The sequence below is a fragment of the Rhinoderma darwinii genome, chromosome 1 (assembly GCF_050947455.1).
Source record: "Rhinoderma darwinii isolate aRhiDar2 chromosome 1, aRhiDar2.hap1, whole genome shotgun sequence".
Taxonomy (NCBI): domain Eukaryota; kingdom Metazoa; phylum Chordata; class Amphibia; order Anura; family Rhinodermatidae; genus Rhinoderma; species Rhinoderma darwinii.
In genome coordinates this window covers 453,252,814-453,324,902 of record NC_134687.1, presented here as the reverse complement: position 1 = coordinate 453,324,902, position 72,089 = coordinate 453,252,814, and the positions used below count along the sequence as shown (strand labels likewise).

Genomic DNA, 72,089 nt, shown 5'->3' with positions numbered 1-72,089 from the left:
CACAAAGACACATATATATATGTTTTCATTTCTATCTTTATTAAAAGTTCAGCATTTATCTCTTTCCCGTAATCCTGAAGTGAAATCCCCGGACACAACGGCCAGTGATTCCGCTCCAGAAGTTCCTGACGTAACTGTCCATATATGGACAGTGATGTCAGGGACGTGAAGCAGAATCCCGGCCACAGCTGTGGCCGGTGATTCCACTTCCTTAGGCCTCATGCACACAACCGTATTTTTGTCCACCCGTAAATACTGGTCCTTGGTCACACGTATTCGACCCGTATTGCACCAGTATTTACGGACCTGTTTTTGGCTGCAAAATTGCACTGCGCTAATCGGCAGCCCTTCTCTCTATCAGTGCAGGATAGAGAGAAGCTACAGCCCTTTCCGTAATAAAAGTAAAAGAAATTCATACTTACCCGGCCGTTGTCTTGGTGACGCGTCCCTCTCTTGACATCCAGCCTGACCTCCCTGGATGACGCGGCAGTCCGTGTGACCGCTGCAGCCAGTGATTGGCTGCAGCGGTCACATGGGCTGTAACGTCATCCCAGGAGGCCGGACTGGAGGAAGAAGCAGGGAGCTCTGGGTGAGTATGATTGTGTTTTTTTTTATTTTTTTTACATCTTTATCTATATTGTGATCGGTTGTCACTGTCCAGGGTGCTGAAACAGTTACTGCCGACCGTTTAACTCTTTCAGCACCCTGGACAGTGACTATTTACTGACGTCGCCTAGCAATGCTCCCGTAATTACGGGTGCACACACACGTAGTCACCCGTAATTACGGGAGCCCCATAGACTTCTATGGGTTGCCCGTGCCGTAATTACGGCCTGAAATAGGACATGTTCTATCTTTTTCAATGGCACGGGCACCTTCCCGTAAGCATACGGGGAGGTACCCGTGGCCAATAGAAGTCTATGGGCCCGTAATTACGGGAGTTTTTACGGTCGTGTGCATAGGGCCTTAAGGTATGTGCACACACAAAATCAAAAACGTCTGAAAATACGGAGCTGTTTTCAAGGGAAAACCGCTCCTGATTTTCAGCTGTTTTTTTAGAAACTCGTGTTCTTCACAGGCGTTTTTGGAGCTGTTTTTCTATCGAGTCAATCAAAAATGGCTCAAGAAGTGACATGCACTTCTCTTTCGCGGTCGTTTTTCGAAACGACTGCGTAAAAAAAAGGCCCGTTGGAACAGAACGCAGTTTTTCCCCATTAAAATCAATTGGTAGATGTTTTGAGGCGTTCTGCTACCGATTTTTCAGCCGTTTACGGCCATAAAATAATCGGCGTGAACATACCCTTAGAAGTCCCTGACTTCACTGTCCATATACGGACAGTGACGTCAGAGACTTCTCCTGAAGCTGAATCCCTGGTCATAGCGGGGGGGGGGGGGGGGGGGGGGGCATCATCTACGGGCGTGCTTTGTACAAGGGGACTCTGGCACTACCTAGAGGGGGGACTGTGTGGCATCATCTGCAGAGGGCAGTGTGTGGCATTCTCTACAGGGGGCTATGGCAGTATCTACAGGGGCTCTGTGGCATTATCTACAGGGGCAGTGTGTGGCAATATCTACAGAGGGAAGTGTGTTGCAAAAAAAATGGACAAATAAAATCTATCAGTTTTTAAAGGGGCTGGGAGGGAGGCTTTCCTAGTCTGATCCCTACTTTGCAGCAACTCCTGCTGTCCTCAGATTTCAATCCTCCTAAGGAGTCTGTGATGATGAACCAATGTATAGCTATCCACCCAGGAGAGACAACGCAGACGCACTTCGGGACTCTATATTGCAGGCTCGGTGGCCATCTTGTGGGTCTGTGTCCCCAAAAATACAAAAACCTAGGGTTGCTAGGAGAAACAACCTTGGGTAAGAAAGGACTTTCGTCTAAATTGTCCATACCAGTGACCATAGTATCCAGCGAGAGAACGCATCAGGTCTCTGCGTATCTGCACTCTGGATCCGCTGCTAATTTTATCTGTAGAGACCTGGTGGATCTTCAATTACCCACCACCCCCCTGGAGAGGCAGTTGACGGTTGCATCTGTAAATGGACTACCCAGTTATAGCTGTGAACAAGCCGCTGAGGCTCCAAGTGGGAGCTCTTCATTCCGAACTTCTGTCGTTCTACGTCCTATCTAAAGCTATTAACCCTGTGTTGCTGGGCCTGCCTTGGTTCCGTCTACATGCCCGGTCCTGGACTGGAATTCTGGAGAGGTACTCCAGTGGGGCCCTGAGTGTCAAGGCCGATGCCTGGTGCAGATTCGTTCGGCTCAGCCTTCGCTTCCTTTTCAGTAGGCCAACATTTTGGTATTAAAAATCATTTTTGAAATTGGGCTTATATAATATTCACATTTTCTGAGACACTAAATTTGGGGTTTTCATTAACTGTTAGCCATAATCATCAACATTAAAAGAAAAAAATACTGGAAATAGATCACACTGTGTGTAATGAATCTTTATAATATATGAATTGAATTACTGAAATAGAATATCATCAAAAATTAATTTAATTCATTGAGAAGGACTAGTATATATTTTGTTTAAATTATTTACCATTTTAAAGATCTTGGCATGCTATCAGTGGTTGAGAACATTCTTGGTTACATTCAGACCCCAAAATCCTGTACAGACCTAGCCCAGCTCATAGCGGAGTTTGCAACAATTGTTCCCAGTCTAGGCAATACTCTGTGAACTAAGGGCCTGTTCACATCAGCGTTGGTTTTCATCGGACTGCGCTATTGATACGGTCCAAAACGACGGAACCCTGTGACATCGGTGACAGACGGAAACCATTAGGTAGGTTTCCGTCACCGTTGAATTCAATGGTGAGGGAAACGGAAGCTGAGGTTTCCGTTTGACTTTCCACTAAGGTTAACCCGACGGAAACCTCAGACTGAACCCCTCAACAGAAACTAACACTAATGTGAACAGGCCCTAAATACATCACAAGCACAAATCTGTCACCTGTCCTAATCACTTGATAAAATTCCTCACAAACATTTTATCAGTCCGGAATCCAGGACGGTGAATCACAATATACAAGCAATGGCTCTAGGGGAGAATTCCTTCGTAACACAGCATGCAACGCTGCATGACAAGATTAGTTTTGTTTTTTACAAAATCATACAGAATTTCTGAGAAACCTCTTGTGCTGCCTTGAACTCTGAGGCACATACAAGTACATTATAGGCTCCATATTACTGATCTGTACTAGAAGGATCTGTAAACCAGTCATTTGCATAAGTCCTAAAGAAAATACAAATCTATCCACCGCAGAAATATGGGAAGTGTAAATATAAGGTCTGTGCGCGAGTTTAGCATCTGGATGTAAACAAAAATGTTTTCATTCACTAAGTTCAAACAGAGATATTGAAAAAGGTGAGGATTTAATACAAAATAGATCAGCTGCAGTACTACATTCATACAATTCCTCCAAAAGAGGACTCCAAAATCACCAAAAGTTGATCCCACCTGAATAGCAAATACTCCGATCACAAAATACAGGCAGGATAACCAGTATAATGCAAAATATAACATCTTTATTAGATACAAGATAAAATACAGAATATAAAGTGGAATAACAAACCCATGATACAAGGATCCCCACACAAGTACCAAAAACCTCCTATAGAAAAAAATGCATGGATAAATACAGCAGTGCAAGTGCCTGAACAATAAATGCAGCAGCCCTATACTGACAAGTGTCGAGTTAGACCAAAAGAGGGGGAGCCCCGGACAAAGCAGGTGGCAAAACACGTGTTGGGGATCAGGGTCCTCCTTTTTGTGCCTGTCTAGTCTAATTATTTTCCCTAACTCGACACTTGTCAGTATAAGTTCACACGCAGTAATTACGGACATAATTCGGGCGTTTTTGCCCCGAATTACGTCCGAAAAATGCGCCTCGGTAGCGTTGACAAACATCTGCCCATTGAAAGCAATGGGCTGACGTTTGTCTGTTCACACGAGGCGTATATTTACGCGCCGCTGTCAAATGACGGCGCGTAAATAGACGCCCGCGTCAAAGAAGTGACCTGTCACTTCTTGGGGCGTAATTGGAGCCGTTATTCATTGACTTCAATGAAAAGCAGCGCCAATTACGTCCGTAATGGACGCGGCGTTCAAGCGCCTGCAGATGCCGTTATGGCTGAAATTACGGGGATGTTTTGTCCTGAAAACATCCCCGTAATTTCAGCCGTTACGGACGCTGTCGTGTGAACATACCCTAAGGCTGCTGCATTTATTGTTCAGGCACTTGCACTGCTGTATTTATCCATGCATTTTTTTCTATAGGAGGTTTTTGGTACTTGTCTGGGGATCCTTGTATCATGGGTTTGTTATTCCATCTTATATTCTGTATTTTATCTTGTATCTTATAAAGAGGTTATATTTTGCATTATACTGGCAATCCTGCCTGTATTTTGGATAGGAATATATGTTTATACAATGATTAAGCGTTATTTCATAAACCGTAAAACCCATTTAAAGAACTCCAGCCATTTGAAAACGGCAAGGTTGCCTGATGTATTAGCTTAGGCCCAATGCAGACGACCGTAATTTTGGTCCGCAATTACAGACCGTAATTGCCGGTCAAAATACAGTTCCATTCATTTCTATGGCCCACGGACACCTTCCCGTATATTTACAGGTAAGTGTCCGGGCCATAGAAAGCTTTCGTAAAAAATAGGACAGGTCTTACTTATTGGTTTTACGGACCGTGCTTCCATACTTTGTAATGGGAGCACGGCCCCACAAATGCGGGTGACTGTCCACGCCCGTCAGTGCCCATAATCACGGACTGGGATTACAGGCACGGTCGTGTGCATGGGGCCTTACCTGGTGATTTTTCCTACCCACTGTTAATCGCTTTGTTAAAGAGGCTCTGTCACCAGATTCTCAAATCCCTATATCCTATTGCATGTGATCGGCGCTGCAATGTAGATAACAGTAATGGTTTTTTTAAAAACATTCATTTTTGGCCAAGTTATGAGCTATTTTATATTTATGCAAATGAGGTTTGAAATGGACAACTGGGCGTGTATTGTGTTTTTAACTGGGCGTGTTTACGTGTATGACGCTGACTAATTAGTGACCAGTCAGCGTCATACACTCCTCTACATTCATTTACACAGCAGCGATGTGCAGCCACATACACAGAGATTAACGTTACTCAAGTGTCCTGATAATGAATACACATGATCATCCAGCCTGGACGTCATGTGTATTCAGAATCGTGACACTTCTGAATCTTTTCTTTGAGATTTCTAGCAAGGGAAACGAAATCTCGCGAGATTACGGAGGTAAACGAGATTTCGTCTCCCTTGCTGGAAATCTCACAGAAAAGATTCAAAAGTTTCAGGATTCTGAATACACATGACGTCCAGGCTGGATGATCATGTGTATTCATTATCAGGACACTTGATTAAGGTTAATCTCTGTTTATGTGGCTGCACATCGCTGCTGTGTAAATCAATGGAGAGGAGTGTATGATGCTGACTGGTCACTGATTGGTCAGCGTCATACACGTAAACACGCCCAGTTAAAAACACAATACACGCCCAGTTGGACATAACGAAAAAAAAAACGCCCAATTGTCCATTTCAAACCTCATTTGCATAAATATAAAATAGCTCATAACTTGGCCAAAAATGAAAGTTTTTAAAAAAACAAAACGTTACTGTTATCTACATTGCAGCGCCGATCACATGCAATAGGAGATAGGGATTTGAGAATCTGGTGACAGAGCCTCTTTAACTCCATTGGGTCACAATCTCCATTCTAACTTCCAGATCCTACAGCAGATGTAGTAGGATTAATGTCAGTTCCTCAACGTCCCCATACATTTCTATCATGTCGGCAGCACGTCTCCCTGATTACACAGGGAGATGTGCTGCAGAGAACGATAATAGTTTAGGCTGCGTAAACTTTACAATCAGCCGATGAACGAGCGTTTGCTCATTTATCGTTGCCCTGTTTTCAATTATCGGGAATGAATGTTTTGTGAACACTTGTTTGCCCGAAAACTCGCCGGTGTAAAAGTGCTCTGAGACTTCCATTAAAACGAACCTCCAGTTCTTACACCAGATGCTGTAGGATTCGGGTGGTCAGCGTGAAGCTCACATGACCCAACAGCCCATAAATGGAGCAGCAGGTAAGCCAATACACTAGACTACTTTGCTCTTCACCCCATTTAAAACCGGAACCATTTTAACATTGGTTCTTAGATTTTTAGGAACCATAAGTATTAAAAAGTCACACAACATGGTATATATACTTTAAAGAGAACCTTTCACTAGCCCATACATGTGCAGCATGTAATGGGTAGGGCTGTACAAACACGGTCTCACTTTAAAAAAAAAAAAATCTATCCTCCTCCGTCATTTAGATATCGGTGCCATTATATTTGGCGCCCGATATGTAAATAACCACCTGAAGGGTCAATGGAGCATTTCTGTGTTTCTAAACGGCATGGGGGCGTGTTACTTATCGATGTGACACTGTCCAATCAGCTACAGACAGTGCGAGCACCGCTTGTGCTGTGTGATCTATCTCGCGACTTCAGTCTTTCCTTCTTGGCCTGACAAGAGTTGGAGTGGAGAGCGAGCGAGCACGCACGCCTTCGCCGCTGCCAAAGAGCAGAAGATAAGTATGTGAATTCTTCTCTTCTGTTCCATGGTGGCGAGAGTATTGTTGACAGCAGCGGCATCGGAGCTGCGCGTGCGCGCTTTCACTCTTCAGCTCTCGGCAGACAGGGATGACAAGACTGATCTCGCGAGAGATCACACAGCACAAGCCGCACTCACACTGTCCGTAGCTGATTGGACAATGTCACAGCGATAAGTAACAAGCCATTTAGAAACAAAGAAACGCTCCATTGACTGTTCAGGGGGTTATTTACATATTGGGCGCCAACTAGAACGACACCGATATCTAAATAATGGAGATTTTTTTTATTTTAAAAGTGAGACAAAGTTTTGTGCAGCAGTGCCTATTACATAGTGTACATGTATGGGCAGGTGAAAGGTAAATATTGTAAATTGATGTCCAACAAACCTGGTACAGCTTACCACCCACAGAACTGTATCAATGTGACTGTAGTAGATCTCCTAGGGCTTGTCCACACTTAACGGAATTGCTGTGTATTTTCTGTCCGGAATTGCAGCCGTAAAAACCACAGAATACAGTAGCAGTAAAGTGGGTGAGATTTAACAAAACCTCACCCACACGCTACGTAAAATTTCCGACCAGAAATTGACCTGCAGGGTATATTTTTCATACATGTCAATTCCTGCTTCGAAAAGTGGACAGAATTTCTGCGTTTTTCAGGAGAGGTCACCATCTCCCAGCATTGAGAAAAACGCAAAATACGCACCATTTTCTGCAGTAAAAACCGCAGGAAATGGTGCGGATTTTCCGCAGCGGAACATCTGCTAGTTTTGATGGAAATGCTGCAGAAAGTTTCTGCAGCAATTCCGTTCCCTGTGGCCAAGCCCCTCCCGTGGACAGGAAATTAAATTTTCTATCCACTTATTTAAAAAGATCCATCTGCAGCAATGAGAAACTATGAAACAGACTCACCTATAGTTCCACTTATGCTGAAATAAAGTAATTGTCCGACGAAAATAAAAACGTATTTTTCTTTTTTGAAATAAACTTTGTAATATACTTTTCTTTTCCAAACGCATGGATCGCAGACTTTGTGGCTCCAGAAATAAGGAGTTTACCAACACACAGAGAGGAGGGGAAATGACGAGGATGAAGAGGCTGCCTGCCTGGCCCCCTCCTCCATCACGGTCTATTCAGAGACCAAGAAGGGGGCTAGCTTAGCTGATTAATTGAGCTAGCCATCCAGCCCCTTCAGCTACATCATCGACCGACACACCGAGAGGAGTGGGAGCGGCTCATTGCCAGAACTGCCGCTCCAAATTATCGCGTCCACGCAACAGGGACTGAAAACCTGCGATCCGTGCAGGTTTGGAAAAGAAAGTATATTACAAAGTTTATTCATTTCAGAAAAGAAAAATAAAGTTTTTAATTTCATTGGACAACCCCTTAAAATTGTTGGAGTAAGGCTTTGTTTACATCTGCGTTAGACCTTTCCGTCAGGGGAACCCATAAACCGGAACCATAGCTTTCCGTTTACATTACCATTGGTTTCAATGGTAATGCTTTAGTTGCAAATGGCTTTCGTATGCCTGCGTTCCACAAGGTTTCCGTTTTTTGGGGCGGAATAGTGCAGTCGACTTATTTATTCCGCCAAAAAAACGGAAACCTTACAGAACGGAGACAAACTCAAACCATTAGCAACGGTAATATTACCATTAAAATGAATGGTAATGCAAACAGAAAGCTATGGGTTCCGTTCAAGGATTCCCCTGACGGAACCCCGACGCAGGTGTGAACGAAGCCTAATGTTGTTCATTCTCAAACTATTATTTGAAACTTAAAAGGTTATGTACACCTTTAAACCATTATTTTTTTTTTCTAAATCAATGTTTTAATTGATTTTAAACAACTTTTAAATAGACTTTAATTACTTTTTATACAGGATACATAAAAAGCTGTGTCTTAAAAATATCTATATATTGCAGGTGCAGGGGGTGAAGTATGGAGCAGGATGCCAATGATGGTCATGGCAGCCCAGGGGCCTACAGGAGTCTGTAAAAATGACAATGCACTGCAATACATTAGTATTGCAGTCTATTGAACCAGCAAAATCCTCTAAGGGGACTAGTGAAAAATGTAAAAAAATTAAATAAAGTTTTCAGTAGTATACCAAAAAAAATTAAAAAATTAAAAAGTGAAAAATACTTTTTCCCATTTTTCCTTTACATTTTTTTTTTTGTTAAATTAAAAAAACAGGTATCGCCGCATCCGTTAAGAGTCCAAACTATTATAATATAACGTTATATAATCTTCTCAGTGGACACCAAAAATGGAATAAAAAGTGATCAAAAAGTCGCATGTACCGCAATAAAAAACTACAGCTGGCCCCGCAAAAAATAAGCCCTCACACCGCTCATTCAACAGAAAAATAAAAAGTTATGGATCTCAGAAGGTGGCGACAAAGCAATTTTTTTTTTTACAAATAATTTATAAAAGTGGTAAAATATAAAAAAACAAACTGGTGGTCACCGTAATCGTATCATCCCATGGAATAAAGTGAACATGTAGTTTTTAGCGCACAATGAACGCTGTAAAAACAAAACCACCCAAAATAAATGGCGCAATCACTGCTTTTTGCCCATTTCACCCCACATTTATTTTTTCAGTTCCCCAATAATTATATGGTGCCATGAAAACCTACAACTTGTCCCACAAAAAAACAAGCCTTTATACGGCGAAGTCGACGGAAAAAATAAAAAAAGTTATGGCTTTTGGAAAGCGAGAACGAAAAACTAAAATTAAACAACTAAAATTGACCGTGCCAATTTAGACGTGGTTTGAAATCACTTAAAAACATTGATTTCTTAAAAAGAAAAAACGATTTGGGTTCAAAAGGTGTATATAGCTTTTAAGAAACCTATAGCTTGAAGACGTTATGTACACGGTTTACATTTGTGATGTAGGTTTAGCATGAATGTCAGGAAAGCTCCCAGTATACACTCTAAACGTGTCCATAGGGCTTAAAATTAGCCTGACATGGCCAGTGTCCGTATACTGCAAATTATTTTTTTTTAAATGGAATAGACTACGCCATGCCACACAACAGTATCCTTTAAGAAAAAACAACTTGTATTGCGTTGTATACTTTTTTTTTTTATATATATATATATATATGGGCGCCTACGGGTGATGGATGCCACTGTATGGCGTTCGTCACAGGCATCTGTTTAACGTATCTACATCGTGAGCTTTTCATTACTATGGGCATACAGTGGCATCTGTTTCCCAAAAGATTTTTTTTCAGAAGCTTTTTAGGCGTATACGCTGAACTTATGGCTAAAAACATGATGTGAACAGAGCCTTAGCAACTTTGTGAAATAAAACCTGCTTAATGATCAATTTTGAGATATATTTTCCTTTAAGGCTGGGTTCACACCTCCGTTGGTGTGTTCAGTTCTGCTCCGTCAGCGGAGCAGAACAAGGGAATAACAGAACCAACGGATACCGCCAATTGCTGTCAAAACCCATAGACTTTAATAGGTTCCCTCGGGCTGTCTGATTTTACCGGACACAATAGTGCAGCATGCTGCACTATTGTGTCCGGTAAACCCTGCTGGATCTTCGACAAAGGCCCCTAACAGCAGGGATCTGCGTCGCAGATGTGAACATAGCCTAAGAGTTATATCTTTAAAAAGGTTTTGTTCTCAACGGCAGCCCTTCAGGGTAATTCTTCTGAAGCGCCACCTTTTCACGGCGGCACTTCAGAAGACGTTTCACCCGAATCAGGCGCTCTGCTCGTGAAGCCCAGGCTCTTGCCAACAGCCTCGGGCATCAGGGCAACAACCAGAGATCAATAGCAGTGGTCTCTGATCATGTTTAACGCCTCAGATGGGGCAGTCAATAGCAACCGCCACATCTGAGTGGATTTAGAGGGAGGGGGCTCCCTCTCAGCCCATCTACAACCTGCAATGCAATTACGGTGTGCCGATAGGTCCCCTGGCTTCTATAAAAAAAAAAACAAAAGGTCTGCCTTTAGTAAATGCCTGTTAGGCCGTGCCAGAGGTTTTACACTTACAGGCATAATACACTGCAATACAGAAGTAATGCAGTGTATTATAAAAGCGATCAAAAGATCGCACAGTGAAGTCCCTCAGTGGGACTAAAAAAAAAGTTTAAAAGTTTAGAATAAATAAAATTCCCAGGTAAAAAAAAATAAAAATATAAAAAAAACCTACTTAATAGTTTTATAGCTGAACGCCGTAAAAAATGCCAGAATTGCCGTTTTCTGTTCATCCTGCCTTCCAAAAAATGTGATAAGTGATCAAAAAGTCGCATGTACTCCAAAATAGTAACAATAAAAACTACAAGTCGTCCCGCAAAAAAAAACCCATTGTGGCTCTTAAAACAGACAAAGTTTTAAAAAAAAAATAAAATAAAAAAAAGTGTTTTTACTGTGTAAAAGTAGTAAAACAAAAAAAACAAAAACTATATAAACATGGTATCGCCGCAATCATAATGACCCGCTGAATAAAGTGATTATGTTATTTATACCAAACTGTAAATTTAACTCCTTAACGCTCATTGACGTACTATTATGTCATGGTAAGCGCCCTGTTCGCGCTCCATGACGGAATAGTACGTCTCGGGAGTAACGGCCGTTTCGGCCGTCCTCCCGACACATACAGGAGCTGTGACAGCTGCTGTCTCGTACAGCAGCTGTCACAGCTCCTACAGCGGGGACAGATCGCGGTGTCCCCGCTGATTAACCCCTGAAAAGCCGTGTTCAATAGCGATCACGGCTTTTTAGGGGTTAAGTTGCCATCGCCGGCCTGCTACACGATAGCGGCCGGCGATGGTGACTATGGCAACCGGACACCAAACAATGGCGTCCGGCTATGCCATAGACGGAAGCCTAGTGGGTCCTGACGAAGTCAGGACCCACTATGCTTGCTGTCAGTGAGTAGCTGACAGTTCTAATACACTGCACTACGCATGTAGTGCAATGTATTAGAATAGCGATCAGGGCCTCCTGCCCTCATGTCCCCTAGTGGGACAAAGTAAAAAAGTTAAAAAAAAGTTAAAAAAAAAAAGGTGTAAAAATAAGAAAATAAAAGATTTAAAAGTAATAAAAGTTAAAATCCCCCTTTTTCCCTTATCAGTCCTTTATTATTAATAAAAATATATAAACAAACAAATAAACTATACATAATTGGTATCGCCGCGTCCGTAACGGCCTGAACTACAAAATTATTTTGTTATTTATCCCGCGCGGTGAACGCCATAAAATAATAATAAACCGTACCACAATCACAATTCTTTGGTCACTTCACCTCCCAAAAAATGGAATAAAAAGAGATCAAAAAGTCGCATGTACCTAAAAATGGTGCTGATTGAAACTACAGTTCGTTACGCAAAAAATAAGTCCTCGCACGGCTTTATTGATGGAAAAATAAAACAGTTATGGCTCTTAGAATATAACACAAAAACTGAATGATTTTTTACAAAACGTATTTTATTGTGCAAACGCCATAAGACATAAAAAAAAACTATAAACATCTGGTATCGCCGTAATCGTATCGCCCCGCAGAATAAAGTGAATATGTCATTTATAGCGCACGGTGAACGCTGTAAAAAAAATAGAATAAAAAAACAATAGTAGAATTGCTGTTTTTTAGTCACCGCGCCACTTAAAAATAGAATAAAAACTGATCAAAAAGCTGCATGCACCCCAAGAAAACTACAATGAATTCCTCAAGGGGTCTAGTTTCCAAAATGGGGTCACTTTTGGGGGGTTTACACTGTTTTGGCACCACAAGACCTCTTCAAACCGGACATGGTGCCTAATAAAAAGGAGGCCTCAAAATCCTCTAGGTGCTCTTTTGCTTCGGAGGCCGGTGCTTCAGTCCATTACCGCACTAGGGCCACATGTGGGATATTTCTCAAAACTGCAGAATTTGGGCAATAAATATTGAGTTGCGTTTCTCTGATAAAACCTTTTGTGTTATAAAAAAAAGTGGTATAAAAAGGATTTTCTGACAAAAAAAAAGAGTAGATTTCACCTCTACTTTGCTCAAAATTCCTGTGAAACACCTAAAGGGTTCATAAACTTTCTAAATGCTGTTGTGAATACTTTGAGGGGTCTAGTTTCTAAAATGGGGTGTTTGATTGAGGTTTCTAATATATGGGCCCCTCAAAGCAACTTCAGAACTGAACCGGAACCTAAAAAAAATAAATAAATTAGGCAATACTTCGCTTCTTACATTATACTGATAATGAGCCGTGCCCACCCCGAGATGACCCCAGTTTTGGCCGTTTGTATAAACGGAGACCCCTATTAGACCGTTTCAGTGCCTGGTTTTCCCAAGCATTCACCCCCGAGAAGTGTATTTCTATTGATGAGTCCCTGGTACATTTTAAAGGGAGGGTTCAATTCCGCCAGTACCTGCCGGGTAAGAGGGCAAGGTATGGCGTAAAGATGTATAAGCTGTGCGAGAGTGCATCAGGGTATACCTACAAATTTAGGATATATGAAGGGAAGGACACCAGTATTCAGCCCCCAGAATGCCGACCCTTACTGGGAGTTAATGCAAAAATTGTGTGGGGTTTGGTGCACCCACTGCTGGACCAGGGTTACCACCTCTACCTGGATAATTTTTATACCAGCGTCCCACTCTTCAACTGCCTCGCTTCCAGAAGTCCTGCGGCATGCGGCACTGCTAGAAGAAATCTGAGAGGCCTCCCTAAGACTCTGCAGGGCAAACGCTCAGAAGGGGTGAGAGCAGGGCACAATCTAGCAGCAACATATTGTGTTTCAAGTACAAGGACAAGAGAGATGTCACACCAGTACCCATGTACCCGTACGAGGTACCAGTACAGAGACCCCCAAACCAGACTGCATCCTGAACTACTATAGGTACATGAGAGGGGTGGACTTGTCAGATCAAGCCCTGAAGCCCTACAGCGCCATGCGGTGTGGTATAAGAAGCTGGCCGGGCACATCATACAGATGGCATTGTACAACGCATACGTGCTACATCGATGTACAGGCCAGACGGGAACTTTCCTGGAATTTTAAGAGGTGGTTATCAAGAAACTAATTTTTATGGACCAAGAAGTGGGGGCACCCAGTACTTCTGGAAGCGGGGCCACACACATTGTACCAGGGCAACACTTTCCAGGAGAAGTTCCCCAAACTGGCAAGAAAAAAAAAAGTCAAAAGAGGTACAAAGTCTGCTATAAGAGGGGGATAAGGAAGGACACAATATATCAATGTGACACATGTCCCGAAAAACTAAGGCTCCGTATGAAAGAGTGCTTCAAAATTTATCATACATCCCATGATTTTTAATCTACCCCAGTTTTACTTACCCTGATGCACTCCGCACAGCTTATCCCCCCTCGTCTTTCCCCTCTGAGCCCTGCTGCGTGCCTAGGCAGCTGATTACAGCCACATGTAGGGTATGGACGTACCCGTGAGAACCCACATTACAGTTTATGGGGTGTATGTCTCCGGTCAAAATGCTCACTACACCTCTAGATGAATGCCTTAAGGGGTGTAGTTTTTAAAACGGGGTCACTTCTTGGGGGTTTCAACTGTACTGGTACCTCAGGGGCTACTGCATACATGACTTTGCACCAAAAAATCCCCAGTAGGCCAAATGGTGGTCCTTTCCTTCTGAGCCCTCCCATGGGCCCAAACGGCAGTTTATCACCACAAATGGGGTACTTCCGCACTCAGGACAAATTGGGCAACAGAATGGGATATTTTATTTCTTGTGAAAATTTGAAATTTTCAGCCAAAACTACATATTATTGAAAAAAATAATTTTGTTTTAAATTCCCAGCCCAATTCAAATAAGTTCTGTGAAGAAACTATGGGGTCTAAATAGTCACATTACCCATAAATGAATTCCTTGAGGGGTGTAGTTTCCAAAATGGGGTTACTTCTGGTGGGTTTCCATTGCTTTGATACCTCTGGGACTCTGCAAATGCGACATGGCACCCGAAAACCAATCCAGCAAAATCTGGACTCCAACAAACACATAGCGCTCCTTTCCTTCTGAGCCCTCCCATGGGCCCAAACGGCAGTTTATCGCCACAAATGGGGTATTGCCGCACTCAGGACAAATTGGGCAACAAAATTGGGTATTTTGTTCCCTGTGAAAATAGGAAATTTTGATCATAAATTACATCTTCTTGGAAAAAAAATTCATTTTTTTAATTTCACAGCCCAATTAAAATAGGTGCTGTGAAAAAACTGTGCGGTCAAAATGATAACAGCCATAAATTAATTCCTTGAGGGGTGTAGTTTCCAAAATTGGGTCACTATTGGGGGATTCCTACTGTTTTGGCACCTCAACACCTCTTCAAACCTAGCATGCTGCCTAAAATATATTCTAATAAAAAAGGGGCCTCAAAATGCACTAGGTGCTTCTTTGCTTCTAGGGCTTGTGTTTTAGTCCACGAGCGCACTAGAGCCACATGTGGGACATTTCTAAAAACTGCAGAATCTGGACAATACATATTTAGTAGTGTTTCTCTGGTAAAACCTTCCGTGTTACACAAAAAAAATTGAATAAAATTGAAATTAAGCAAGAAAAATGAAAATTGCAAATTTCACCTCCACTTTACTTTAATTCCTGTGAAATGCCTGAAGGGTTAAAAAACTTTCTAAATGCTGTTTTGAATACTTTGAGGGGTCTAGTTTTTAAAATGTGGTGTTTTATCAGGGTTTCTAATACATAGGCCCCTCAAAGCCCCTTCAGAACTCAAGAGGTACCTTAAAAAAAAGGCTTTTGAAATTTTCTTTAAAAAAAAGAGAAATTACTGTTTATGTTCTAAGCCTTGTAACGTCCAAGAAAAATAAACGAATGTTCAAAAACGATGCCAATCTAAAGTAGACATATGGGAAATGTGAACTAGTAACTATTTTGGGTGGTATAACCGTCTGTTTTACAAGCAGATGCATTTAAATTCTGAAAAATGCTATTTTTTATAAATTTTCCCTAAATTTTGCAATTTTTCAACAATAAACACTGAATATATCGTCCAAATTTTACCACTAACATAAAGCCCAATGTGTCACGAGAAAACAATCTCAGAATCGCTTGGATAGGTTTAAGCATTCCGACGTTATTACCACATAAAGTGAAATATGTCAGATTTGAAAAATGGGCTCTGACAAGGCTGCGTCCTTAAGGGGTTAAGAATGGCCAAATTTCTGTTTTTTTTCCCCCATTACCCCAAAAAAGTTAATAAGAGTTAATCAAATTATATGGACCGCAAATGGTGCTATAAAAAAAACCACAACTCGTCTTGCAAAAAAAGTCCTTATACAGCTATGACAAAAAAAAAAAAAAAAAAAGTTAGAGCTCTTTGAATGAGAATGGTCATTAAAGTGTAGCTAAACGTTTGACATGTCAGAAGTTTGGATTGGTGGGGGTCTGAGCACGGAGACCCCGCCAATCTCTAAAACGAGGCAGCTGAAGGACTCGTGTGAGCGCTCAGCCGCTTCGTGTCTGTTCGGCTATTTCTGGAAATAAATGTATCGGTGTACGGACTCAATAGAAAGCCTATGAGCCCGAACAGACACGAAGTGTGCGCGCTTCAGCTGCTTCATTCTAGTGATTGGTGGGGGTCTCCGTGCTCGGACCCCCACCAATCCAAACTTCTGACATGTCACTATGACATGTTAGAAGTTTGTCGAACGTTTAGCTACACTTTAAGGTTTAAAATATCTTCGGTATTAAGGGGTTAAACAGGATTTCCATATTAAACTGGCCAGATCTTTGGAAATCAGTTAGGGCAGTTGCCTTTATCTCTACATATATAATTACCATATTTTGGCGTCGTCACCGTTTTGTTACATTGGCCTTTTTTTAAAAAAGAACAGATAGTGTAGCCATATTGATTGACACTTACGAGTTTCTAAAAAGTGGCACTTTGTTACAGATTGAACATGTGGACAAAAAGTGTTTGTCAAATACTGAGAAGCCAATTTAAAAACAATAACCAATATGGCTGCACTTCCTGTGGTCACTTGAAATAATGGCAGCCATATCCTCTGATTTACTAATATGTGTCAGTTTTTGTGTTTTGGGTCTAAATTCTCTTTAAAGGGGTTTTCCAGCCAGTAAAAATGTATGGCCTATCTTCAGGATAGGCCATCAATAGCTGATCGGTTGGACTCCCAGGACCCTCGCCGATCAGCTGTTTTGAAGTGCCGCACCCCCTCCATTTCGACTTGCTCACTGAATCGTCGAGGGACATGTAGTGGCAATTCACAGGTATTGCAGCCTTCTTCTCCCATTCACTTCAATGGGAGAAGGCTGCAATACCTGTGAATCGCCACTACATCCATGTCGACGATTCAGTGAGCAAGTAGAAATGAAGGGGAAACAGCGCTCGTACGAGCGTTGCACTCCCTTCAAAACAGCTGATCGACTGGGATCCTGGGAGTCGAACCCCCACCAATCAGCTATCAATTTGTATTGGCTGGAAAACCCCTTTAAAGTGCAGATACGCTAGTATGAAATAGCTTCCAATCCTATAGAAAATAACGCATGAAGCTTTAAAAACACGGAAAAATGCTGTTTATATCTGAAAAATGGAGTCACAACTGGCAGCTTGGTTTACCCCTTTAATAAACAATCTCAACATCCGGCAGAATTACAGAAGAACGGGCTCATTTCCAACAGTTTCAAATTTTTTTTTTCCTTTTTTTATTTAATATTCTTTATGTTACAAACTGAAGGAGAACTTACCAAGTCCCACAAAGCACAGTGCAACACTGAAAGGAAAACTAAGAGCCGAATGTTCAACAATCCCCCTCCCTTTGGTGGGTTTGTATGGGCCATGGTTATATATTTCCCCCAATGTCAGAACTTCGGAAGACCGATCTGACACAGAGAAGACTGCTAATGGGAGGGGTGGTGACAGCAGACTAAAACCTAAACAGATAAAGGACCTTCGCCTGGGAGTGTTCAAAATTAGTTGACACAAATATTTTTGAAAGTAAAAAAAACAAAAAAAAAAACCACCCCTAAGCGATGCTACAGTTTAACCCTATGAGCTAAAAAAAAAAATATATATCAATGACTTTTGTGTGTAATTTATTTCTTAATACGGTAAACGAAAACATTGTCTGCGACTAAGAATGGAAAAAAGTGGTTGTTTTTTTTTTTTTTTTTACACAGAGAGCAGAACTGCACTCCCAATTTCACACATTTTTAATCCTCCTCTAACAGTTTTAAGTAGAGTTTAGCGAAAGCCGCGGGTTAACGCTGCGCCTCTTATCCGTGTTCCCGCGGAGTCCTGCCTCGTGTGTATTTTCAGGGTAAAGGTGAAGGAGGGGATTCTGAACTCACTGACTCCAATTCTTCAGTTGCGCTTTTTGAATTTGTGTTTGTATTTTGTGTGTGTTTTCCTCTGGCGCTAGGCCTCAATATCTAGTCCACAGGTCGCTTCTCTCCGTATTTCTTTGTAAACTCTTCAGCATTCTTACAGAATTTTTTACGGTCCTTTGAGTATTCTTCTGCTAGATCTGCACGCAGTGGGTGCTCTGGTTGGGGATCGTTGACCAGGGCAATGAGAGACTGGATGACTAGATGAAGAAAAAGAAAAATTTAAAAAGCAGGAAAAGAACGTCAGCCCATTGCAGCAAACGGACTGTCTACCAAAAACAATCTTTATATAACCTCAGGAAACAGGTATATTTTGGACAGCCTAAATTCTGCACGTTCTGCATACAGCACAGAATCGGAGCAGGGAGGAATGTTCTAGAAAGTGGCATCTTTGGCCTCTGACGCACTTTAGCAGGAGTAGATCACTTTGCTATTCTGCTAAAACAATCTGGCCAGCCAGATAGCCAGTCAGTCAGTCTATTGTGGTAGATCCCACCTGAAAACCAGTAAATTCCATAAAAGATCATTGATCTTTACACCAACCACAAAATCCACTTAATGTTCCAGTTCTATAAAGGCTATGTACACCTTTGAAAAAGGGGATTATTTTTTAATTAAAAAGATCAGTGTGTTTGGTTAAACTTTGATTCGTTTTTACTAAAAATTATTTTTGCTTTGAGATACAACTTCTTTGTATTCTGCATACAGAGCAACTGTATCTTACACTGAATCCCGTACCCAATCAGGTCCACGGACCTGACGGGTTCAGTGAAAGCAGGTCCTGCATATCTCTGACACGCAGGATCGATAAGGCCTTATTTACACAGACGTGTGCATTTTGCGTGCAGAAAAAATGCTGCGTTTTTTGTGCGTTACAGTTCTGTGTGTCAGTGTTTGGTACGTGGCTGCGTGATTTTCGCGCATATGGGACTTGAAGATCCAATTGTTGGATCGTTGTTAGAATACCCTGCGATACTTATGCCTCCTGTCAGTGTGAAACTGTGAATACAGTGCCATAGCAATCCCCCCCCCCCCCCCGCAACAATCGGTCCCCGCAATCGCGTAGCGGGTTGCCGATGTTGCTATAACAACTTTAATGCGGTCGCTATTGACTGCTGCATTTAAGGGGTTAATCGGTTCGGATCACTGCTGTGATCCGACCTGATGTTTTCCCCCAGTACTAAGGCTGCTAGTAGCACATGTAGATTAACAGGCTGCAGGCACAAGGACCAGTGCTGCAGCCCGTTGATCTACGTGGGGTGGTCGGGAAGGGGTTAAAGAGGCTCTGTCATCACATAAGTGGCCTATTACATGAGATTGGCGCTGTAATGTAGATTACAGCAGTTTTTTATTTAGAAAAACGATAATTTTTGACGGAGTTACGACCTATTTTAGCTTTATGCGAATGAGTTTCTTAATGCCCAACTGGGCGTGTTTTTACTTTTGACCAAGTACAGCACAGCAAGCGTGATCTCGCTGTAAATGACAGCACAGCGTGATCTCGATGTGCTGTGTGAGTAAGTCACACACAAACGTTACCAAAGTGTCAGGATTGTGAATAGACATCCCGTCCTGGTTGGATGCGATGTCTATTTACGGTCATGACACTTCAGTAACATTAATGTGTGTGTATGCGACTGCACATAGTGATCCTGCATTGTTCACTATGTGCTGTGTAAATGAATGGAGAGAAGTGTATGACGCTGATTGGTCACTGATTGGTCAGCGTCATACACTTCTCTCCACAATGCCCACTTGGTCAAAAGTAAAAACACGCCCAGTTGGGCATTAAGAAAGTCATTAGCATGAAGCTAAAATCGCTCATAACTTGGTGAAAATCCTTTTTCTAAATAAAAAAACACTGCTGTTACCTACATTATAGCGCCGATCACATTATGTAGGAGATCGGGCACTTATAATGTGGGGACAGAGCCTCTTTAAGAGGTTCTGCACTTTGGAATATCCCTACTTGTTGGAAGGGTCCCGCTTGACAATAAGTTGATCACCAAGTGTCCCCCTGCTGGAACCCCCAGCAATCAGCTGTCATTTGTCGGGGAAACCTGGCAGTACTTTTTCAATTTCCCTGTACTGCCACCACAGGGGAAATTAAGTATTACACATAGGGTTGTCACAATACCAGAATTTGGACTTCTATACCGATACTTAGTTTAGTATTGCGATTTTGATACCAAAACGATACTTTGCCAACAGTAATTAAAAAAAAATAAAAAATAAGTTCTTCCATTTTCTGATGTGAGGCACAAGGTGTTTGAATGTGAATTTTGAACGTGCCTCACATTAATAGTAATTAACCCCATCATGTTTCTCAGTCATAATGGGTTATTGTGTAAGGTACATGATGGGGTTAATTACTATTAATGTGAGGCACATGGAGTTTAAATTCATCACACCTCGTGCCTCACAATAAGTGACAGAAAGCAGTTTTTTTTTTTGTTTTTTTATTGACTTATTTTAATGTTTATTGTAAAAAAGGTGTGTGCGTGTATTTTTTTAAATTTAATATTACTTTATATTTTTAAACTGTAATGTACTGGCATATATCTAGATGCCAGTACATTAGCCTGTGTACAGATAGTACACGGGCAGTTGTTAGGACATACCATATTGCCTTTTAGGGCATACTTAGGTAAGACAGCCCTGGGGTCCTTCAATGGACCGTGGGCTGTCTGCTCATATATTGTATGTCCCTCTATCGATCAAAGGGACACCACCCCCTTCTCATTTTCCCCTGAATGCTGCAGTCAGCTTTGATCGTAGCATTCAGGGGAATAGCGGCGGAGATGAGAAGTTTCTCTGATCTCCGCCGTTAGAGCGGGGCTCTGGCTGTGTAATACAGTCACTGCCCCGCTCCTGACAAGAAGTACGCGCGCGGACAGCATGAGGTGATGTGGCAGCGCTGCACTAATGAGCAGCGGTTCAGGCACTGAAGGCAGTACATGGGGATATTTTGCAGTGCGCCCGCCATGTTCTCTGTCTACAGTGCCAGCCGCATCACATAATGCTGACCGCGCGCACTTGTCTAGACTCAGGAGCGGGGGAATGGCTGTATTACACAGCCATAGCCCTGCTCTCATACATTCATGTGTTACTATACTGAGCTGTGCGACCGCACAGCTTAGTATCGAAATACATGAAACAATGGTATCGAACAGTTTGAGGGTGCACGGTATCGAACCAGTATCAAAGTTTCGATGCATCGCGCATCCCTAATTACAGTGTCCGTTCAAATCAATGGGTTGTCTGTGTAATGCTTAATGCCCTCCACTCTGGCTAAGAGAGAAGGATCCCAAACATAGGGAATTCTCAGACAATAGAGGGGTTCTGAATAGGATATATAAAAATGGGATTCTAAACTGGACAACCCCTTTAAGATATTAGATGCCTATGATATTCAATGTGCAATACAATTTTAGTCTCTTTAAAATATATAGGAGTAAAGGCAAAAATGTCAGCATAAGGCCTAATAAACCGTGCAATATGGAACCGTATATTATCTCTCAGTCTGTATGGTACAGTATCGTGCGCCATATACTGCACAATCCTTCCCCTAGAAGTAATTTTTTTTATTTTATATGGATATTGCATGCCTCCACACATCCATAATATTCACAAGCACATAGCAATCATTACCTTGGTCAGTTTTAGTTGCAGGTTTCCAGTTTTCAGCACTGATCACCGGCAGGCATACCTGGCCTTTTTCATCAATGTTCGGGTGGTAGATTTTGGTTTTGAAGGTTATCTTGGGTGGCTTGAATGGATACTCTGCAGGAAAGTTGATTTCAATCCGAAATGCTCCTTTGTCATATGGAGGATTGTCCTGGTACAATACAAAATAATCCATCAGCTTGGGAATATTTTGATTGACATCCAATAAGGATTCATGTTTTTTTTAAACTTTTCACGCTAAACTGTATACACAAATAGCTAAGGAGCACTATTACTCAAATAACAAGGAGCACCATTAAACAAACACACTCAAAGCTTTGTTAGAAGTCCAAAGTATCATTGCTAGGGTCTCGTTTCTGATGCTATTTTTGCTTTCAGCCTTAATTTGCCCATACAGACTAATAAGACCGCTTTCTTATGTTTATGGCCAAACTTTAAACAGGTGAACCCAACCTTGTCTTAACGCCTTCCTGACATTTGTTGTAAGTATACGTCATGGAAAGCGAGTGCTTTCAGCAATTTGTCAGAAGCTGAGCCAGTGCCATTAGCTGCGGGTGTCTGCTGTAGGTTGCTGTAATAGCAGGAACCGAAGTAAGCTCCGATCTGAGGCAGTTAACCTCTTAAATGCAGCGATCATCATTGCGGATGTGCCAGCGGCTGCTAGGGCAACAGGAGTCCTAACAATGGCCTCCTGGTCTGCCAATTACAGAAGCAGATTAGACCCCGCCCAGAGGCTGAGCCTAATCTGCTTGCGGTCAGTGAACAACTGACCTTTCTAATGCCCCTGCACTACACAGGTAGCACAATGTATTAGAACAGCAAACAGACAGTTGGACCTTCAAATCCACTAGTGTCACTAAAAAAACAAACAAAACCAAAAGTTGTAAAAAATTTTAAGTAATAAAATAAAACAATCACCCTTTTTCCCTTATCAAGTCCTCTATCATTTAAAATAAATAAACTACATACAACCGGTATCGCTGCATCCATAACGGCCCAAACGATAAAAATATTATGTAATTTATCCTGCGCGGTGAAAAAAAACAATGCCGTTTGTTTTAGACACCTTGCATTAAAAAAAAATTGGAATAAAAAGTGATCAAAAAGTCGCATGTATCCAAAAGTGGTACCAATAAAAATGATAGCTCGTCTCGCAAAAAACAAGTCCTCAACAAGCTCCGTAGTCTAAAAAAATGTACAACATGGTGACAGAAAAAAACATTTTTGCAAGAGTTTTATTGGGCAAAAATAATAATAAAAAAAAAAGTGCTATAAATTTGGTTTCGCTAGAATTGTACTGACCCGCAGAATAAAGTTAAAGGGTAACTAAACGTTCAAACTTCTGACATGTCATAGTGACATGTCCGAGCACTAAGACCCCCACCAATCACTAAAACGAAGCAGCAGAAGTGCACGTGTCAGCCGCTTAATTTCTGTTCAGCTTTTTCCGGAAAGCCGATGTAGCGGTGCACAGGCTCATAGACTTCATATAGAGTCCTTACAGTGCTACATTGATTTCCGGAAAAACCAAAAACAGAAACTAAGTGGCTCAGCGCTCACACGAGCGCTTCTACCGCTTAGTTTTAGCGATTGGTGGGGGTCTCCGTGCTCGGACCCACACCAATCAAAACTTCTGACGCATCAGAAGTTTGTTGAACGTTTAGTTACCCTTTAACATGTCATTTATAAAAGCATAAATTTGTGAACGCTGTATACATATAAAAAAGAAGAAACCTAAAAAACTATGCCAGAATTGCTGTTCTTTGGTCCAATGCCTTCCAAAAAAATAGGATAAAAAGTGATCAAAAAGTTGCATGTACCACAAAATGATACCAATAAAAATTACAGCTCGCCCCGCAAAAAAAAACCAGCCCTCATGAGACATTTATGACATATCCACAGGATATGTCAAACGTCAGATAGATGCGGGTCTCACCTCTGGTACCCGCATCTATCTCTAGAACGGGGCCCCCTAAACCCCGTTCAGCCCCTCTGTGTTACAGCTGAATGAGGTGAATTCAGACTATGAAAAAGGTTATATGGTCGTGAGTTACGTAAACAGCGTAGCTCGCTGAGCTACGCCGTTTCCCTAAGGCCCCATGCACACGACCGTAAAAACACCCGTTATTACGACCTGTAATAACGGGCTCATAGACTTCTATTGGCCACGGGTACCTTCCCGTTTTCTTACAGGAAGGTGCCCGTGCTGTTGAAAAAGATAGAACATGTCCCATTTCAGGCCGCAATAACGGCACGGACAGCCCATAGAAGTCTATGGGGCTCCCGTAATAACGGGTGACTACGTGTGTGCACCCGTCATTACGGGAGCGTTGCTAGGCGACGTCGGTAAATAGTCACTGTCCAGAGTGCTGAAAGAGTTAACTGATCGGCAGTAACTCTTTCAGCACGCTGGACAGTGAATTCCGATCAGAATATAGAGCAACCTGTAAAAAAAAAAAAAACATTCATACTTACCGAGAACTTCCTGCTTCCTCCAGTCCGGTCTCCCGGCCGTTGCCTTGGTGACGCGTCCCTCTCGACATCCGGCCCGACTTCCCTGGATGACGTTTCAGCCCATGTGACCGCTGCAGCCAATCACAGGCCAATCACAGGCTGCAGCGGTCACATGGACTGCCGCGTCATCCAGGGATGTCGGGCTGGATGTGAAGAGAGGGACGCGTCACCAAGACAACGGCCGGGTAAGTATGAATTTCTTTAACTTTTACTACAGAAAGGGCTGTCCCTTCTCTCTATCCTGCACTGATAGAGAGAAGGGGCTGCCGATTACTGCAGTGTCATTTTGCAGCCAAAATACTGGTGCAAAACGGGTCGAATACGTGTGACACCGGACCCGTATTTACGCCAGTATTTACGGGTGGGAAAAAATACGGTCGTGTGCATGAGGCCTAAGTCCCATGGAACTGAATCGTAGTTATGGAAACAGCGTAGCTCGCATTCCAAGCTGCTTCCGTAACTGCCATTCACTACTATGGGACTTACGGAAACAGTGTAGCTCAGCGAGTTATGCTTTTTTCGTAACTCCCGACCATATAACCGGGAGGCAGCGAGATCAGACAAAGCTAGAACGGGGTTTAGTGGGCCCTGTTCTAGAAATAGGTGTGGGTCCTAGAGGTGGGACCCACATCTGACAATTATGGCATATTCTGTGGATGTCAAATGTCTCTCATGGAAAAACCCCTTTAAGGCTCCAAAGTCGGGAAAGAAAAAATATGCTGCAGTGCAGGCCAGAAGGGAACATTTCTTCTGTTTCAACAAGCGATTTATCAAGGCCCTAAAATTAGGGAACCAGGAAGGGGAGGGCCCAAACATATCTGGTGGAAGCGAGGGCACCCGTATTATACCAGGACAACACTTTCCCAGCAAAAGTCCCCAAACTGCAAAGGTGCAGAGCGTGGACCAAAAGGGGGATAAGAAAGGACACCATTTATCAGTGCGACACTGGCCTGTGCAGAAAGGATTGCTTCAGCGTAACACACATCTATGGATTTTATTTTATTTTTTACCCCATTATTAGATTACCTGATTATGCCTTGATGTACTCTGCCCATTTTACATATGCCCCCCCATTATAAACTGAAATACCAGTAATACTCCAACCAAAACTACCAACAAGCAAAATCCACCATCCAAAAGAAAAATGGTGCTGCCTCCCTTCTGAGACCTACACTGTGCCCAAATAGCAGTTTACTTCCACGTATTTTCCCACTAATTTCTGGAAAACACCTGCAAGGTCAACGTGCTCACTACACCCCTAGGTGAATACGTTGTGGGGTGTAGTTTCCAAAATGAGGTCACTTCTTGGGTGTTTCCACTGTTTTGGTCCCACAGGGGCTCTGCAATTGCGATATGGCGCCCAGGAACCAATCAAGCCAAATCTGAACTCTAAAAGCAATATGGCGCTCCTTCCCTTTTGAGCCCTACCGTGTGCCCAAACACCACTTTATGACCACATATGGGGTGTTGCCGTACTCGGGGGAAATTGCTTTACAAGGGTCCTTTTTCCCCTTTTGTTTGTTGAGAAAATGAAAAATTTTGAGTTAAAGCTGCATCTTATTGGGAAAAAAATAAAATTTTTATTTTAACTGCCTAAAATTGGGCAGTTAAAATAAAGTCTTTGAAACACCTGTGGGGTACACTCTGCTGAGGAGTGGGGCACATCTTTCTTCCTGGCGCATAAGCTACCGACCTCGATTCTCACCAGATGGTACCGCTGTCCTCTGCTGCATAGGATATTCCCTAATGTATCGGATGAGTGCTGGAGGTGTGGGGAGGCTCCTGGAACCATGCTGCACATTTGGTGGGATTGTCCCAAGCTTCGTCCCTTTTGGGGAAACATTTTTGATCTTGGTAACAAACTTTTTCATACTGAGGTTTAGACTTCGGCCTCCATTGGCTTACTTTCCATGGTTCCTGGATCACTCCCACACCTCAAAAAGAGTGTCTTTCGGCATTTTTTGACCGTAGCAAGAACAGTGATTCCTCGTCATTCATTGGAAGTCCAGCACTGTACCTTCCTTGAAGGAATGGGTAACAGAGGTGAACGGAATTATGAGGATGGAGGAGTTGATGCCTGCTGATCAGGGTAAATCTGAGCTCTTTGTCCACACTTGGGCAGTGTGGTCTGGATTCCGGGGTGGTAATGATCTACCTCTCTGGCTGGATGGCCTCTTTTGAACACCTATATAAGCCTACCTTTTGCGTGCTAGGTCTATATGTGTTTCCCCTTGTTGTCTTGTGTCTGTGTTAGTCTAAAGTATAATGTGCACTTATATGCGATAATTCTTATCCAACTGTGGGGACTGGCTTCCCTAAATAATGCACTATCTTTGCTGCACTTATGGTATTGTTATTCTCATTGCATTCTTATTTAGTTTTTGCTTACTGATTAGGAGGTTACCTCCTACTGTGGTTTCTATGTCTTTGTATATTTTATGCGATATTGAAGTAGTTATATTGCACTGCGTGTGAATTTTGCAAATTTATGAAACCATGTGTATGCTGTTATGTTTTGTATAATTTTCAAAATAAAAATCTTTGATAAAGAAAAAAAAAAAAAAAAAAAAAAAACACCTGTGGGGTCACAATGCTCACTATACCTCTAGATTAATTCCTCAAGGGGTGTAGTTTCCCAAATGGTGTCACTTTTGGGAGTTTCCACTGTACTGGTGCCTTAGGGGCTTTGCAAAAGTGACATTTCGCAGAGAAAACCATCCAGAAGACAAATGGTGCCCCTTCTTATCAGAGTCCTGCCTTGTACCCAAACAGCAGTTTATGCTCCACATATGGGGTATTTCCGTACTCTGCGGAAGTTGCTTTACAAATGTTGGGGGGCTATTTCTCCTTTATCTCTTGTGGAAATGATTGTGGTTTTTAGCCAAAACAACATCTTATTGGAAAAATGTTTACATTTTTCATTTTCACGTCCAGATTCTAATAAAATCTATGAAACACCTGTAGGGTCAAAATGCTCACTACACCCCTAGATGAATTAATTCTGGGGTGTAGTTTGCAAAATAGGGCCTTTTTTGGGGTGTTTCCTTGGTTTTGGCACCACAAGACCTTTTCAAACCTGACATTGTGCCTAAAATATAATCTAATAAAAAGGAAGGGCCCAAAATCCACTAGGTGCTCCTTTGCTTCTGAGGCCGGTGCTTCAGTCCATTAGGACACTAAGGCCACATGTGGGATATTTATAAAAACTTCAGAATCTGGCCAATAAATATTGAGTTGCGTTTCTCTGGTAAAACCTGTGTTGCAGAAAAAAAAAAAATGGACTAAAATGAAATTTCTGCAAAAAAAATAAAAAATTTAATTTGTAAATTCCATCTCCACTTTGCTTTCATTCCTGTAAAATCCCTGAAGGGTTAAACTTTCTAAATGCGGCTTTTAATACTTTGAGGGGTGCAGTTTTTTGTTTGTTTTTTAAATGGGGTGATTCATGGGGGTTTATAATATATCAGTCCCTCAAAGCTATTTTAGAACTGAACTGGTCCCTAAAAAAAAAAAAATACTCTTACAAGCAGATACATTTAAATTTAGAAAATGCAAATAAACACTGAATGTATCGAATTTTACCTCTGATGAAGTACAATATGTGACAAGAAAACAAATCTCAGAATCGCTTGGATAGGTAAAAGCATTCCAAAGTTATAACCGAAAAAGTGACACGTCAGATTTGAAATATGAGGCTCTGTCAGGTAGGTCAAAAGTGACTGCAGCGGGAAGGGGTTCAAGGGATTGCGTCCAGGATTTAAAAAATAAAATTATTTTTTTTAAAAATGGCTGCTTTCTTTCAGAAACAGCATCACACCAGTCCAAAGGTTATGTGTGGTGGTGCAGCTTATCCCCAATTCCATCCAAAGGAGCTGAGCTGCAATACCATACACAACCTATGACAGGTGTAGTCCTGTTTCTGGAAGAAATCAGTCATGTTTTTTCTAATCCTGCATAAACCCTTTAAATAACATCATACCTGAGGCCTCATGCACACGGCCGTCCCGTAATCACAGCCTGCGGTCAACGACGCCCGCGGGCCACAAAGTATGGGAGCACGGCCCACAAAATCCGAAAAGTAGGACATGCTCCATATTTCCTGACACGGACACCTTTCTGTAGCGCTACAGAAAGGTGTCCGCGGCAAATAGAACCATGCGGGTCCGTAATTGTGGTCCGCAATACTGGGTTTTTCACGGTCATGTGCATGGGGCCTTATCCCTTGCACTTGTACTGTGGCTTTCCACACTATCGACCAATAAATAAAAAAATAAATAAAAAATAAAGCAGTAGGGAACGAATGATTAAGGTGGTGTTATCCTAGGGGTATAGCATGAATCTTTAGGTCATGACAGATCTGATTGGTGCAGGACTCACCAATCCTGAGAATAAATGGGCCACTGCAGAGAGTCATGGCCACGCCATACCGATCATACATTGATGGCACATCCTTGGGCAAGCCCATCAATCTATAGTCCAAAAAAATACCTTTAAATTGGTGGTGCAATGGAAGAGACCATTCCTTCTGCAGAAGCATCTTGAGCTCACTAGGGGCTGCTGGTTCAAAGAGGAGGTGGTTCTCACTCCCACTGCTCCATATACGTGACAAAAAACTTGAGCAGAAACTTGGAAGTGGACATAAGAGTGCTTCATAATATGTACTCAAAATGCAGGATGAAAACTTATATTTTCATCCCAAAAGAAAGTGCACCAATAGGTAACAATAGCACAGCTGGCTAACGAAAATTAAGTGTTCTACTAACAATTTATCCGTTTTTAATTGCAGACGGCAGTAGGGAGGCAATACACTGGAGTGCCAAGTACTAAGACTAGGTTTGCTTCCAACATCAAGCCGCCGGCTATATTATATGTTCTTTGCTTTGCATGACCCTAATTAAGGCTGAGCCATATTGTGCAGACTTTTTTCCGCCGCAAGTCTGTGGCAAAATACACACGTTTCATGCGTATTTCAAATTGCAAAAAGGTGAAAATCGCTTTCAAAAACCTCAACATATCTGACATGCTGCGGATTTGAAATTCTGTAGCATGCCCTCAATGCCACATTGATTTTTTCCATCCACACATATTGTACTGTAAATTGCTGTGGATTTTCAACACCGCAATTCCACAGCGTGTGAATTCACCTTAATGTCATATCTACCCACTAATGGCACTGCATATATATTAAAACCAGACCACAGCCTATGTTTTTTTATTAAAGGTGTATTGCCATACCAAAATATGTTTCACAGGACAGGAAGTAGCTGTCTGGCAACTACACTTACCATTGCAGCAATACTTTTGAAGAGGAGCAGTACAGAAAGGCTCCCATATTGGCTGTCTGTGTAGGCAGTGGTCAATGAGGCCTTACTTCTCTGCAAATCAGCATCCGGTCTATTTCAGATCTCTGTGCTACTAATCTTATGATGCCTCACAGTATCACATGAGAACAGGGAGTCGGTACCAACTCTGCAATTATAATCCCTGTAATATTATCCTAAATGTGCTAAGATATTATAATGATGGTGCCAGAAACACAACTGTGTGACCGGAATCCCTGTGGAGAGGGCTGTGTGGAACGGTCCATATTAGAGGTTGAAGCTTGTATTTGCATCATATAGGACGTACTGGTAACTATGATTCACAGATTTATTCCCATTGACTCACGGAGAGAAAGCAAGTCATTAAAGACAGATTCATACTGTTACTAAGCATCAGCACCAATGTGGTGGATTTGATATCTAGTTGACACATGGAATTCCTTAAAGTAAAACAAAGGGGCAGCATTACTCAATGGAGTCCCCGCAGCCCCTTGACTGCAGTACCCAGCACTGCAACATCCATGTGAGTGTGGCTGCTACTGCAGCTCAGCACAAATCACTTAAAGAGGACCCATCACCTCTCCTGACATGTCTAGTTTAGTAAATACTTGCATTCACCTAAAATAACCAATCTGAATATTTTTTTTCTTAGAACTCTGCGTTGTGCTGTTCCTCTGTTATTCCTCTGAGAAATGTATAAATAAACAGACACCCTGGTGTTACCATTCCCCTTTTCAAAGTGTTGTGTCCCTACCCAGTCTGACTGTCACCACGGGATGGACATTGTCAGTCTGTGTAAGGACACACCCCAGCTGGTAACATCCAGTTGTCAATTTATTCATACATTCCTAGGAATAATAACAGAGGAATGGCACAGAGTACAGTTCTAAGAGAAGATGCTCCAGAATTGTTATGTTACGGGAAATCCAATTATTTAAAAAACAGACATCAGAAGAGGAGACAGGTTTATCTTGAAATGGTTTGAGGTGAAGTGCCAGACACAGCCACACTCAGATTGTTGTGCCACATACTGCAGTGAAGGGACCGCAACACTCCAGCAAGCGCTGGTGACCCTTTTTTCTTCTAATGGGTGCAGGTGCCTTTAGAAAATACAACTAAAGGTACAGACTAAGCCAATGACTAACATTTACACGTATGTAGCATCGTCTTGATTGAGCACATGCTACATACATAAATATTTACTAACTCTGTAATAGTCAGTTTTCAGCTTGTACCTAGTAAAACTCAGCAGTCAGTCTAAACATCTTCCAGTTCAATTCTAGACTTCCTGTCGCATTTTGTGCATCTAACAGGATACATACAGTATAACAAGGCCAGCTCTAACGTCTACCGAGATCTATATCTCACCACACATCTGTGTATACTTACTGGAACTATGAGCCCCTGCCAAGTCAGTAGATTGGCTTCATCAACCTGTATATTACGGAAATTTTTCATCCCAGATTTGCGGATCTCTTCAAGCTCCTAAAAATAAATAAATAATAATAATGAATAAATTAAAAAGACACTAATTTAGCCCAGAAGACACCTAAAATGCACACTCCTTGTTATTTAGGGCCATTTGGCTCAGGATGTGTGAGACAATTACCCAATAAACTTTTTCTTACTTTAGGTTTAGAAAAATTATTTTAACATACATTGGCTTCCTGGTGATCTGAGGTGAAGTGTTAAAGCATGGAGTACAAGACACGACCTCCAGTGTTTGGGTTTTTTTGTTTTACACTTTTTGGGCCAAAAATGCTGCGGCAACATGTGGATTTTGGTTTGTGGAGTTTTGGGTTCAGTGGCTTTTTTTTTTTTCTTTTAAAACGCAGCACGATCTACGTATAGCTTTCTTTTACAAAACGTTTTGGTACCATATTTTATTTTGTACATTGTTTTTTTCTGGCATTTCCAATAGAGAAGCCTATGTGAAAGACGCCAGAAAAAAATGCCACCAAAAACGCTTGCAAAAAACCGCTTGAAATTAAATGGCATTTCTTTCAGTGGTTAATAGCACTAAAAATAGTGTATGTAAAGGTGGCCTGATGGGCAAATACCCATTGTAGGCCTTGGGGTCTTTGTTAAGAGCCCGACAACCCATCAGCTCCGTGGGATCAGAGGTCCATTTTGTAGCCATCATTGACCAAGGGGTTAAATTGCCGGGATTGGAGTTGCCTACCTTCTCTGCCGTGTCTGCAGGATGTTTTATGCGGGCCAAAAAATTAGCAGGTCGGCAGTACATCTCCGCGTATATACAGGGGACGTGCTCCCGTCAAGCTGCAAAATGTTTGGGGATGAACGATTGTATTAAGGATTGTTCGTCCCCATACATCCCGATCATTACTTTATTTAAATGGAGCAAAGGAGTGCCAAATGACACGATGTTATCGTCAATCGCATTGTTACTGGGTGAAAATCTGCCCATATAAAACCACCTTAGGCCCTATGCACACGAACATATTTTTCATCCGTAATTACGGACCCGTTCATTTCTATGAGCTACGAATGGGTGATCGTTTCCGTAAAAATGATCCGTAATAAAAAATGTATGAAAGGTGTTTGTAGCCCATAAATGGGTTCTGTAATTGCGGTCCCTAATTACGGATGAAAAATACGGTCAAGTGCATGGGGCCTTAACCAATTCCACACTTTCAGCCAGGAGGAAAATTATGGAGCGGGCACACGGCCCGGGCTGGCCCATAAGTTGCATGTGTCGGCTGTATTTTACAGCTGACACTTCACTGCAACGAGTTTAACCCTTTAGATGCCACGGTCAATAGCGACTGCGGCATCTAAGCTGTTAGAGGGGGCAGCCCTCTCCGACGGCCTATATTGCAGTATATTGTGCGAGCGATACAACGATCGCTGATCCAAGTCTCCTAGGGGACCTGTAAAAACAAGTAAAATACAATATATATATATATATATATATTTTTTTTTTTTTTTTTAACCCCCTTACTGACCAGCTACATTTTTCAGTTTTTACCGCTCTGCATTTCAGCCGCCTTAACTTTTTTATTTTTTCATGGACGTGGCTGTATGAGGCCTTGTTTTATGCGGGAGAAATTGTATCTTTTTTTCACAGTTTGGAGGTAGGAAAAATTATTTTTACGGTGTGAATATTGGAAAAAGCGACTCTCTGCATAGTTTTTCTTGTTTATTTTTTATCCCGTTCTAAATAACCTGTTAGATTAATTCTTAAAATTACGGTCGTTTAGATACCTCATATGTGTAGGTTTTTTGTTTTTATTTAGTGAAGGGGCAATAAAATATATTTTATGCAAAATAATGACTTTTTTTTTAATTTATTTTTTAATCCCATTAAGGGATAACTTTATTTTTTACTTGTAATGTATTAGAATATACTCTTGCCAAGTCTTAACGATAGACTAAAGTCTATGAGGGATCCGTGAAAACGGGTCCTGCACGGGTTCAACTCTGACATGAAAAATGGCCGTATTGCATATCTGAGCTTGCACTCGTTCGTGTGAATAAGCCCTTACTCTGATCAGTTTTTAGATCAGAATAAGGATAAAAACGGATGAGTTAAAAACCCCAATGAAATCAAATTAAATGATGCGCACGGATTAGGGGCTGTTCACATCAGCGTTGGCTTTCTGTTCAGGGGTTCCGTCTGAGGTTTCCGTTGTGGAACCCCTCAACTGAAAGGCAAACTGAAACCTTAGCTTCTGTTTACATCACCATTGATATCAATGGTGACGGAAACATTGCTAATGGTTTCCGTTTGACACCAGTCCGGCAGGTTTCCGTTTTGTTTTTTTTACAGAATCAATAGCGCAGTCGACTAAGGTTTCCATTTGCCTTTCCGTTGAGGGGTTCACCCGATGGAAACCTCCGACGAAACCCCTCAACGGAAAGCCAACGCTGATGTGAACAGGCCCTTACAATCAGTTTGTATCCGTTTTACAGTGACACCAATAATAAAAATAACACATACGTTAGACAGCCGTTTTTTTGAATGGAGTACAAGTCCTGTACTCTGCACTTTTCAGATCTCAGTCCAAAAAAATGTACGACTTAGGCTTCCGACGGAACGGGACCCTGACTGACACAAATGGAAAACAAAGGTTTCCGTTTCCATCACCATTGATTTTAAAGGTGACGGATCCAGTGCAAATGGTTTCCGTTTGTCTCCGTTGTGCAAGGGTTCCATCGTTTAGACTGAATCAATAGCGTAGTCGACTACGCCATTGACGCCGTCAAAACGACGGAAACCTTGCACAACTGAGACAAACGGAAAACATTGGCACCGGACCCATTACGTTTGTGTCAGTCAGGGTCCCGTTTCGACGGAACAGGACCCTAGCGCAGGTGTGAACGAAGTCTAAGGCTTCGTTCACATATCCGGTCGGGGTCTATTCAGACGTTGCGTCGGAGGTTTCCATCAGAATAGAGCCCTGATTGAAACAGAAAACATAGGTTTCCGTTTCGATCACCATTGATTTCAATGGTGACGCGTTCGCTCCCAATGGTTTCCGTTTGTCTCATTTGCGCAAGTGTACCGTAGTTTTGACGGAATCAATAGCGTAGTTAACTATGCTATTTATTCCGTCAGAACCCTTGCACAACTGAGAAAAATTGGCATTGGATCCGTCACCCTTGAAATCAATGGTGATGGAAATGGAAACCTATGGTTTCTGTCAGTCAGGGCTCTATTCTGACGGAAACCTCAGATGGAACGTCAGAATAGAGCCCTAACGGATACGTGAACGAAGCCTTACATAACGGACGCAAATGGATGATAACTGATGCAATTAAAAATACCATTGATTTCAAAGGGAATTTTAACGGATCCGTTATCCTTATTCTGATCTAAAAACGGATCAGAGTAACTGATTACACAACACAAGTGTGAAAGTAGCCTAAGAAAAATAAGTCAGCTGTGCGTTCTTTCCTATTAACTAAAAATAAAAAACACAAAAAGTCTCCCAGACTGGTCTGTCACCTAAAGTGTACAATAATGTGTCCACCCCTGGTTTAGTGTCACAAAAATGTACTATTCATCTATATTCCAAAACGTTACAGCTGACATTATCCACCATCAGTAAATCTCAACGTCACATGAAAAAGTATGCATCATACTCTAAGAAAGTAACTTTATAGTCACACAGCATATAGCGTTATGAACTCTCGTTGTGAATGGACAAATTATTCGTGAGACACTACCTCGGATCTCATCACATGCACACATTGTGCCACATACACTGAGATTGATGTCACATGGATATATTAGGACGTGTGTGTGTGTGTGTGTGTGTGTGTGTATGTGTAAGCGTTCTTTAGTAATGCAATGCTCGCTGATTGGTTGAACTTGCCACCACGGACTCGTACGGTTTGACTGCATTTCAGCCAATCGCTTGTTATCCCACAAATGAACATGATTGGCTGAATCTTCCCACAGGTCAGTGCTGCTGGCAAGATTGTTTAATATAAGTTTAAAATATCCCCTCATGTCACAATGGCCCAGGAAAGGACTTTTTGGTTGAAAACATTGTATGTTGGGCCACTGGCATGTATATTACGCTCTTTAGGCTCTGCATCTGCTTGTAGCAAAAACAAAAAAAACAAAAACATGTGAACTGGTTGCTGGGGAATGTAGAGTTGATTTACCCGGTTCCCCTCCGTTTCGCTTGTTGTGCCGCCGATCCTCTTCTGTCATCAAGATGGCCGCAGTGCTTCTCAAACTACCCGATGCACACTGTGCTTCAGAAGTCCGAGACACTTTCCCCTGCTATCCGATTGTTTAGCGCTGCTCACGTGCCACCATTTTGGGGGAAATATAGTGTATTAGAAAAAAAACTTCATTCACTTTTTTTGGCAGGAATGAAAAAAAAAAACTGCAATTTTGGCATGGTTTGTTGGGTTTAGCTTTTAAGGAGTTCACCGTGCGGTATAAATGACATCTAGGTTTTTTATTTGAGCGGGGTTGTTCTCCACTTGTCTTGGGAGGAGAATGCAACCAAAAAACATCTGCTTCCCCTGTTACAAGTAGAAGAAGATACTGTATATTACATGGCCGAATCACAAGGGTCTTATGCGCAACGTCAATCCGGAGCTTGGAAAGCCATTTGAAAGGCGCATGTGTTTCCACCACTGCTTGATGCACAGTAAATGGATGTAGATATTGGTGGTCAGGAAAAATCTAGCGGGCACTACCACTAATGTAAGTGATCACAAATGTTCGTTTTTTTTTTTTAATGAATTTAAATTGCAAAATAATTTATTTTCACGTGTTCTGTCGATTGATTAGTAATATTTTTTCAGGAGATAACCCCTTTAACAGTCTATTTGCAGATCCCCAAAGAACCCTCCGAAATGCAAGAATTGAACTGCTCGAAACTGCTAAGCTGCAGGATAAATGTACCTAGGAGGTATGGCCTGAAAACTTTCCATAAGTGTTATTTAACCCCTTAGTGACCACCAATACGCCTTTTCACGTGAGTCACTAATGGGCTTTAGGCTAGGCTGACGCCTTTTCACGTCAGCCTAGTCTAAGTCCTGCACGGGTCTCCCGTGCAGGCAGGAGCCGGGGCTCTGCTGTCTAATGACAGCTGAGCTCCTGCTCCAACGCCCGCGATCGAAGTTTACTTCGATCGCGGCCGTTTAAACCGTTAAATGCCGCCATCAATAGCGACCGCGTCATTTAACTTAGTTCACAAAGGGAGTGCGCTCCCTCTGTCACCCATCGGCGGCCCGCGAATGCAATCGCGGGTCTCCGATGGGGTGTCATGGCAGCCGGGGGCTTGATAAAAGCCCCCGGTCTGCCCTGGACATATGCCTGTTAGGACGCGCCGGAGGCACGTCCTAACAGATTGCCTGTCAGATTTACACTGACAGGCAAAAATGCTCTGGTATACCAAGTATACCAGAGCATTATAGCAGCGATCGGAACATCGCACAGTAAAGTCCCCTAGTGGGACTAATAAAATAAGTCATCAAAGTAAAATAAAGATTATTAACCCCTTCGCGCTCAGGTCAGCACTATTACGTCGCGCTAAGTACATAGTTCGCGCTCAGGTCAGTAATAGTACTGACCTGAGTAAACACGGCGCCATTTAATCCCGGCGCGTGCTTGAGCTGTGATAACTGCTGTTTCTGACAGCAGGCTATCACAGCTTAGTGTGCATGGACCGATCGCGGTGGTCCCCGCCGATTAACCCCTTAGAAGCCGCGTTCAATAGCGATCGCGGCTTCTTAGGGGTTAAGCTGCCATCGCCGGCCTGCTACACGATAGCGGGCCGTGATGGCTACTATGGCAACCAGAATCCTAACAATGGACTCTGGCTACGCCATCGACGGAAGCCTAGTGGGTCCCGACAAAATCAGGACCCACTATGCTTGCTGTCAGCGAACAGCTGACAGCTCTAATACACTGCACTACGTATGTAGTGCAGTGTATTAGAATAGCGATCAGAGCCTCCTGCCCTCATGTCCCCTAGTGGGACAAAGTAAAAAAAGCGTGAAAAAGTAAAAAAAAAGTTGTGTAAAAATAAGAAAATAAAAGATTTAGAAGTAAGTAAAAGTCCCCCTTTTTCCCTTATCAGTTCTTTATTATTAATAAAAATATATAAACAAATAAACTATACATAATTGGTATCGCCGCGTCCGTAACGTCCTGAACTACAAAACGATGTCGTTATTTATCCTGCGCGGTGAACGCCGTAAGAGAAAATAATAATAAACCGTACCACAATCACAATTGTTTGGTCACTTCACCTCCCAAAAAATGGAATAAAAAGAGATCAAAAAGTCGCATGTACCAAAAAATGGTGCTGATCGAAACTACAGTTCGTTACGCAAAAAATAAGTCCTCGCACGACTTTCCTGATGGAAAAATAAAACAGTTATGGCTCTTAGAATAAGGTAACACAAAAAATAAATTATATTTTACAAAATGTATTTTATTCTGCAAACGCCATAAGACATAAAATAAAACTATAAACATCTGGTATCGCCGTAATCGTATCGCCCCGCAGAATAAAGTGAATATGTCATTTATAGCGCACGGTGAACGCTGTAAAAAAAATTGAATAAAAAAACAATAGTAGAATTGCTGTTTTTTTAGTCACCACGCCACCTAAAATTAGAATAAAAACTGATCAAAAAGTTGCATGCACCCCAAGAAAACTACAATGGATTCCTCAAGGTCTCTAGTTTCCAAAAAGGGGTCACTTTTGGGGGGTTTCCACTGTTTTAGCACCACAAGACCTCTTCAAACTAAATTAATTAAATGTCACCTCTACTTTGCTCTAAATTCCTGTGAAACACCTAAAGGGTTAATAAACTTTTTAAATGCTGTTGTGAATACTTTGAGGGGTCTAGTTTCTGAAATGGGGTGTTTGATAAGGGTGTCTAATATATGGGCCCCTCAAAGCAACTTCAGAACTGAGCTGGAAACTAAAAAATAAAATAAAAATGAGGCAATACTTCGCTTCTTACATTATACTGATAATGAGCAGTGCCCACCCCGAGATGACCCCAGTTTTGACCGTTTGTATAAACGGATACCCCTATTAGACCGTTTCAGTGCCCGGTTTTCCGAGCATTCACCCCCGAGAAGTGTATTTCTATAGATGAATCTCTGGTACATTTGAAAGGGAGGCTTCAATTCCGCGAGTACCTGCCGGGTAAGGTATGGCGTGAAGATGTATAAGCTGTGCGAGAGTGCATCAGGGTATACCTACAAATTTAGGATATATAAAAAGGGAAGGACACCAGTATTCAGCCCCCAGAATGCCCCCCCTTACTGGGAGTTAATACAAAAATTGTGTGGGATTTGGTGCACCCACTGCTGGACCAGGGTTACCACCTCTACCTGGATAATTTTTATACCAGCGTCCCACTCTTCAACTGCCTCGCTTCCAGAAGTCCTGCGGCATGCGGCACTGCTAGAAGAAACCTGAGAGGCCTCCCTAAGACTCTGCTTGGGCAAACACTCAGAAGGGGTGAGAGCAGGGCACAATCTAGCAGCAACATATTGTGTGTCAAGTACAAGACCAGGGAGATGCCACACCAGTACCCATGTACCTGTACGAGGTACCAGTACAGGGACCCCCAAACTAGACTGCATCCTGGACTACAATAGGTACATGGGAGGGGTGGACTTGTCAGATCAAGCCCTGAAGCCCTACAGCGCCATGCGGTGTGGTATAAGAAGCTGGCCGGGCACATCATACAGATGGCATTGTACAACGCATACGTGCTACATCGATGTACAGGCCAGACGGGAACTTTCCTGGAATTTTAAGAGGTGGTTATCAAGAAACTAATTTTTATGGACCAAGAAGTGGGGGCACCCAGTACTTCTGGAAGCGGGGCCACACGCATTGTACCAGGGCAACACTTTTTAGAAGTTCCCCAAACTGGCAAGAAGGGAAAAAGTCAAAAGAGGTGCAAAGTCTGCTATAAGAGGGGGATAAGGAAGGACACAATATATCAATGTGACACATGTCCCGAAAAACCAGAGCTCTGTATGAAAGAGTGTTTTAAAATTTATCATTCATCCCTTTATTTTTAATTTACCCCAGTTTTACTCGCTCTGATCCACTTCGCACAGCTTACCCCTCCTCATCTTCCCCCTCTGAGCCCTGCTGCGTGCCCAGGCAGCTGATAGCAGCCACATGTAGGGTATTGCCGTACCCGGGAGAGCCAACATTACAGTTTATGAGGTGTATATCTCCGGTGGCGCATGCTGGGCACAATATATCGGACACTGAATTGGCATATATGTATAGAAAATTGCAAATTTCACTCTGCACCATCTGCTGCGCATTATCTTTTACACAATACCTGTGGGGTCAAAATGCTCACTACACCTCTAGATGAATGCCTTAAGGGGTGTAGATTTTAAAACAGGGTCACTTCTTGGGGGTTTCAACTGTACTGGTACCTTAAGGGCTTCTGCGTACAAGACTTAGCACCAGAAAAGCTCCAGTAGGCCAAATGGTGGTCCTTTCCTTCTGAGCCCTGCCGTGTGCCCAGGCAGCTAATAACAGCCACATGTAGGGTATTGCCGTACCCGGGAGAGCCCACATTACAGTTTATGGGGTGTATGTCTCCGGTGGCACATGCTGGGCACAATATATCGGACACTGACATGGCATATATATAGAAAATTGCAAATCTCACTCTGCACCATCTGCTGCGCATTATCTTTTACACAATACCTGTGTGGTCAAAATGCTCACTACACCTCTAGATGAATTCCTTAAGGGGTGTCGTTCTTAAAACGGGGTCACTTCTCAGGGGTTTCAACTGTACTGATACCTCAGGGGCTTCTGCACACACGACTTAGCACCAGAAAATTCCCAGTAGGCCACATGGTGGTCCTTTCCTTCTGAGCCCTCCCATGGGCCCAAACGGCAGTTTATCACCACAAATAGGGTATTGCCACACTCAGGACAAATTTGGCAACAAAATGGGGTATTTTATTCGTTGTGAAAATAAGACATTTTGAGCCAAAACTACATCTTATTGGGAAAAAGTTTTTTTTTTTAAATTCACAGCCCAATTCAAATAAGTTCTGTGAAAAAACTGTGGGGTCTAAATGGTCACAACACCCATAAATAAATTCCTTGAGGGGTTTTGTTTCCAAAATGGGGTCACTTTTGGTGGGTTTCCATTGCTTTGATACCTCTGAGGCTCTGCAAATGCGACATGGCACCCGAAAACCAATCCAGCAAAATCTGGACTCCTAAGAACACATAGTGCTCCTTTCCTTCTGAGGCCTCCCATGGGCCCAAACAGCAGTTTATCACCACAAATGGGGTATTGCCGCACTCAGGACAAATTGGGCAAGAAAATGGGGCATTTTGTTCCCTGTGAAAATAAGAAATTCTGATCAAAAATTACATCTTATTGGAAAAATTGTCATTCTTTTAATTTCAGAGCCCAATTCAAATACGCGCTGTGAAAAAACTACGGGGTCAAAATGGTAACAATAACCATAAATTAATTCCTTGAGGGGTGCAGTTTCCAAAATGGGGTCAGTTTTGGGGGATTCCTACTGTTTTGGCACCTCAACACCTCTCCAAACCTGGCATGCTGCCTAAAATATATGCTAATAAAAAAGAAGCACCAAAATGCACTAGGTGCTTCTTTGCTTCTGGGGCTTGTGTTTTAGTCCACGAGCGCACTAGAGCCACATGTGGGACATTTCTAAAAACGGAAGAATCTGGACAATACATATTTAGCAGTGTTTCTCTGGTAAAACCTTCTTTGTTACAGAAAAAAAATAGAATAAAATTGAAATTCAGAAAGAAAAATGAAATTTGCAAATTTCACCTCCACTTTGCTTTAATTCCTGTGAAATGCCTGAAGGGTTAAAAAACTTTCTAAATGCTGTTTTGAATACTTTGAGGGGTCTAGTTTTTAAAATGGGGTGCTTTATGGGGGTTTCTAATACATAGGCCTCAAAGCCTCTTCAGAACTGAACAGGTACCTTAAAAAAAAGGCTTTTGAAATTTTCTTAAAAATATGAGAAATTGCTGTTTATGTTCTAAGCCTTGTAACGTCCAAGAAAAATAAAATAATGTTCAAAAAACGATGCCAATCTAAAGTAGACATATGGGAAATGTGAACTAGTAACTATTTTGGGTGGTATAACCGTCTGTTTTTCAAGCAGATGCATTTAAATTCTGAAAAATGCAATTTTTTCTAAATTTTCTCAAAATTTTGCAATTTTTCTCAAATAAAGACTGAATATATCGACCAAATTTTACCACGAACATGAAGCCCAAAGTGTCACGAGAAAACAATCTCGGAATCGCTTGGATAGGTTTAAGCATTCCGACGTTATTACCACATAAAGTGAAATATGTCAGATTTGAAAAATGGGCTCTGAGCCTTAAGGCCCAAACTAGGCTGCGTCCTTAAGGGGTTAATAAAAAGTACTGTAAAAAAAAAAAAGTACACATATGTGGTATCGCCGCGACCGTAATGACTCCATTAATAAAGTTAATGTCATTTAAACCGCAAGGTGAACACCGTAAAAAAAAACGCAAAAAACCATGGCAAAATTGCAAATTTTTTCCATTGCCCCCCAAAAAAAGTCATAATAAAAATGAATCAATAAGTCCCATGCACCCCAAAACAGTACCATTCAAAACTACGTCTTGTCCCGCAGAAAACAAGCCCAAAAAATCACTAAATTGATGGAAAAATAAAAAAATTACGGCTCTTGGAAAGCGACGATGCAAAAACAAATAATTTTAGTTCAAAAGTGTTTTTATTGTGCAAAAGTCGTAAAACATAAAAAAAAACGACATATGTGGTATCGCCGTAATCGTACCGACCCATAGAATAAAGGTAACATGTTAATTACGTCGCACAGTGAACGGCGTCAATTTAAAAACGCATAGAACAATGGCGGAATTTCAGGTTTTTGTTATAATCCCCCCCAAAAAGGTTAATAAAAGTTAATATAAAAATTAGATGTACCCAAAAATGGTGCTATTAAAAAGCACAACTAATCCCGCAAAAAAAAAGTCCTCATACAGCTATGTAGACGAAAAAATAAAAACGTTATAGCTCTTTGAATGCGACTATAGAAAAACGAATAAAATAGCTTGGTCATTAAGGCCTAAAATGGGCTTGTCACTAAGGGGTTAAGGACAACGACATATATATGGAAATGCTTTGAAAATTGCATTCACACTGCAGTGATATAACTCTGTAAAGGAGCCAAATTTTTTGTGCCAAAGATGTGAACGGAACCAGGTCATGTAAAAGCGTGAAAAATAATTTTCTGCTTTTATATGACTAGAACTAGTCATTGGTACTCTATGCTCTGGCCCTATTATAGGGACTTTAGGTGCAATTTACCATCCCTTTTACACCAGTTTTCTGGCGTAGAAAAGTCGCAAAAGGGTGACATTTTCATCAAGTATTAAAGAGTCAAAAGATATGCCTTCAGGGTGTGTTGTTGGAAACCCCAAAAACTGAGAAAAATCAATCCAGGCTAAAGGGTTATACAATAAAATATTTCCTGCAAAAAATGCATCTAAGGGTATTTTCGACCGTTTTTCGGCCCGTAAAATCGGAAGCAGAACTCCTCCAAACATCTTCCCATTGATTGCAATGGGAAAATGGCGCTCTGTTCCGATGGTTCGGCTTTCTACGTGGCCGTTTAGAAAAACGTCCGCGAAAAAGTGCAGGACACTTCTTGGGACGTTTTTGGAGCAGTTTTTCATTGACTATTGAAAACGGCTCCAAAAACGTCCGTAAAAACGCGAGTGGCTTAAAAAATGTCTGAAAATCAGGAGCCGTTTTCCCTTGAAAACAGCTCCGTATTTTCAGACCTTTTTGGGTTTGCGTGTGAACATGCTCTAAGAGCGCATGGTTACGGCAGAGCCTGTACGGCAGTGCATAGCTTCTAGGAGAGGAAGTCTCCATACATACGGTATCAGATGGAGCATGGCACTTTTTTTCTACTAGATTTGTATGAAATCAGGCAGAAAAAAAACAAAATCCTGTATGAAATCAGGAGGCATAGGAAGTCTGCACACACCTCTATGGGAGTCATGTCTTCATATCATATGGAACCGTAATAATACAGCTGTCTGGAAAGATCGAACACTCAAAATCAGCACCTTTGCTCGACAAACAGCACAGCAGGAGGAATGCGTGTAGAACTTCCCATACTAATAAGGAAACCAATAGTAGATTCAAGACTGACACGTCTAGGCCTTTTACTGCTATGTTGAGGGAAGTGACCAATGTTCTGGGCACATTTGAGGTTTTTTTTCTTGCGACCTCAGACCTCCGCTAAATAAACCGGTGTAGCACTGCTCGGATATTTCAGTAAGGGCCTATTCACATTGCAAATTATCGTATACCTATGACATTGGCCTCCAATATGCCTATAGAGTACCATATGTCAAACAGAATGGTATATAGCAGAACTCAGGATTCTGCCGGCTGCCTGTTACAAAAGAGCAATGCATGTTGGGAAATCAGATAGCAGTCCCATAGAGCGGAGAGGTTAGGCCACATGAACGTCTTCAGAATGAAAGTAACCGCTACATGAGTAATTGCCAGAGTTCTGAAGGCAATTTGAGTGGAGAACATCCGGTAACTCAATATCCCTATAATCGGAGTAAGAGCCCACGCAAGTAGGCATATTTCAGCTCTGTATAACCTTTAAGTTGTACAGAGACTCAGCAAGGCAACCATAAAAGTCTATGTGGCCCTACAGTAACTCCATGACTCAGATTCCGTATTAAACAGAAAAAAAACAACGTGTCAGGCCAATCGGATACCGTATAACGGAGATATTTTCTCCTACAAGCGTATCTCTTACAGTGCCATACGGAACTGCAGGGAACTCCATGTGCAGCCATGCGGCCTAAAAAAAACAACAAAAAACATTGTTTGGGTTGTCAGAGTTGTAACGCAGTAATTAAGGGTGAAGCGGTGTACCACCCGATGAAAGGCACAAACATTCCATTAAAAGGCTTTTACATGCAACACAAAAAATACAATATATAGGTTAAAACGTACATGCAGAAATCCATACGTTGGACAGACTTCCAGACCAGTCAAAATTAGACTTAAATGAACATTTATCAGTAAGGCCCTGTTCAGTTTTTTTGCAGGCAAAAAATTCCTGAAGGAATTTAGAGGCAGATTTTGACCTGCCTGCAAATTATTGTCTCAATTTTCGCTGCGTTTTTCGCCCGCGGCCATTTAGCTCTGCGAAAGCCAGCTTCTATGGCTTTTATTTATTTCAATGGGAGATCAGAGGTGGAAGCGCGGCAAGAAAGATCACGACACTTTAACTGCGAGCGGCTAAAAACCACCATGAAAAAAAACGCTTCCAGCTCCCATTGAAATGGGAAATGGCTTTTTTGCCACTGATTCCGACAAAGTTTGTGTCAAAAAAAATTGGGCTTTTTACATAATTAGAAGAAAATGGAAAAGGAGAAAGAAACCAAATACGACTGCAAAAGTATAACAACTCCATATGAAACTACAGTAGCGAAACTTTTTCACAAACACATCTGACCTTAAAGGAACAGTGTCACCCCCAAAAAATTTTTTATATTAGTTTGATGTTAGTGTTTTATTAAAAACGTTTGTATTTATTTGTGTGTTACTTTTTTTTATTTTTACACTTTTTCTTCCCTATGGGGGCTGCCATTTTTTTTCCATTTCTGTATGTGTCGATTAACGACACATACAGACATGGAATACGGCAGCTCCAGTCCCATAGGGAATGCGAACGGGGCCCGTTCCATTCACCATGGTGTACGCCGTCTGTGTGGGAACGGCGCATGCGCCGCTCCCACACAGTCCAATTTGAAATGCGCGCCGTCCGGCGCCATTTTCCTGTGGACCGGAAGTCGCTGCCGGACAGTAAGATTACTACTTCCGGTCGCAGCTTCCGGACTTGTGCACATGGAGCAGCGGCAGCAGACGGAGCGGATGGACCGGAGGGAGCGGCGGCGACAGGAGCAGGTAAGTGATTTCTATGTATTTTCGTGTTTCAGTGTGTTTACTACTGTATGTTAACCTACTACACTGTGTGTTAGCTCAAAAAATGGCGACACACAGTGTAGGAGGTTAGACCGTTCAATCCCCTCGTTTCTCCCGGCACTAGCCAGGATAAAGGAGGGGGGGGATTCTGAGAGCTCACTAGAGCGAGGGATTTTTTCCCAATTTTGCAGCATAAAGCAATGTGGTTGCTTTACCACATGCAATGCTGCAATTTTGGGAATTGCTCCATCTAGTGACCAGCAATGGGAAATATTATAAATTTGAATCCAATTTATAATATTTCCTGACTCGTGAAAAAAAATAAAAAAAATTAGAACAATGTTTAATCACCTACACACTAATTGTTTAACAAAAAAAAAAAATACATTTTTTGCTAACAACACAGTCTCTTTAAATGGTTATTACTCAGACATACAAAGCGATAACCTGAACACTAATAACATTGTAAAAAATTGTTACAAAAGGGAAGTATATTGGTTTTGGCAATTAAGTAAATTGAGTCCCAGGGGTTTAAATGAACAATGTCGGTTCAATGTTTTTGTAGAATGTAACCGTTTAGAATTTAATTATATACACTATATGGTATATATGGTAAAAGTATTGGGACACCTACATGAGCTTTTAGGACATCCCATTATAAATCCATAAGCATTAAAGAGGCTCTGTCACCAGATTTTCAAACCCCTATCTCCTATTGCAGCAGATCGGCGCTGCAATGTAGATAACAGGAACGTTTTTTTTTCTCAAAAAACGAGCATTTTTGGCCAAGTTATGAGCATTTTTATATTTATGCAAATGAGCCTTTCTTAAGTACAACTGGGCGTGTTTAAAGTTATGTCCAACTGGGCGTGTATTGTGTGTGTACAACTGGGCGTTTTTACTTGTTTTACTAGCTGGGCGTTGTGAATAGAAGTGTATGATGCTGACGAATCAGCATCATCCACTTCTCTTCGTTAACACCCAGCTTCTGGCAGTTCACAGACACAGCGTGTCCTCGCTCATCCGACGCGATGAAGTTCCTGTGGGAGGAAGTGAGTGACGTCACAGCGTGATCTCTCGAGAACCCGCTGTGTGTCTGCACTGCCAGAAGCTGGGTGGTAACGGAGAAGTGGATGATGCTGATTCGTCAGCATCATACACTCCCATTCACAACGCCCAGCTAGTAAAAGAAGTAAAAACGCCCAGATGTACACACACAATACACGCCCCGTTGGACATAACTTTAAACACGCCCAGTTGTACTTAAGAAAGGCTCATTTGCATAAATATAAAAATGCTCATAACTTGGCAAAAAATGCTCGTTTTTGAAAAAAAAAAACAAAACACGTTACTGTTATCTACATTGCAGCGCCGATCTGCTGCAATACGAGATAGGGGTTTGAAAATCTGGTGACAGAGCCTCTTTAATAAGAAGTTGGTAGAATTGAAAAAAAACACAAAAAAAAACGCCAAATCTGTACAGGTCAAAGATCAGCAATGACGTCATACGTTAGTGTTTGAAAGCATAACAGAAAATAGCAATAAAATCATAATTAAACACCATATAGTAAAATGAGTGTGAAATGGTAAGTCAGAATAAAAAGCCGTTAAACTAAAAAAGACAGTGTAGATTAAAAATATATATATATATAATATATATATAAACAAACATATAAATGCAAGAGGAGGAACCTCCTTTCGTATTTATGTTTATATATATATTTTTAATCTAGACTCTTTTTTACTTTAACGGCTTTTTATTCTGACTTACCATTTCACACTCATTTTACTATATGGTGTTTAATTATGATTTTATTGCTATTTTCTGTTATGCTTTCAAACACTACTGTATGACGTCATTGCTGATCTTTGACCTGTACAGATTTGGCGGTTTTTCTCCTGCTTAATTCTATGTGGGAATTTTTGTCCATCCAGAAGAGAATTTTTGAGGTCAGACACTGATGTTGGAGGAGAGAGCCTGGCTTGCGATCTCCGTTCTAGTTCATTCCAAAAATGTTCGATGGGGTTGAAGTCAGGACTCTGTGCGGACCAGTCAAATTCTTGAAGACCAAACCACCCAACCATGCCTTTATGGTCCTTGCTTTGTGTACTGGGGCACAGTAATGCTGGAACAGAAAAGGGCCTTCCCCAAACTGATCCCACAAAGTTGGAAGCTTACAATTGTCTAAAATGTCTTATGCTGAAGCATTAAAATGTCACTGGAACTAAGGGGCCTAGGACAATCCCTGAAACACAACCTCATAACATTATCCCTCCTCCACCAAACTTTACAGTTGGCACGATGCAATCAGGCAGGTAACGTTTTCCTGGCATTCGCCAAACACGGACGTGATTTGTCACTCCACAGAACAAGTTTCCACTGCTCCAGAGTCAAGTGGCGGTTGCTTTACACCACTCCATCCAACACTTGGCATTGTGCTTGGTGATGTAAGGCTTGCACGCAGCTGCTGGGCCATGGAAACCCATTCCATAGGGCTCCTGGCGCACAATTTGTGTGTGGATGTTAATGCCAGAGGAGGTTTGGATTTCAGCAATTATTGAGTCAGCAGAGCGAGGTCTACATTTCTGCACTATCCGCCTTAGCACTTCGTGACCCTGCTCTAACTTTACGTGGTCGTGGAGTTCCTAAATGCTTTCCCTTTGCAGTAATGCCACCCACAGTTTATCATAAAATATCTAGAAGGTAGAAATGTTTACAAACTGACTTGTTACAACGGTGGTATTCTAGAACGCTTGTAAAGATGTTATTACACCTGTCCATGGGCATGAAACAAGCTGCAAGGATATACTCCCCAGCATGGACATTAATGCCTTGCTAATGCATGTAAAGATGCAACATTTGAAAATGAATAGAAAACTATGTACAACTGCAAAAAGGAAATGCGTAAATATTTAAAACAAAGTGCACGTGATGCCTCTTGCTATTGACCAGTGCCTATATAAGAAGCAGACGTGGAGCTGCAATACACACATGCAGAACATGTCAAATCAGGTATCTGCAGAACTTGTATTGAGCAGCTAAAACAAGGTATTGGGCAAAGCTACTGAACATTTTATGTAGGTATAAAAACAGGAATGATGGAAAAAGTAAAGATATCGCTTAGGACACTGCAGTGCTGTCATTCATACTATACAAACTGAGCAAGTCCAGAACTCAGAACCAGAAGTATGAATAATGGATAGAATGACGATAGCTATATACAGCTCGGTGTGACAGCTGTACAAATTCAAGCAGACAAAATGAAAGCATATAGGTTAGTTGTCGCTGCAAAACGATTGCAGTTCCGCGCAATGTATCTGTACCTGAATAGGGCACATCATGCATATTTTATTCATTCATTCCTTTCACAAAAGCAGAAGTAAAATATATTGCATTCACTATACCTTCCCATTAAGTTTGTAAAAAGCCCATGAAAGTTTACAGTGTACATAGTGAAAACTTTGCTTTGTAACATATCAAAAGGTCCCACACACCGTACTTTTCTTTGAGCTTACAATTTATCTAACGTCTGAGATCACTACACTGGGGCAGATTTATTAAACCGCTGAAGGACTTAAAAAAACAAGGCATTCAGAAAACTGGCGTAGATACATTGCTTAATCTACCTCACTATATGTAAAATCTCCTGAACATGACATGCACCATATGTACCTATACATTAATACAGACACAGGGAGATATGTAGCTATAAGAAATGTAAGTTTCAGCAATTGCTTAAGTGTTTTGGGAAAAAAAAATGTAATGACATTTTTAAATCTTATATAAAATATAGCATGGCTACTAACCACTTGATGTAGTGAAGTGTATTGACTTACCTAGTGCTATATTTCCCAGCCCGCTGTGGGGACATGTTCTGTACTCTGCCAAATCCTACAGCGTCTACTGTAGAAATCGGAGGTCGCTCTCTCAATGCAAGCCTATGAGACTCACATCGAGACTCTCAGACTTGCATTGAGAGCCTGACTCCTGGTCCATACAGCAGACACTGTACACACGTTGCATAAATACTACGGATTTTCCGCAACGGAATTCATTGCGGAAAATCCGCAGCAAATACAGTAGCAGCAAAGTGGATGCGATAAAACAAATCTCATCCACATGCAGCATAAATAGGGAGCGGAGAAAACGCTCAGAAACTGAAATGCGCTACAGAGTTTTACTCCGCAGCATGTAATTGTATTTGTGTAAACGCTGCTTATTTGTAGCGGGTCTTCCCCATTGAATTCAATAGGCGGTAAAACCCACAACAAACAGCAGCTAAGAAAAATTTTATATTTACCCAGAAGTCTGTGTTTCTCCCTTCAGGCCGGCCTCCTGGGATGACATTTCATCCCATGTGATCGCCGCTGCAGCCAATCACAGGTTGATCGGCTGCAGCGGTCTCCCGATATGAAATGTCATCCCAGGAGGCCAGCCTGCAGGCAGGACTGTTAAATGCTGCAGTTTTCATATAGCGGTCATTCCGGGTGAAAAACTGCACTTCAGTTCGGTGTGGTTTTTTGCCCGGAATTCCCTCCGGCCACCGGGGCTGATACACAGTAACTTTACGCAGACTATCAGCCCGTGGCCCGGTACCAAATGATCCACAGCCTGGTGATTGGGGACCACTGATGTAGACTACAGGGAATCAGAATGAAGATCACGTGACCCCCAGCGTCGCCCGGAACAAATCTCGTGAAATACAGCACCAGGTAAGTAAAAAAACTACATTAGCAAGCAGGCTGAACAAAGAAAAACCTGGAGTGCTTCTTTAAGGCTAAGGTCACACACACAAAGCTTTAATGCAGTTCTTGGTGCAGTTTTTTGAGCCAATGCCACAACTGAATCTTAAAGGAAGGAAATGTATAAAGAAATGACTGATTCATCGTCTTTCCTTTGTGTCCACTCATGTTTTTGGCTAAAAAAAACAAAAACTGCACGTGTGATCCGGACCTAAAGGTGTTTTCTGGTTTTAGCAAATAAAGTTCAAACATTGTATAATGAAAAGTTATGAAGTTTTGTAATATACTTTGGATGTTAATTTCTCAATTTTTTCAAGATCTCTGCTTGTAGTTACCGAATGGGAACCTGGGGTATGGTTTCATTAAAATCTGTTGCGGTCACGCGACGATGACACTGTTGCACAGCTCGAATCAGTACAGTTATTTCTCTTGTACCCTTTTGAATCAATACATCACAATTTTACAAGAGAAAATGACAATTACTTTTTTTTTTTATTAATTATACAATGCCTACCTATTCTTATAATTATGTAACTACCCCCTTCTCACACTCGGGAGCTACTGTCTCCAACGCTGTCCCTTTTTTATACCAATCATTCATTATTAAAGGGGTCTTCCAATCTCAGATATTTTTGCCATTACCACAGGACGCTGACCTTCATTTCACCAAGTGAGGGGCCACATATGAATAAAGAGATGGCCACGCATGCGCATCTAGTTATTTAAATCTATGGGCGTTACCAAGAGAGCTGAGCAAAATTTAAATTCTAAGAAAAATTGGTTATAATTATGTAGAGCACCCGAATCCATCCTACTTCTGAATTCAGAAAACTCATTTTCTTCGGAACCTGGTAGTTCTTGCTATGTGTTAAAATTTACTATTTGATCAGTGGGTGGGTTCCCATTCTGACTTCATGTAGCCATTCTGGATTATAAATGTAATTGTTGGAACGCCAGTTGTCTGGACAGCCTTGGCGCAGAGTGATAGCTGGTGGTGTCATTACATCACACATGGTGGGAACCTGCACAATCTGGTTACGGTCAGGATCACACACACAGATTTGCTGCAGTTTTTGGATCAGTCTTTTGAGCCAAACACAGGAATGGACACGAAAGAAAGGAGATGTATTAATCTATTCTTTATACCTTTCCTTCCTTTTGGATCCACTTCTTGCCAAAAACCTGCATCAAAACGGTGTGTATGATCCTGGCCTAAAGTCGTAGGATAAAGGCACAGTTATACATGCAATTATTAAAGGGGTTGTCTCTGCATGACAACCCCTATTCATATTCCATATTAGGGCATATAGACGTCATACAAGGTGTCCCTCGAACAAAGCCTTTACTGGTAGAGCACATAGCGGGGGCGGGTTCTAGGTTCACTCAGCATATGTTCAGGCTGATGCGAGACGGATTTCAAAAGAGAAAACAGTCTTTAAAATTCAGAACTTTTTAGAGTGTAATTTGAAGAATTTTTAATTTTTGCAAGCATTCTTGGAGCGTATTTCAACATGTCACTTTTTTTTACGAAGCGTTTATTAATTGAGCAGCATAAAAATACGTTTTATAGCAACTATACAGTGTATCTCCCATTAAAATCAATGGGAAGCTACCAATAATGAAAACAAAATAATTAAATGGGAACTTGTTTGAAGGTGTATTTTGGAGTGTAGAAAAGATTCAGAAGTGTCAGGATTCTGAATACACATGACGTCCAGGCTGGAGGTCATGTATATTCATTATCAGGACACTTGATTAACGTTAATGTCTGTGTATGTGGCTGCACATCGCTGCTGTGTAAATGAATGGAGAGGAGTGTATGACGCTGACTGGTCACTAATTGGTCAGCGTCATACACACTGTACAACACCCACTTGGTCGAAGGTAAAAACACGCTCACGTGGGCATTAAGAAACTCATTAGCATAAAGCTAAAAATCGCTAATAGTGGTTTAAAATAGATAGTTTTTCTAAATAAAAAGCACTGCTGTCACCTACATTACAGCGCCGAACTCCTTATGTAGGAGATAGGGCATAATGTGGTGACAGAGCCTCTTTAAGGGGGGGGTAACGGGGACCAAAAACTTCATTGCATTTACATTTTTACGAAAAAAGAAGTCACTAATGTACTTTAATTTAAAATTCGGTACTAAATCGTGCCATTCAAACCAGGTGAATTGTTCACAGAAGTCCTGTAGCTTTTCTAATATTGATGACACGGCCCCACCTGACTGAGGGTTTGCTTCCTGCGCTGTTCGTATCGGAGTGTTATCAAGCGCATGACCGCAAGGGGCTGTCACTTTGCCTATTGCTGGAGTCCCTGAGAAGAGAATCAGCTAGCGCTTTGCCTGGGACTCCAGCACTGCTCCCGACATTTGGTCAGTGACTTCTGGGGTTTCCTATAGCTGGAGTTCCGGAGCAGAGCATGAGCTGATGCTCTCCCTGGGGACTCCAGCACTGCTGCCCAGCGTCACTGTCCATATATGGTCGGCACCGGTACTGGAGTCCTCGAGCAGAGCATCAGCTGATGCTCTGCTCAGAAACTCCAGCTATAGGAAACCCCAGAAGTCACCTACCATATGTGGACAGTGACGTTGGGAGCAGTGCTGGAGTCTGATGCTCTGCCCAGGGACTCCAGTGATAGGAAACCCCTGAAGAAGTCACTTACCAAATGTCGGGAACAGTGCTGGAGTCCCGAGCAAAGCGCTAACCCCTTGCGGTCATGCCATTGATAATCTGACACAAACAGCGCAGGAAGCAAGCCCTCAGTCACATGGAGCCGTGTTGGCGCGTCATCAATATTAGAAAAGCTCCAGGACTTCCGGGAACAATTCACCGGGTTTGAACTGCATGATTTAGTACTGAATTTTAAATTAAAGTACATTAGTAAGTGACTTTTTACATAAAAATATTAATGCAATTTTTGGTCCCCGGATAACCCCTTTAAGAGCTGCAATGGCGGACCCAGTGCTCCCATCCAAAACAATTAGTTTGAATGGCTGCTCCAGGGGAAATCTGTGCCTAGAAGCAGCTTCCCCTACCGACAATATCTGGTCGCTGGGGGTGAGAGGCTTCATTTTCAAAAGGGCTGGTCTACAGGAAACAACCTCTCTAAAGAGCTAAAAGGAAGAAAACAATATATGATATCACTAGTAAAACATATGGTGAATAGTTGTGATACATGAAGTGGTCATTGAAAATTCACTCACAATATGCAGATGGATCTTTGCCTTGTTCTGGGATATGGGTGGAAATAGTGAATGTTTAGGAGCACACTAAGTCGCCAATGCACTTGGCCACGACCGAAAATATCCAACGTCAGATTTGACTTTTCCAGACTTTTGTATTTGGCTAGCATCTGTCAGTTTCTTGTCACGAGCGGAATAAATTGTCATTTAAGGCCATCTTACATCACTAGTATAGGAGAATCTTTAGACAGTAGTATCGATTTCTATCAATAGATCCCATAGATGTTGATGGCATTCATCTACAATCTACATAGTAAGAAGGTTAAAAAAAAAAAAAAAAGATCCATCTAGTTTAACCTAGGATCTATGCATGGGTTCGGTCACAGACCGCCAGTTTGTCATCAGGGAAGACCCCGCTTTTTTTTACCGGCTTCTCCAGATGACAAGAGGCACCTCTCAGCCACGTAACGCCCCCCCCCCCGCCTCTTTATCGACCAGCTATTCATCGTTGCCCCTGCGACTGCAGTAATTGGTAAAGATGTTCCCATTATAGGAAAAGTAATGGTTTCCATTCATAGTGAAATGTTAGGAGACTTCATAGCAGATCAATTAAGAACTACACGCAACCCCATTAATAACTGGCTGAAAGATATGATGTATTACCAAGAAGTGTATAAATGAATATATCACTGCAAGTTGCTGATGTAGGTAAATAACTATAGGCCTGTAGGAGATATATATATATATATATATATATATATATCATCTCCTCAGAGTTGCCTGGTAATGTATGTGAAAACGAAAGCCCTAAGAGAACAGTAAAACTATGACAATATACAGAGGCCATCCAATCAGAAAGCAGGGCTCGGGCTTTAGATTATATGTATATAATGCTCCAGATCCCAGCAGTCCTGGTTGTGAGGTGAGACATGTACGTCCACGCCGTGCGCTGTCTAGTCACCGGTCAGGACTGGATCCCGGGCTTATTACAGGATCATTAGTAGATCACCGGCCATTCCTCCACATTGCAGGCTCCTCAGCGGGGATTACACAATGACTGTCTTTACCGCACTATCTTAATGGATTTCAGCCGCGCGCACACGCAACATTCCCCGGGCCCCGCAGCACATACACCACTAGGTTTCCCGCACATTTCACATTACCACACAGACCTAATGTTCTCGTCGTATCAGAAGAGTTCTCATCTCCAGCTGCTTCCCTGATACTCCCCGCACAACGCGGAACAGGGAGTGCCGGTCTCGGCGGGCGGCGCGGGGTGAGGCCGGGGATTCTAGGCCTACCTTCGAGGTAGTTATTGCTACTGATTGGTGCTTTTAGTTCCCCCACAAGGGCTGAAACGTAACCGGAGCGCAGTAAGCACCCGTAAAACCGCTTTTTCCGAATGAAAGAGCCGCCCTATCCCCCCATTACCTTCATCAGCCTCCTGCTGGCCGCCATCTTGGATCTGAGGGGAGTTCCCACAATGCATCTCTGCTAAAGGGCCGGCACTTCCTGGTGCGCCCAGACCGGGTCACCGAGCAACCGAGGGGGGGCGTTCAAGACATTCGCCCGACTAGTATCACCACGGGCACTACCCATGTTACCCTACTGTGCCCGGGCATAGATTTCTGTATATCATAGTTACTCAGGTTCTAAATGCACACTAATGCTGAGCTGCGTTACATGTATAGTATTACACAGCTGTTATGTATAGGTGTGTGTATATGAGACATTTATATGAAGCCTGGTCTGTACTATGAGACATGTACTAGATACTGTTATATCAAATACTTCTCTATGTCTTTTGCCTTTCATGCGCCAAATGTATGAAAAGTCGCCCAACCATTGATGCAGACAGTGAATAGTGAACCTCAAGGCACACTTATTTGATTAGAAAAGTAAAAAAAGATATTGTAAACCCTACAGAAAACATTAGTGATTTCTAACATTCCTATACATGCTGCTACTTTGGCCTTAGACTACATTCGCACGAGTGTGACAGATTTACGCGAGTAAGAAACGCGCGTGTAAATCTGGTCCGTGTGCGTTGCGAGTGGCGTGTGTTTTTCACGCACTTTTTTTTCTTCAATGGAATTGTTGCGCAAATCATGCACAGCACACAGATCCGTGTGCTGTGCGTGGTTTTCACGCACCCATTGACTTCAATGGGCGCATAGGTGCGTGAAAACGCACCAATATAGGACATGCAGTGAGTTTCACGCAACGGACTCGCTGCGTGAAAACTCGCGCATGTGTGAATGGCCCCATTGAAATCAATGGGTCCGTGTGCTGTGAGTGATTTCCGCGCACATACGATTTTTACGCTAGTCTGAATGAGCCCTAAGGCCCCATGCACACGACCATAATTTTGATCCGCAATTACGGACCGTAATTGCGGATCAAAATACAGATCCATTCATTTCCATGGCCAACAGACACCTTCCCGTATATTTATGGGAAGGTGTCCGGGCTGTAGGAAGCATCTGTAAAAAATAGGACATGTCCTATTTTTTTACTTTACGGACCGTGCTCCCATACTTTATAATGTGCCCGCAAATGTCCGTGTGTCCAGCTGTGCATGTAATCATGGGCCGTGCACACGGCTACGGTCATGTGCAGGTGGCCTAACACAAGTAATGTCACTAATAATAACTAATAATTTATTCTTCCTCCTTTTCCTGAGCCTTGGTGGGGCTGTGTCTGTGTCACTTGAATGGCACTGTACTGCAATAACAGTCCATGGACAAGAGTGGCGCTACTTCTGAAAGAAAAACACAAAAAACTTCCCTTTTTCTAGTCTCAGAAAACCCCTTTAATGCCCAGTCACCCTAGACCACCACAAATTTTTCCATTCACTCCTTCAGCATGCTAGATCACCAAGGACCCTTTAGTGCTAATATTATCATTCACAATATCAGGATAATCCCTCCTCAAAACTGCTGACAGCGCTATATGCAGGATGGGCAGTGTAGTGTAACTATAGCGGTGGGGTTAATCATGAAAGGTGCAGGACTGAGAAATCTGCGTTTTAATGCCCTTGTCAACGCATTCGCATGTGCTACTTAGGCAGCCCCCTGATATTCAAGTGCTCCAAGTTCAGCATGGAGAGCCTGGAGCACTTGAACATGAAGAAGCCGCCTCTGGAGCACCTGCGGACACGACGCCGGGGGCATTAAAACATAGATTTCTTGCAACTTGCCTGTCTGACACCACCGGTATAGTAACGCTACACCACTGCCCGCCATATATATAGCGCTGTCAGCAGTTTTGAGCGTTTAAAGGGAAGGTGGCATGAATTTTTTTTTTTTTTTTTATAATATTGCTTTTAATGTACAGGGTGGGCCATTTATATGGATACACCTAAATAAAATGGGAATGGTTGGTGATATTAACTTGCTGTTTGTGGCACATTAGTATATGGGAGGGGGGAAACTTTTCAAGCTGGGTGTTGACCATGGCGGCCATTTTGAAGTCAGCCATTTTGTATCCAACTTTAGTTTTTTCAATGGGAAGAGGGTCATGTGACACATCAAACTTATCGAGAATTTCACAAGAAAAACAATGGTGTGCTTGGTTTTAACGTTACTTTATTCTTTCATGAGTTATTTACAAGCTTCTCTTTGTTTACAGCCATTGACATGTCGCAGAGGTTAACACGTGAGGCGCGGATAGAAATTGTGTTGATGTCTGGTGAACGCAGTACCCGGGTCATTGCAGCAGATTTCAATGCAAGACACCCTACGAGACCACCCATCTCCCATGCTACAGTTTGCAAACTGCTTGCCAAGTTTCGTGAAACTGGTTCAGTGTTGGATTTGCCCAAATGTGGACGCATGAAAACTGTCACTAATGAAGAAATATCAGTGGCTGTCCTAGCTTCATTCAGCAAGAGCCCACAGCGTAGCACTTGCCGCATGTCACTGGAGAGTGGCATCAGTCGAACATCCCTTCGGCGGATATTAGCTACTCACAAATGGCACCCTTACAAACTCCAGCTGCTGCAGCATCTCAACGAGGATGACCCAGATCGGCGCACTGAATTTGCAGAATGGGCAAAACAAAAATTGGAACAGGACCCTCAGTTTACACAGAACATTTTGTTCAGTGATGAGGCAAACTTTTATGTGAATGGTGAAGTTAACAAACAAAACCACCGCTATTGGTCTGACACTAACCCACATTGGATAGATCCCTCCAAGACTGTTGGAACACAAAAATTGATGGTATGGTGTGGTATATGGGGTACAAAGATAGTGGGGCCATTCTTCATCAATGGAAACCTCAAGGCCACGGGATATCTGAAATTGCTACATGATGATGTGTTTCCCTTTTTATGCACTGAAGCTGGCACGTTCCCTGAGTTTTTCCAGCAATATCGTGCACCACCACATTATGGGTGTCAGGTCCGAGCATTCCTAGATGAACAGTTTCCTGGAAAGTGCATTGGTCGTCGTGGGCCAGTTGAATGGCCCCCTAGGTCTCCCAATCTGACCCCCTTAGACTTTTATCTTTAGGGTCATCTGAAGGCAATTGTCTATGCTGTGAAGATACGAGATGTGCAGCAACTGAAACTATGGATACTGGAAGCCTGTGCTAGCATTTCTTCTGCGGTGTTGCTATCAGTGTGTGAAGAGTGGGAGAAGAGGGTTGCATTGACAATCCAACACAATGGGCAGCACTTTGAACACATTTTATAAGTGGTCAGAAACTTGTAAATGACTAATGAAAGAATAAAGTAACGTTAAAACCAAGCACACCATTGTTTTTCTGGTGAAATTCTCGATAAGTTTGATGTGTCACATGACCCTCTTCCCATTGAAAAAACTAAAGTTGGATACAAAATGTCCGACTTCAAAATGGCCGCCATGGTCAACACCCAGCTTGAAAAGTTTCCCCCCTCCCATATACTAATGTGCCACAAACAGGAAGTTAATATCACCAACCATTCCCATTTTATTTAGGTGTATCCATATAAATGGCCCACCCTGTATTATTTTCAAACATTTTATTAAAGTGTGTTCTCATGTTTTACTTTTTTATGTTTTCTGACTTTTATCTCTCTATGGGGGCTGCCATTTTTTTTTTCATCTCTGTATGTGTTGATTAATGACACATACAGAGATGGAATACGGCACATACAACCCCATAGAAAATGTGAACGGGAGCCGTTCCATTCGCAGTTGCGTGCGCCATCTGTGTGGGAATGGCGCATGCGCCGCTCCCACACAGACCAAAACGAAGCTAGTTCGTAGAGCGAAATCCGGCGCCATTTTCATGTGTTCAACGAAACGAAGGCGCATGGAAGAAGAGCATAGACCAGCGGAGGCGGTATGTTCATGTATGTGATGTGTGTATTATGTTCGTGTTATACTGTCTGCTGATCCCTGTATCTAATCCTCCTACACTGTGCAGTTGCTCAGAAAATGGCGGCACACAGAGTAGGAGGTTTGAATACATTCAAAGCCTTCCTTAGACCGGGAACTAGCCAGAATAAGGGAGGGGGGATTGTGTGAGGACACTAGAGCGAGTGTGTCCACCCCAAATTTGCAGCATAAATCAATGAGGTTGCTTTACCACAGTGACCATGCTGCAATTTTGGGAACTGCTCCCTCTAGTGGCCAGCACATGGAAATGTTATAAATTAGAATCTAATTTATAATATTTCCTGACTTGTGAAAAAATTAAAACAATGTGTAATCACATAAATAATAATTGTTTAACTGAAAAAAAAAAAATTCTAGCGACACATTCCCTTTAAGGCTACATTCACACATTGCGTATTTTGCTGCACAAAATAGGCACCAAAACGGCGAAAATTCGCAGGTGAAAACCCCACATAATCGGGCGTTTTTCAGTTCGGTTTTTACGTTTTGCTGCATAAATCGGCGCATTTTCATGCTGAGGGTTTTGGTGTGATTTTCCTCTGCACTACACAGATAGAATTCGCTAGGGGAAACCCAAGATAAATTCACATGCTGCAGATTTTAAAATCCGCACCGCAGGTCAATTTCCGTCCCGATAAATACGCACAGCAAAATCGTATGTAATACGCATCGTGTGCATTGAGCCTAAAACTGCTGATATATTTCCTTTAATTTTTAAAGGCGTTGTCCCTGGATTAAATGTTATAGTAATATAATTCAGCAATAAAAATTTATTTGTTTTGTAATTTACCCTGTGAGGGTATGTTCACACGATGTGTTTTCAAGCGTATTTCGGAGGGTAAACGCCCCAAAATACGCCTGGAAAAATGGTAGCTAAACGCCTACAAACATCTGCCCATTGAATTCAATGGAAAAAGCGGTGCTTCGTTCAGACAGGGCGTTTTTTTACGCCGCCGTTTTACAAAAAGGTGCGTAAAAAACAAGAAGGAGCATGTGACTTCTTGAGCCGGTTTTGGAGCTGTTTTTCATTGTGTCAATAGAAAAACAGCTCCAAAAACGTCTAGAAAAAACGCCTCAAAATTAAGTTTTAAGCTTCAAAAACGGCTGAAAATCAGAGGCTGTTTTCTCTGAAAACAACTCCGTAATTTTCTGCTGTTTTTGAGTTTGCGTGTGAACATACCCTTACAAAAATACTCTAGTTGCGAGATATTCCCTTTACGTCGTTGTAATGGCGCCCCCTAGTTTTCAATCGGTATAGTAATGTGCACGTCCTCCTACCGAGCTGAATGAGGGAGGACGCACATGCTCAGTTCCACTCTCCAACTCCTACCAGACAATAGAAAATGCGATTAAAAAGTACTCCTCCCCCCAAAAAATATTCCTTTTTTCATTAAAAATTACTTTTAAAAAATGGTTTACCTTAAAAAAAAAATGTATGTACTGTCTGTAAAGGGAAGTGTTTTATATATCTATGTACATCTGAGTGTAAATATATAAATATATTTGTCCCTCCAGAAAGGTGTATAGTCATCTCCCTACCAGGTAATCAGACACCCTGGGGGATGGAAACCATAAACAGTGAACTAATCCAGGAAGCAGGAAGTTCCAACTGCCCTTCCGACCCCCTACTAGGTAATGATATTCCATGAAGTAGCCACGAGGCCCAGCCCCCCCCCCTTTCACGTGCATGAGCTGTGATGCCACACAGATGTGCACGGACAAGGTATAAGAGGGTCAACGGGCCTCACACTCTCTTATTTCATTCTACCAACGAACTCCACTTCCCTCCTGGTCTGCTCTTATTTCCTGCTACCAACAGACTCCACTTCCCTCCTGGTCTGCTCTTATTTTCCTGCTACCAACGGACTCCACTTCCCTCCTGGTCTGCTCTTGCCTCATGGCCCTTCCTGAGAGACCACATGGACCGCTAAGTATCCATGTGTAGCAGCAGCTACACGTTATGCTCTCCCCCTCCTTACTTCAACCCTTTACCTGCATACCTGTTTAACCCTTTTCCCACCATTTACCTGCTACACAGCAACCCATTCCCCTTGTTAACCCATTGCTGCTGTCTACCCCTTGCAGTCTGAAAACCCTTCCCACTGTTGACCCTTTTACCTGATTATTAACCCTTAGTGTATAGGGAAAGTTATATTAGGAGGGAGTGGGACAGAAATAGTGGGCGTGTATTGTATTGTAACGTAACTGTATTCATATGTATGTTTAGGTATATGGGTGGCGGTATAATTAGTATTGTGATACCGTGTTTATATTGTACTACGTATAGTGTGAGTATACTCAGTATATATTAATTGTCATATGTATTGGGGTATACTGATACTATATGGTGATCGGTTACTGTGTTTGGTGTATTTTATATGTAAGTGATTATTGTTAGTAATAAATATTACCCTTTATTTACTGTACAATTGTATTTACTGAGTCGTATACACTTACGTAGCAGCAAAGCAAGTAGATTAGTGTTAATATAAGGAAAAGGTAGGGGAACTAGGCATAACCCTTGTGACCCTGTTTATAAAGGAGGTAGTAATAGTGGGCGACCAAGTAGATGATACCCGCTATTATACCAGCACTTTTACACGTGTGTGTGTGTAGCGCATATATATTGCCACATATATATATTATTTATATATAATATATATAGTCCTTTTACACTGTCGCAATCGTAAATACTTGTAGAATAAAGATAACTTATTATTCATACTGCATAGTGTATGGCTTAAAAAGACAAAACATGAAAACTATGGCGGTTTCGCTGTTTTTTCCATTTCTCGCCAAAAAAAAGTATAAAAATTAGTCAATAATTTGTACGCTGAAGTGGTTCCAATAAAAATTACAATTAAGGCTAAGTTCACACTACCGGTAGTATACGTTTACCTCTCTTCCGTCAGAGGAAGAGAGGATCGAAACATTAAACGAAAAGCAACAGTTCCGTTACAATTAACATTGATTTCAATGACGAAAGGAAAAGTGCAGTCTGCAGAACTTTTGTTTCCGTGAAAAAAACCTGAAACCTAGCGAACGGTGACAAACGGAAAGCAACTCAAGCAAAATAATTACCATTGAAATCAATGGTAATTCTAATAGAACCGTTGCTTTCCTTTTAATCTTTCGATCCTCTATCTTCCTCTGACGGAAGAGAGGTAAATGTATAGTAAAGCTAGTGTGAAAGAATTCTTATCACACAAAAAAACAAGCAATTATACGGCAACATTGACGGAAAACTAAGAAAGTAATGGGTCTTGGAATGCAGCGACACAGAAATGGCGTTTAACCATAAAACATGTTTTTATTCTGCAAAAGTACTAAAAGTTATAAAAATATATATATTTGGTTTTGCCGCATTCTTATTGACCTGTAAAATAAAGTTAACATGCTATTTTTACCGCAGAGTAAACAGCAAAAAAAAAAAACGTAAAAAAGTTGGCAGAATTATTGGGGATTAACCCCTTCGTGACCGCCTCATAGTGTTTTTACGGCGGCCACTATTGGCCTTTATTCTGATGCAATAGCCTTTATACGGAGCTGCATTGGAATAAATAAATAAATAGAGCAGGGAGCTGTTAAATCTCCCTGCTCTCAGCTTCCGGAGGTAGCTGAGGGCTGGGAGTATCCCTGCTCAACGGGCGAGATCGATATCAGTATCGATCTTGCTCGTTTAACCCTACAGATGCGGCGCTCAATAGCGAGCGTCGCATCTGATTGGTTTTGGAGAGAGGGAGGGAGCTCTGTGTGATCGCAGTGTGTCGGAGTCTTCTATGGCAGCCGGGGGGCCTAATAAAGGCCCCCAGGTCTGCCCCATTTAATACCTGCTAGGCCATGCCAGGGGCATGGCCTAGCAGATGCCTGTCCGTTTTACAGTAAGTGAAGTTCAGTTATCATGTCGGTATATGTATGGGGGTGTCAAGTCGTACCACCGATGGGGCCCAGTGCCAAGGGGATCTATCCTAAACCCCCTAATGCATAGTCTACATTCAAACCGTTTGGTTTAAGAGTGTCGAGCCTCCCTATCCATTGTAACTCCCTTAATTTTAAGAGTTTGGTCCTATCACCACCCCTTCTAAGTCGAGGGATATGATCTAAAATCCAGAATCTTAATTGTTGTTCAGTATGTCCAGTCAGTGAAATGTTAAGACACAGGGAGATCCAGTTTTTTCTTCCTAATAGTGTACCTATGCTGATTTAATCTAGTTTTAAGATCCAAAGTGGTTTCTCCTACATATAGGAGTTTGCAGCGGCATTGGAGGACATAAATCACAAAGTCACTATTACAGGTAAGGTCGTGTCTAATATGGAACATTCTTCTTGTATTGGGGTGCTCCAAGGTGGATCCCTTATGCATCAGACTGCAATTAACGCAACTCAAGCATGGAAAACCGCCTACTTTGGGTTTAGTCAGATACATTTGTTTCTTCGTTTTCATTGGACCGGTATCAGCTCTGACCAATTTGTCCTTAAGACTAGTGGATCTACGATACGAAAATAAAGGTTGATTAGCGAATTCAGTAACCTGTGGGAGGCAGTTACCCAGCATAGGCCAGTGACGTCTAATGACATTAGCTATGTCATTACTCCGTTCAGTGTAGGTTGAAATAAACGGGATGCGGTCCATTCTAGACCTAGGGCCTCTAAATTCAAGAAGTGTACTTCTGTCGATGTGTCTCACCCTTAGTCTGTGTTTGTTTAATAGTCTAGTCGGATAGCCACGTCTCTTAAAGCGATTAATCATCGTGTCAAGTGTTTTCTCAGTGGTGACCACATCACTGATGATTCTCTTGATCCGCATCAGCTGACTGGTAGGTAAACTCTCTACCATTTTGCGTGGGTGACTACTAGAAAACAGAAGTAGGTTGTTGCAGTCAGTGGGTTTGACAAATAGCTCAGTGGTGAATCCCTCATCCTTGACCCTGACTAAAACATCAAGAAACTGAATTTCTGTGTCTGAATATACCAGTGTGAATTTGACCCCATCATCAATAGAGTTCAGAACTGTATGAAACTCCAGCCTGTTTAATTCTCCGCAAATGAGAAGGAAAGCATTCCTTTCATATCTTAAGCATGCTCCTGATATTATTTGTTTGCAGGAATCCCATTTTACACCAACTTCCCACCCCAAGTACTTGCATCCCTGCTATAACACGTTTTATTCCTCTGCTTTCCCTACTAAATCTCGTGGAGTTGTCACCCTAGTTAAGAACTCCTTTCCCTTTCAGGTTACTGACACCAAAATTGACCCCCAGTGAGGTTATGTGATCTTGATGTGCCTCTTATTTGATACTACAATATGTGTTGTTAACTCTAACGCTCCTAATGATGACCCTATTCCATTTTTTTTAAAGTATTTATGATGTATTGCTCCCATTGCAATATCAACACTTGATTTGGGGCGGGGACATTTAGACGTCCAAAACATCACTCTACTCGTATTACCAAGGTACTAAGCTCACTTTCCATTACGGATACATGGAGTGAACATAATGAATCACAAATGGGTTACACTTATTTCTCACAGGCTCACCATCTTTATACTCGCATTGATATGATTTTTTCCTCTACTAGCTCCCTCCCCTTCCTAGCTTACTCTAGGCATCTAGTATCGGCTTGGTCTGAGCACGACACGGTTCTGGCCGAATTTGATTTCTCTAAACGGGGGCGCCTGCCTTTCCCATGGAGAGTTAATGAATCCCTACTTTCTAATCCCACTGTACAGTCACAAATACTGTCCAAACGTACTCAATTTTTCAAGGATAATGTCACACCTGATGTAACTTCTCATACTGTATGCCTCGCTCATAAAGCGTTTATTAGAGGTAGGCTTATAGCAAAAGCGTCTAAACATAAGAAGTAACGGTCACAAGCACTAACTGTCTTAGAAGCTAAACTTATTCGCCTTGTGGCAGCTAATCAACGGTGAACCCTCCCTCTATCTTACACGGGCCATCAAAGATACGAAACTCTAGATTGATATGTTATTGACCCATACTGCTGAGAAAGGCCTTCACAGTCCAAATATTACAAATGGGCTGATAACCGGATAAAAAAAACTAGCCCAGCAATTAAAAGCACCTCAAAGAGTTAACCAAGTTTTTTGCTTTCAAACTCGCCCTGGCCAGGTCACCTCTAACCCGGATCGTATTTATGCAGCTTTTAGCTAATTTTATCAATCTCTGTATGCTAATCCTACACCCCCAGCTGAGACTGCGGTGAGGGACTTTCTTGCTACTATTGATATCCCCCACTTATCCCTGACTGACCTCGAAATACTTAACGGTGAGATTACCACTGAGGAACTAGAACTCACGATTAAAGAATTGAAATCGGGTAATGCCCCAGGCCCAGACGGGTTTACCGCCTTGTATTACAAAAACTTTTCTCAATCCTTAACTCCTCACATGCTTAATTACTGTAACGATTTGATGAGGGGCCGGCCCATGACTACTGAATTCCTCTCTGCTATGATTACAGTTATACCTAAACCTAAGAGGGATCCCCTCCTACCCGGAAATTAGAGGCCAATTTCCCTTCTGAATTTAGACACCAAAATATTTACGTCAATTCTTGCTAGAAGGTTAAACAGATTTTTAACTCAACTTATCCATAGAGATCAGGTGGGTTTTATTCCGGGCAGGAAAGCTCCTGACAATGTTAGGAAAATTCTTAATATCATCAATTCAGCTAATGCCTCCAATGAGAAGATGGTTCTCCTGGCCCTCGACATTGAAAAACCTCCCTCCCGAATTTGTTGAAAGCTTTGTACTCCTTCTCCGCAGTCTCAGGTCTCTGCATAAACCAGTCTAAATCTGAAGCCCTCTATTGCAACGTTCTACCTTCCTTTCAGAACCTTAGAGATTCATTTTTGTTTCTGTACTCAGAAATGTTTTCTTCCTTATTTAGGTGTATCCCTGACCCCGTCCCTTGACACTTTATATAAATATAATTATCCTCCGTTATATAAAGCCATCCGGGCTGATCTTCTTAAGTGGGCCAAACTACCTCTCTCTTGGATAGGTAGAATCCATTCGATTAAAATGGTAATTCTGCCCAGACTCCTTTATTTGTTTAGAACCCTCCCTATCCCTATCCCTATTCCTATTTGAGATTTACAAGCCCTACAGAAAAACATTATTAAGTTCATATGGAACAATAAACGTCCCCGGATATCGACGCACATCATGTATTTCCATAAAAGATCTGGTGGTCTTTCAGTTCCAAATTTGACTAAATATTATCCAGCAGCTAGAGTGGCCCAATTATTGCATACCCACCTCCCACCTTATAGTGCACCGCTATGGGTCTCTCGGTCTCTCTCGAGTTGGCCCAGCTATCTCCTTACTCCTGGGGAGTTTTGATATGGATGACGTCACCCCTGCCATCTTCTCTGAAAAACCTATCCCTACTGTCACATCACTCGTTACTCCTCTGGTGGAAGGTTAGATTTAAGCACGGTCTTCAATCTCGTCACTCACCACTGACTTCTGTTTTAGGTAACCCACATTTCCCCCCAGGGTTACAAGGTACTAACTTTGGCTGATAGTCGTCTAAGAATCTTACTAGAGTACATGCCTTTCTTACAGGGGGACGTCTGATGACACATGCTCATTTTATTACCACCTTTAAGCCCTGCCCTTCTGAACACTACAGAGCTGCTCAACTTTTATCATTCCTTCAACAGCTGACCCCTACATAGGATGAGCTGACATATACAGGGTGGGCCATTTATATGGATACACCTAGATAAAATGGGAATGGTTGGTGATATTAACTTCCTGTATGTGGCACATTAGTATATGGGAGGGGGGAAACTTTTCAAGCTGGGTGTTGACCATGGCGGCCATTTTGAAGTCGGCCATTTTGTATCCAACTTTAGTTTTTTCAATGTAAAGAGGGTTATGCGACACATCAAAGTTATCGAGAATTTGCACAAAAAAACAATGGTGTGCTTGGTTTTAACGTTACTTTATTCTTTCATGAGTTATTTACAAGTTTCTGACCACTTATAAAATGTGTTCAAAGTGCTGCCCATTGTGTTGGATTGTCAATGCAACCCTCTTCTCCCACTCTTCACACACTGATAGCAACACCGCAGAAGAAATGCTAGCACAGGCTTCCAGTATCCGTAGTTTCAGTTGCTGCACATCTCGTATCTTCACAGCATAGACAATTGCCTTCAGATGACCCCAAAGATAAAAGTCTAAGGGGGTCAGATTGGGAGGCATTTCTTTTGCGGTGTTGCTATCAGTGTGTGAAGAGTGGGAGAAGAGGGTTGCATTGACAATCCAACACAATGGGCAGCACTTTGAACACATTTTATAAGTGGTCAGAAACTTGTAAATAACTCATGAAAGAATAAAGTAACGTTAAAACCAAGCACACCATTGTTTTTCTTGTGCAATTCTCGATAAGTTTGATGTGTCACATGACCCTCTTCCCATTGAAAAAACTAAAGTTGGATACAAAATGGCCGACTTCAAAATGGCTTCCATGGTCAACACCCAGCTTGAAAAGTTTTCCCCCTCCCATATACTAATGTGCCACAAACAGGAAGTTAATATCACCAACCATTCACATTTTATTTAGGTGTATCCATATAAATGGCCCACCCTGTACTACTGTTGAGAGGCTTGTAATATATTGATTTTCTCGAGTGGGCTTATTGTCTATGCTATATGGTATTTTTAATGCTCTCCCTTCTGATACTAAACTTCCATATATGATGAAATGGGAGGAGGACATGGGTACCAGCCTTTCCGCTGCACAATGGAAACAGTGCTGTGATATGATAAGTAAAGGTAGCTGGCAGGTTTCCTTAGTAGAGACCTCGATTAAACTTCTAGAGCGTATTTAGTTCCAACGCGCCTTCACTCATTTTATCCCACGGTCCCTTCCAGCTGCTTCGGAGGTTGTGCGTCTGAGGGATCTATGTATCATACATGGTGGTCCTGTCCCCAAGTTGCAGCTCTTTAGAAAGGTGTCTGTTCTTTGATTTCTGACTTTTGTAAGTTTAAAGTACCAAACTGCCAGCCCATTTGTCTTTTGAGGGCAATACCTCCCCGAATGCCTAATGCTAGATTTAAACTTGCCCAATTTATATTACTAGCAACTCGGATTTATACTGCATCGAAGTGGCGTACTGCTGGCTTGTACCTTACCGCTGTTATAGGCCGCTCTGAATCCACCACCCCCTTCTGCACTGTAGGCGATAAATGGCCGGGTACGTTCCGTGCCCGGCCATTCACCGCCTTTCAACTACTCAAGCGGCGCGATTACTTCTTTGCACCACTTGCGTCATTGAAAGGCGCTGATTGACAGGGCAAGTCATAGTGTCCTGCCAATGAGCGCCTTTCATAGGCGCAAGCGGCGCGATGACGGCATCGCGCCTTCATCTATGAAAGGTGCTGATTGGCAGGGCAGAATGACTTGCGCTGTCAATCAGCGCTTTTCAACAATGCAAGCGGCGCGAGGACGTCATCGCGTAGCTTGCGTTGTTTAACCCCAGCAGACCTGCTCAGAAGAGAGCAGGTCTGCATTGCCACAGGATGGCGCGGGAACAGGATTAAAGTGAGTATGTAAAGTTTTGTTTTTTTGTATCCTAATAAAAATATGAGTGATATTATCTACAGGGGAGGCTCTAGCTACAGTGGGGGCTATATACAGGGGGGGTCTATCTACAGAGGTCGGCTCTATCTACGGGGGGTTATATACAGAGGTCGACTCCTTCAAGGGGGGCTATAGACTATCCACAAGGGGGGGCTATTATACAGGGGTGGGCTTTAGTGGAGCACTATATGGGGAGCTATATGTGAGTCACTATATCAAGGGGTGAGCTATATGTGCAGCACTAATTATAGGGGGAGATATATGCAGGTCACTATCTACAGGGGTGGGCTATATGTTGGACACTGTATACAGGGGTGGGCTATATGTGGGCACTATCTACAGGGATGGCTATATGTGGGACACTATCTACAGGGGTGGCTATATGTGGGACACTATCTACAGGGGGCTGTATGTGGGGCACTATCTACAGGGGTTCTACGGGGGTCACTATCTACAGGGGTGTCTATATGTGGGGCACTATCCACAAGGGGCTCTATGGGGGGGCACTATCTACAGGGGGCACTGTGTGTGTGTGACACAGTGTATGGTGCTATTATAATTAGAGGTGCAGTGTATGATGCTATTATATTTAGGTGCGCAGTGTCTGGCTCCATGATAACTGTATCTTTGTTTATAGGTGCAGAAATGTTTGAACAGTGAGAAGCTGAAGACATCTAAGTTGCAAACTGCAGAAATGGGCTGTGGCCAGGAGAAGTCATCATAGAGGTCTGGACCGGATGGTGAAAAAAAGAGAAAAAGAACAACTAGAATCTGAGATCGTCACTGGTGAGTCACTTAATGTAAATGTTTATTCTGCCTCTAATCAGCACTGTAGTAACTGTATGATCTGCATCGAGATGATGGGTGGTATGATTCCTTATCTTTGTTTGGGCCATGCTGGGAACTGTATACAATTTAGTGCAAACCTATACTGCAGGAGTTGAACTAAATTGAGCTGTATTTGTACTGATCTTGTATTTATGTACTGAGCTTGGTTCTGGCACTGTATATATGTACTGAGCTTTGTTCTGGTGCTGTATATATGTACTGATTGTAACGTCTATGGCCATGGCCCGTCGTTCTGACTCAAACCTCGACGGCCGTGGGCATGGACATCTTACCTGCACGCAGCGTCGTCCTCCTGTGAGGCGCCGGCACTCACTTCTGGACGTCGAGACTATCTCCGGCAGGCGCGCGCGCCCGCGTGTGCACGGTCTTAAAGGGCCAGTTTTGGCAATTTTGCAGGAAGTCTGCAATCTAGCCCAGGATGCTCTGGGTTATAAAAGGGGCTCTATTTGTTACCCATAGTTTGTCGTGCTAATGGTCTCCCAGTGTCTTCCAGTTTCCCAGTGTACCTTGTTCCGGTATCCCGTATCCTGTTTCCATGTTACCAAGTTCTAGTGCCGTGCTGTGCTGTTGCCGTGCTGTGCTACAGTCTCGCTTGATTTGCTACGCCTCACTTGACGTCTTCCCGCCGCCTGGTCCAGGACGTACCTGCCTCGCTACTGTCTACGTTGCCTCAGGTATCCTTGCTGAACTATTGAACTCTGTACTTACCTGTTTGGCCAGCTGCCATCCCGCTACGCGGTACGGCCCAGTGGGTCCACACCCCACTTCGTGACAGTACGCTCTGGCCATTGACTCCGCTGGTCAATTCAAAGGCTTGGCACCCTCCCAAGCCATGCAGATGGACCTGCTGGATCTCCGAGCTAGGCTGCCTGTGCCGCTACATCTGTCTCCTCCATGTCCTCCTTTAGTCTTCTGAACACCGGTAAATACTTCTTATAATGTTTTAAACTGCAAGGTTTTCTTGATCGATTTTGTACTAACCCGATAATTTTACTTTCATATATGTTTGCATGTTTTTTTCTTATGTGTTCATTCTGTACTTCCTGATAACTAGTACATTTTATTCAGGCTCTATAATCCATCATCTGTTTTACGTATCTCATGTTTTTCTAATTGTGACTGGTTTCCCGATGACGTCATTCACATCTGTTTTTATCTGTGTATCTGATTGTTTGCATTTGGCGTTTTTTTGCCTTTGATCCCCTCCCCCTCATCCACATGTGTATTTAAAGGAACAGTGTCATCACAAATTATTTTTTTATATGTTAAAGATGTTAGTGCTTTATTAAAAACGTTTATATTCATTTGTGTGTTTGTGTTTTACTTTTTCTTATTTTTACACTTTTTCTTCCCTATGGGGGCTGCCATTTTTTGTTCCATTTCTGTCTGTGTCGATTAACGACACATACAGACATGGAATACGGCAGCCACAGTCCCATAGGGACTGCGAACGGCTCCCGTCCCATTGACTTCAGTGTACGGCGTCTGTGTGGGAACTGCGCATGCGCCGCTCCCACACAGTCCAATTCGAAATTGGCGCCGTCCGGCGCCATTTTCCTGTGGACCGGAAGTCGCGGCCGGACAGTAATATTACTACTTCCGGTCGCGGCTTCCGGATTTGTGCACTTGGACCAGCGGCAGCAAACGGAGCGGACGGGCCGGAGGGAGCCGCGGCGGCAGGAGCAGGTAAGAGATTTCAATGTATGTTCGTGTTTGTGTGTGTTTACTACTGTATGTAAACCTACTACACTGTGTGTTAGCTCAAAAAATGGCGACACACAGCGTAGGAGGTTACACCGTTCAAACCCCTCGTTTATCCCGGCACTAGCCAGGATAAAGGAGGGGGGGATGCTGAGAGCTCACTAGAGCGAGGGCTTTTAACCCATTGTTGCAATGCTGCAATTTTGGGAATAGCTCCATCTAGTGACCAAAAATGGGTAGTATTATAAATTAGAATTAATTTATAATATTTCCTGACTATTTCCTGACTCGTGAAAAAAATAAAAAAAATTTGAACAATGTTTAATCACCCACACACTAAATGTTTAATTTTTAAAAAAAAAACATGTTTTTCTGGCAACACATTCCCTTTAAGGTGTGTGTTCAGATTTGTTTTTACTTAATCTTGGCCTGATGAAGACGCAGGTTCTGCGTTGAAACGCGTTGCCCTTCTTTTGCATAATAAATCTACTGATTATTATCACTCTGCTTATCCTTCCTTTTGAGTAGCACTTTCCTATATCCAATTTTTAACATATATTTAAAAAAATATATATACTTTTAAATTGCTCATCAAAGTCATGTCCGCCAGGTGTTGCTCCGTCTAAGAGAGTATCACCTTTATGCCAAGCTGGAGAAGTGTGTATTTGAGAAGAAGTCTCTATCCTTCCTGGGCTTTATCATCTCCGATCAGGGCCTCAAGATGGACCCCCAGAAGGTAAAGGCTGTCCTGGAGTGGCTACGCCCCCAAGGCTTAAGAGCCATACAACGCTTTCTAGGATTCGCCAACTTCTACCGGCTGTTCATCCCCAACTTCTCATCTTTGACTGCTCCTATGTCCACCCTCACTAAGAAGGGTATGAATGCCAAAATGTGGACTCCGGTGGCTGAAGCCGCATTTGAATCCTTAAAAAAAGGCCTTCACGTCTGCCTCCATTCTGTACCATCCTGATGTATCCCTACAGTTTTCGTTAGAGGTGGACGGCCTCCTCGGTTGGTGCTGGTGCACTGTTGTTCCAGAGAGGATCAAAAGGCAAGGCTGTGGTATGTGGCTACTATTCTAAGCTGTTTTCTTCCGCAGAGCGCAACTACTCGATTGGGGATCAGGAGTTACTGGCCATCAAGCTGGCTCTGCAGGAGTGGAGACATCTACTGGAGGGCGCGGTTCATCCTATCCTGATCTTCACGGATCACAAGAATTTGACCTATCTACAGACGGCCCAGCGGTTGAATCCTCATGAAGTCAGGTGGTCGTTGTTCTTTGCTCGGTTCCGGTTCGAACTCCACTACCAACCTGCCGACAAGAATGTGAGGGCCGACGCCTTGTCTAGATCTTTTGAAACTGAGGACGCCATGGAATCTCCACAGACCCATCCTGCATCTTCCCTGTGAATCCCCTGCAAGTTAGAGACATTCCTCCGGGAAGGACTTTTGTGCGTCTGGCAGACAGAGGAAGAATTCTTCGCTGGGGTCACAGTTCTAAGATGGCAGGTCACGCAGGTGCTCGTAAGACCCAAGATCTAATCACCCGTCAGTTCTGGTGGCCCACGCTACCCAAAGACGTTATG

General features: G+C 42.3%; 1 protein-coding gene across 1 annotated transcript; it reads right to left on the bottom strand.

The window, feature by feature from the left end:
* Positions 1-17,225: 17,225 nt before the first annotated feature.
* On the bottom strand, positions 17,226-54,482 carry UBE2L3 (ubiquitin conjugating enzyme E2 L3). Its single transcript, XM_075832320.1, has 4 exons — positions 54,383-54,482; positions 30,913-31,008; positions 21,653-21,839; positions 17,226-18,201 (listed from the first exon to the last, which is right to left on the bottom strand). Exons 1-4 carry the CDS (start codon positions 54,407-54,409, stop codon positions 18,047-18,049), a joined length of 465 nt encoding a protein of 154 aa, XP_075688435.1. The 5' UTR covers positions 54,410-54,482; the 3' UTR covers positions 17,226-18,046.
* Between the last annotated feature and the right edge of the window lie 17,607 nt (positions 54,483-72,089).

What these genes read in the sequence shown, in the direction of transcription:
- UBE2L3 (XM_075832320.1), bottom strand. Translation starts at nt 54,409, where the DNA reads ATGGCGGCCAGCAGGAGGCTGATGAAG. An exon ending in GGCAGGGGCTCATAGTTCCA is followed by an intron (nt 21,840 to 30,912) that starts GTAAGTATACAC and finishes GTATTGTACCAG; the next exon opens with GACAATCCTCCATATGACAA. An exon ending in TGCAACTAAAACTGACCAAG is followed by an intron (nt 18,202 to 21,652) that starts GTAATGATTGCT and finishes TTCTTCATCTAG; the next exon opens with TCATCCAGTCTCTCATTGCC.